A 72,089-nucleotide genomic window follows, 5' to 3' on the forward strand; every position below is an offset into this window, starting at 1 on the left:
TAAAGGCAAGTAAACTGCATCACACTGGCTGGGCATCTGAACTGCTCCAGGAGAGGGAAGGAATGACGGAGGTGAAGAGTGAGGGAGAGAGAGAGAGAAGTGCACATAGTACACACCAAGCAGCGTTTAGAGCATGTGTGGGTAAATCCAACCCAGTTATGCTCAGGATCGTCATGTCGCAGCTTGCCTGTGCACTACAGAAGCAGCGGTGGGTCCCTTGGCTTGCTCGCAAACATTGAGCGTTGGGCTAGTTGGTTCTGCATGACTGAAAAGTGGAACAGCAGTGCAAAGAACGGGGAGGAAGGGGGCAAGCAACGGTTGGTAGAGACAGCTGGCCTAAATGAGTGTCTGCTTTTCTGCTTGCTAAGACTATATTCATGCTGATGTCTGAAAACACAAGCACAGTGCACACTCAGTAGAGCAGGAAATAGAGAGATTTCAGCTTGAGTTGAATGGTGCTATATATTAGTAGAAAAAGTAGTGCAATTCTGTAATACTGAAAAATGCACGGAGTATAGGCAAAAAAACATAGACAAACACCTTACACTACAGATGATGCCCACTTATTCCCTATTCAGAATGATTTTTAAGACCAGCCTTGAATCAATGATACAAAGGCAAACCTATTATTAGGAGTGCGAATGATGGCTTAGGTCTAAGCAAAAGCAATTGAAAAAATCACATGGCATTTTTTCACTCATGGGTCGAATGCATATTTCACTATTAATATATATTTGCACCCATATGTTTACAGGGCATACTTACTCCACTGTACCAACTGACTTACAGCATCGGATAGCAAAGTATGAGCGGCCACATTTGTTCAATATCCACAGAGGAGTGAGCTCTAATTGCAATCTGAAAACACCTTGTGCCATGGCGCTCTTTGGCCATAGATGCCCTTACTCCATAAAAATCCACAATCATTATCTAATTGCAATCTGTTATGCAGTGACATGAACCGACAGTTCCTTAGGTAACAGAGTGGATTACGGGTGAAGCAGACATACAAGACGGCACCGACAGTAAGGTAAGTAGCAGATTATATTGGGGAGTCTACAGGGATAAGGAGGCCACTTGAAGTAGGCATAGCTGGGCCAGTGATCACAATACAGTAACATTGCAAATGATGCTACAAGAAGGACGCACACAATTCATCATTACCCTCATCGCAGACAGTGAACTGGCTGTTTAATATTTGAATTGCATTCACCCTACATTGAAGACACAGGCGTGGAGCAAAGTATAAGTTTAAGCATACGAATAACAGTAAATAAAAACACAGATAAGAATGAGGAGTAAACAATGGGCACAAAGAATAAGAGTCAAAATAGGATCAGCAATGACAGAGCAGTCATCTTTGCAGTGTGTGTTTCTTTAGGCCTTGGTCCATTTTCGAAAGGTGAAAAGAATTTTATTCATAATTATGCCTCAATGCAACCAACCACATGGACGATTGCACAGTAATTAATGTGGTAGTTTTTTTCTGCCAATTTCCTGTGTAGCATAGGTAGCGAGAACATAATTCAAAATAATGCCCAACTGTGACCAACCACCAGAACGCTCAGCCCCTAGTCGCATCTATTGCCAAGGTAGAATTTGGCATGAGACTGCGATGACCATCCTAATCTTTATGTGGTGCCTCTTCAGTCACAGTTGTCCTTACATTCTCTTCATTGTTTAGAATCTGTACTCTGCAAGCAAGCATGATGGCATCAGTACTCGCATAACCGTTGAAGCTGAATAACAACTGGATTCTGTTTAACTTGCAATGCGTTGATGTTTCTACATAGCGTCACTCTTGCGAGTCTGTAGTCTTCAGGCCTGCTTTTTTTTTATGCATCCACCAGCTTAATTCAAATCCTCAGTAATGTAGACATCAGAGGTGAATGCTTCTTCCAAGACGAAGTTCATAAACACATACGTCTTTAATGCGCCAAGAAGATGGGTCGGCACTCTGGTGCTGCAAATGTGCTGAATGATGGATTCCTCTCCCGTCCTCTCCACCATGAGAGAGAAGGCGTAGGAGATGGGAAAAGAGACTGACAGGAAGCCAGTCCAGGAGAAGAAACTGGTGAGCCAGTGGGCAGAGAATAATGCATTAGTTGATATCGAGACTCGCAGCTGCCTAAATCCCTGTCTACATCGCTGTCTACAGCGATCTGCATTCAGGGAGTGAAATATGTCCACGCTGCAGAGAAAATCGTAAAACCTTATTTAAAGAATATATCCACAGCAGAGAAATTGTAAACATCCCTTTCACTAGATGTCACAGGCCAGAATACAATATGCTGGGCGAGTTGGTTTCTAACTTCCATATCTACAGCGCTAAAGAGGAGACCGAATGAACACGCACGCACGCACCAGCGCTCTAGCTGTTGTGTGACGTGCGTGTTCCTTCTGTCTGGACTATGGCGTTGTAGATGTGGATGTCACAGGCAATGATCAAAGAAGTGAGTCACGATATTGCTTTTCCCTCACTCTCTTGTGCGATGTTGTTGCATCCAGATGTTAACGTGTAGTGGTAGCGGGTGGGTCCCGTGAGTGACCCGGGGGACGTACTTCGCGACTGGTGACAGATTTCGGCCTCTCCACTTTAACTAAAAAAAAAAGACAAAACTCCAACACTCTCGATCGCGACTCCGGACCACCGTCGGCCACCACACGGCCAACCCGCCCGGCCGCCGCTCAAGCAACTCGCTTCTCCAACTCTGCGACCCCGGGACCACCACCGGCCGCACACGACCGATCTGTCCGGCTGCCACCGACCAACCACCCCGCGCTCTCCTTAGCGCGCGCACATCTCCTTGTCCTCCCGCCAAAACTACACCCTCAGCCAATAGGTGACTTTCCCGCCACATTTCGGAAGCAACATACCACTACACAAAAAAAAGCACACAATATAAAACACACGCCCTGCAACGCAAAAGAAAAGCACAAAATATCGAACACAGGGCTCGCTGCAAGCTGCCCTGGCTAACTAGAAACATGCCACAACGAGGGGGGAGAAACCATTTATGACACATGCGTCCTGTTAGCCGCTCTGGCCTATGGCGCCCGGATGCCCGCTCGCCTCCGGCGCTGGCCCATCGAGCAAGCTTCCGTGGTTAACGGGAAACATGCCACAACGAGCGGAGGGAAACCCTTTACGACACATGCGTCTGATCGGACCATACCCCCTCGCTTAGGCCGAGGCTCCCGACACTCGCGCGCGACGCCGCCCTGATAGCCTCTCCCTTTTGTCGGCGCGTTCCCTGCTCCCCTTCGGCGGCCCTCCTCCCGCCTTACCACGACGTACGCCAGCTGCGTCGTGACAAAGTGCATCTCGCAGTTTGGACCAAATGTGATTTTTGATCTTGGAAAGTACAAACAAGCAAAAAAGAAAAGGCTGCAGTTCATACTTGTCCAGTCAATACGCGAAAATACGTCTCTGCACAATTTACAACTTGGAACTGCTTCCGCCTGAGAGCTGAAAATTGAAGACACCTTCCTGAGGAGCAATGCACCCAGAAATACAGAACTTGTACGCATGAAACTACATTTGCTCTAACATTCGTAGCTGTCCTAAGCGTATAAGGTGAATAGTTCGTGAACAGTAGAGTCCGAAGAAAAATTTGCACATATCATTCAGAACCACTCACCCCACCAGCTCAATCAACATATTGTAGCTGCTGCGCAAAGCTCAGGCACAGACTTGAAGGAAAAATCTTATACCCACGTCGAACCGTGTGCTTCAGGCTGACATGGCTGTATCGATCACCGCAAAATTATGTGCGCTGATTGATTGTATTTTGATTGTAAAACATTTTATTCGCCGGGAAGAGCTTGGCAAGAAGTCGCGTTAAGTGGTCGAGAGTACATAGCCCTCTACGACTTTGTCAGCCCACTCCACCGCCAAAACTTGCGTTCTGGGTCAGAGCTAGCCAGCACGGTCTCCCACCGCTCGAGAGAAGGAGCTGTAACTAGATCACCCGGAGGTGGCTCTATTTTGCAGTCCCACAGGATGTGATCGTAGGTAGCACGTTGGCCACAGTGTTTGCAGTTTGGGTTGTAAAGATCTGGATAAATGTGCGCGAGGAGTGATGGGGTGCGTATCGATCTCGTCTGTAGACGACGCCACGTAACCTCTTGTTCTTTAGTAAGTCTTTTGTCTGGAGGGGGGAAAATTCTCCTCTCTAGTTTAAAATGATTGGTGAGATCATGATATGTGATCATTTGAAGGCCCGCCTCGCCATTCGAACGTAGTGCACAGGATAAATAGGAGCGCGCTTTTCAAACGTGGCGGTTCATCGCAGCAAATTAGGAACGGCGCTCGGGCTGTTTCATGTCGTGAAAATTAGATCGAGGCCTGTGAGCCTTACCACTATATTCGCGCGTTTCATGAGACTGGACATACTTCCACACAACAACGCGTCTGAAAGAGCCTCCGAGATGCCTCAGTTAAAAAAAAAAATAAAAGGTCCGTTCGTTTCGCCTGCACTATAATAATAATAATTGGTTTTGGGGAAAGGAAATGGCGCAGTATCTGTTTCATATATCGTTGGACACCAGAACCGCGATGTAAGGGAAGGGTAAAGGAGGGAGTGAAAGAAGAAAGGGAGAGGTGCCGTAGTGGAAGGCTCCGGAATAATTTCGACCACCTGGGGATCTTTAACGTGCACTGACATCGCACAGCACACGGGCGCCTTAGCGTTTTTCCTCCATAAAACTCCATAAAAACGCAGCCGCCGCGGTCGTGAACTGGTTCTCGCGGTGCTGCACTTCGCCATTCGCTTCAGCGGTGCAAGATGGCGCCGTCTGCACGACGCCATTCGTTTAAAAAAAAAGTGCAGATGTTTGCAGGTCTAGTTCAGGAAAGTGCAGGAAAACTGTGCACCTCCTTAATGGTCGGTGCCGAAATGGTGCAGCTGTAGCCGCCATGGAAGCAGACGACGGCGTGCGCGACGATGGCTTGCGCTTTGCGATAATCGGCGGATATACTCAAATTATTCAACTCGTCGATGATAACAGTGCCTCACACGGGCCCGCCGACTCTCATGGAACGTGAGTGGCCACCCGAGAAGGCGGCGACGGAGGTGGCGACGGCCGCCCTCGCCGGCACCTTGCATCTCTCGACCAATCGTGCTCTCGACGGACCCGTGACCGGCGTCTTTCCTTTCTACTATAAAGTTATGTTAGTACTGGAAGCCGATATGTTAACTAAAAAGTAATCACGCGCGCGCATGCAGCGCATGATGCACGTTGTTGCAACAACCGCTTAGCATGCAAGTCGGCTCGCGCACACCTCAGTCGTGTTCAGTAAAAGAACACACGTGCGTTTTGCTTAGCTGTCGCAAGGTTGCATCGAGGCTGATTCATGGTAACACTTCGCTGCAATGTGCTGTTTGAAAATTCTTAACGCGGTTCGGAATGTTGGCGGCCGTTGATTTGGGCGCCACGCTGCTGGCAGCAATTTGGTGGCGACGCCAAGGCTAGCAGACGACCAGGCCTGCACTCGACCATTCGTTTTGGAAGTAGGCAGCCCTTGAACTGCTGGAACTGGCGCTGCACGCTCGCGGCACCGCTACGGCGCCGCTGCGGAACTTTACAGAACTGGTGCAGGCGGTGCAAGCGAATCGAAGCGGACCCAAACTTTTTAGTTCAATGTGGCCAGATGAGTAATTAGATCCCGCCAAACTCTTCACTGGTTCAGTGATTATCTGTAATGCATGACCTGTGTTAACAAGATTCATCGCAGAACCTTCATAAAATAAATAATAGTTGCGTGATAGTTAACCGAAACTAATTCTGCATCCCTAAGCTGCTTATTGTTGCATAAACCGCTAAGCGCTCATGCAGACGACAGCTTGGCGAGCGGCAGTTGCGGCGCAGTTGAGAGAGATATTTGCCGAGGCTTTCGTCCGTCGACTGAGATGGCGTGCGAGGACGACTTTACAGAATTTCGTGAGTATTTCACTGAAGAAGAATGGAAGAGCCTTACGGAATACATGAAGACGCGGTACGCGAACATAAAAGATAACTACGAGCTGATGGTGAAGCTGGGTGAGTGAACTCTTTTTACTGCCTTCATTCGGAGCTGTTTGTTTGAAAATAGGTCTTGCTTCAGCAATTTTCTGTGATTAATACACCTGATGGCTACCAGAATGACGCAATTTTCAAACACAACAGCTGTGCATGTTAGAAAATGCATGATGCCCTCGATTTCAAAATTTGAATGAATTTTGGGGCCAGAATTAACGGCTCACAGTCGTGCACACAAACAGCTAGGCGTCACTGATTGCTAGCATAAGAGGAGATAGAAACAAAAAAGAATTGCCGAAAGCAGATATGACTCTTACCTGTATTTTACAGACCTGAAACCACCGCTTCCCGAATTTATGAAACCAAAACCTGCCCCAGCTATACCGGCTAAACCTCCACAAAGTCCAATTCCCGTAAGTATATAAAGAGCTGTCGCAGCGTTAAGTGCTGCGATAATTCTTTTTTATTATTTTTACTGCCACTTTCTTGCCTTCATATGCTGAAGGAAACATGCACGTCGTATCTGAGAGCGATATATCGGAGAGGTCCGCCACACTGTATACGCTTAGAATGAGTTTTGTTCGACCTATAAAATAGAGGTTGCAAAATATGTTCAACCAATATTTTGTTGATATTGAGGAAACAGCTTTTCAGATTGGACGGTCGCGTTAAGCTGTTAGTGCGAGCTGCTTCTTTCCATATGCATATGATAATAATACAGCGTGTTTGGCAGTCAAAACGCGCGCCGTAGAATATGCTTTTCTTCAGCTAAACTGGGTGAGTTGTTCGAGCTCAAATTCCGCACAGAAAGGGCAGCAGGTCGGCAGAATTGTTCTATGCTACATTTGTTTTGGGGTACTCACCTGAATCGATAAAAAAAGTCGGATATTCGCATCGTCTGCGGCGACGACCAAACAAAACTGGCCGTTATCTCAGGGACTGCACTGGTGGCGCCATCTCTTTTGCCGGCTGTGTAGATTCGGCAAGGAATGGGGGTAGGGTGCTTTTGCGGGAGGTTTGAAGACGCTTTTTCAACTGCTTTAGCTGGCAGCACGGAGACTAAAACCTTTAGCAGTGGAAACTCTGCTGTTTGCGGCGACCAGAAGAGGTCACAAGCCCGCGGAGCCACTGGCGGCCTGGAAAGAAATTACCGCCGTTTCGGTCAAGACCTACTGAACTAGAGACCTGCACATTTGGCACTGCTCCAGCGCGCATGTTCCAGTTTATGGCTTTTGCCGCTAGGGAACGGCATCTATGGGCGGCTTGGCGCTACAATTAACCTGTTGAGCAAGAAGGCGTCAGTTATTTTACTTCAAGGATGTAATAGTTTTGTCATTTGTCTACTTTGTGAGTATTCATCATTCATCTATTGCCTAGCAAAGATGCCAGAAAGTCTCACGCATGGCATGCGCGCAAACAAAATATTCACTGCTTGGATTTAAAGAAATGTCATATTTGCATTGTTCGTTGCTAGCTTTCAATATAATAAGACGGGGCAAATGCACAGGGAGGCAGTGGCAGGAGAGAAATCATTTGTCCCAAGCAGACGATGAGGATGATGATTGAAAACAAAGAGGTCATTTGAGCGCCCTAAACGGACAAAAAGTTAACGAAAGTTAGTCACGCAGTCCCATAGGACCCCGCCAAATAATAATAATAATAATAATAATTGGTTTTTGGGGAAAGGAAATGGCGCAGTATCTGTCTCATATATCGTTGGACACCTGAACCGCGCCGTAAGGGAAGGGATAAGGGAGGGAGTGAAAGAAGAAAGGAAGAATGAGGTGCCGTAGTGGAGGACTCCGGAATAATTTCGACCACCTGGGGATCTTTAACGTGCACTGACATCGCACAGCACACGGGCGCCTTAGCGTTTTTCCTCCATAAAAACGCAGCCGCCGCGGTCGGGTTCGAACCCGGGAACTCCGGATCAGTAGTCGAGCGCCCTAACCACTGAGCCACCGCGGCGGGTCCGCCAAATGTGCAGATCTCTAGTTCCGTAAATCTTGGTTTCGGTTGCCAAGGCAACCGGTCGAGCGTGTTGCCTCCGTTCAGCCACGCGCGCCTGACTTCTATTGAGGGCACTCTCGCGCGCTTCTTTACCGCTGGTAGCCCACGGTGCGGTACGGTAGCACGCTGGTACGTGCTATGCTGGTACGCTTCAACCATTTGAGCACAGTAAAACAATAAAACGCGTTCTTTTCCATGACCGCTATATGATCTGTAGCTTCTGGTTGTACACAGAGCTTTTGTTTGACACCCGCGCGATGACTTTCATTGGATGGGTATAAGCGCTGCTGGCATTCGTCGAAGGCAAACGTGCCTTCACGTTCGTCGAGTATGTGACCACGCTAAATTTCATCTGCGGGAGGAGAACGCGGGCGTCGTACGGCGGAGCGTTTATGACTACACGTCAGCCGAGAAGGCAAGAAGCGGCAACAACTTCTCACCTTGCTCACCTTCTCCCTGCTACACTTGTTACCGCTTTTGCAGTTTCGCCCATCTTATTCTAGCAAATTCCGAAGGAGGCCGCACTGCACGTAGCAGTGCTGTTAGTATTACGGCCATCGAACAGACACCGACAAGAACTGTTGCTGTTTGACTTAAGCGCGCAGAAGTACAACGTCACGACGTGCCCGCTGAAGCAAACACCCGTGTCGTCTGCTTGTCGTCTGCTTTGAGGGCGCGCCACCGGAGGGCGCTCCGGAGCCGCCTGCCCTAGAGTCACGACTCTAGCCTGCCCGAGCCTGCCCTAGAGTCACTGGAAAAAATTTTTCCCAGTGACTCTAGCCTGCCCGGGCGCTGCATTTTTTTTTCGTTGCGGCTTCTACGACGCGCCGCATGGCGCCGCCACTGCTTACGGCCCCGTCGGCGCCACTGATCTCCACTAGGGGGCTGGACGCCCCATCGGGCGCCCGAGAGTAAAGCCACCGGAATTTGGGCAGCATGTCCCGGAAGTCAGCCTTTGGCAGTGCATGAAATCGGACCTCAGCGCGGCTTTTCTGTATTAGTTTTTGTTTTCCACTTAGCACCCTGTCTTTTCGACGTTCTCGTCTTTTTTCATGACAATGCCGACCTGTTGCGCCGTCAACTGCATGAGGAGAGCAGCAACGTCTTCGGCAAAGACGTTCAAAAAATAAGGGTCCATTGCATCGCTATGGGACGACACTAGCAGACGACAGAACGTCGCTGCACACAGTACAAACGGAGCCTCGTCTGCTCAACTCTGTGTCGTCCCGTTGCGCTAGCGGCGTCAACTCTACTCTTTGTTGTGATGCACGTCGTCGCGCTCTAAGCCCAAGTTATACCATCAATGAGGGATAAATTTAAGAAAGAACAGGTGGAAACCTTCATTAGGGTGCTGACTTTGCAGTGACCATTTTACCGAATTATGTTTAGACCGAACCGCAGCGAGGGCGAGGCCACAATCTGGTGAGGTGCCGTCGGTGTTCTGTTGGTTCACATTGCCGCTTCCAAAAGGTATATCGGTACTGCTTTTTCGACGGAGCGTATCAAGTACTGTTTCGTACTGTCGCAAGTTATGCCTGAATGGGCCTTTATTCGTGCTGCTTGGTGCAGTCACATGCGCTGCTGCATTCGTCTTTCTCGTCAGTCGTTTCTCTCGTGCTGTGTAGATGAAATGTGGCTGTGCGATAGAGTTAGATTAAAAGCACGTATGGAAACAAATGGCACACTAAAGCGATAAACATCACACGTCATCGATGAGAAGAGACATCGTCCGCCACCAACCCGAAGTTGAACAGCGGCAGCTGTATAACGAGTGGCTCTTCGAGGGACAGGATTTCCGCGCCATCGCCTTTTCTTTGCTACACGAAAATTAGTTTTTAGATGGCCTAGAGTGATCGTCATTCCACTACTTACGCTAATTACGCTCGGAAGACAAAAACCAGATCAGAAAATAGTGTTTAATGCACGTATAACCCCATTGCCGCGGCATGGTGAGACCTGCATGCCTGTTTACTTCGATTTCTCTGAAATTAAACGGAAGGAGGAAAGACGCCACTTTTTGCATTGAAATACACAGCAGACACCGAACTTCTGGGACATGCCATCCAACTTCCGGTGGCTTCACTTGCGCCCACTTCGTAAAGCGGGAATGCGGCATCCAGCCACCTAGTGGAGATCAGTGGTCGGTGCATCTTCCTCCGTGGCTGGCAGCGCTCGGGCAACTAGCAGACGACGGAGAGGTGCTATGGTAGCGGGAAGCGCGCGCAGCCATTTTTATGTGGACTTGAAGGACCGCGGTTGTTCATAAGATGTTTTGCGCGATGCAGGCGCTTGTTTCGACTAGACCACGGTGCGTATAGACTGTGCCGCCTGCAATGGCACCTTTTGCGATAGCTCTCGCTGTTTATCTATTTATTTTGCGTACGTGTCTGTGATCGCAATTCGATGGTCTCACCACCTCGCAAGCACGAATGCTCGCTTCATATTACGAACGCATATAGTTCTAATTCACAAAATATTTCGGCTGTGAATTTCGTGCGCCTGGCTGATATTGCCATGGTGTTCGCGGCCTTTCATGAGGGCGGCTGCAGATTGCAGCTCCAAGTACGCGCTCAGACGCGCGCATATATGCATAATAATAATAATAATAATTGTTTTTTTGGGGGGGGGAAAGGAAATGGCGCAGTATATGTCTCATATATCTTTGGACACCTGAACCGCGCCGCAAGGGAAGGGATAAAGGAGGGAGTGAAAGAAGAAAGGAAGAATGAGGTCCCGTAGTGGAGGACTCCGGAATAATTTCGACCACCGGGGGACCTTTAACGTGCACTGACATCGCACAGCACACGGGCGCCTTAGCGTTTTGCCTCCATAAAAACGCAGCCGCCGCGGTCGGGTTCGAGCCCGGGAACTCCGGATCAGTAGCCGAGCGCCCTAGCCGCTGAGCCACCGCGGCGGGTCATATATGCATGTGCTGAACGTGTTTGGCGAGGTGTTAGTTGAGCGCGATAAGAGCGTGGTCTTCATTATGATCTGTGCAGTGGAAAGGCGGTTATAGTTTGAGAAACGCTTGACTGATTGGAACATGTCCTCTATTGAAAGCCCTCACGAGCACATTGCTCGAGTCATACAGGCATATCCGATTGAGGAGAGTGCTCGATTCTGCCATCGCCGACTGTCGTACAGCTTGATGCTGGGACCTTCTGCCACAAACACTTAAAATATCTGAGAAGTACCCTACACATGCATCTCCTCACGGATGGCTCATTAAAGAGATAAAAAGAATTTCCCAGCGCGGATAATCACGCATGCATGCACACGGCGGTACGTGAGGCGCCGACACGCAAGGCCGGACTATTATTGCAGCGCCTTTCATTCAAGTGCCAGTCCTCTGCGGTAATGCTGTAGCACTACAGATACGACACGCAGCTAAATTTGCAGAGTACACCCGCCTGTTCTAGATGAAGGTTCAATCAGCTGATCGCTTTTGTCGCTCAATTATGCGTGCATTCCTTGCCGGCACCAAAAGCCGGCGGCCGACAGACTGCAGCTGAGCGGAACCTATACCGATTATTTTCTGATTACAGCCCTCATGAATTCTCGAACGTAGAAATCGCAATGACGGCAGCGCAGAGTCAATCACCACGCGGGGCCGATCGTCTGCGGTCATATATACCAGTCATACTTCCTGCGTGGTAAACAAACACCGATAATCCGAGAGTACTGCGTGTCGTCTGATGAACAACGCACGGGCAGCATTTGCCTCCGACGTGGTGTCAACTGAAGACGTTAGACTGCGATTGCTCATTGCATGCTTTTGAGGATTTCTCGAAGCTCACACAGCAAGCACGCTGTGCACCGAAGGCCACGCTAGCGTTGTCGTCGCCAATGTGTACGGGTGCGAGCACGATCAGCTGTTGGTTCTGCAGTCTGCGGCAGCCCTCAATAACTTCGGGTCGCTGTTTTAGACCTCAAGCAGCCTATTAATTTCTGTCGTACGCGCGCCTAGCAACGACACGCAGCAGAACGCGAATCCATGCAGAGCATCTGCCCTCCGTGATCCGTGTTTGGCTTGCCGCCGTGATTGCCGCTGGCTGGTTCCGGTGGCCGCCAGCCCATGTGATCATGATGCGCTTTCCTGTCAGGGCCGAACTTGCTGGCAGGGCTGCCAGGACGCTGTAAATCGAAGAGACCCAGTAATGATCACAAAGAAAAAAAAACAGTTTGGCGAAAACTCCGCTAAATATAGACCCTTTCGCTAAAAAGCGCCTCCCACCCGACTTCTTTGCCAAATATCCACGACCGACAAATGAGATGGCGCTACCGGTGCAATCGCTGAGAAACGGCTAGTTTCGTTTCTTCGTTGCCGCAGGCGATGCGAATATCCGACTTTTTTATTGATCGATTCAGGCAATAACCCCAACCACATGCAGCATAAAACAATTCTATTGCCATTTCTGGGCGCGATTTGAGCTCGAACAACTCACCAGCTTATCTGAGGGAAGCTGTATACGGCACGCGTTTAATTGTGCAACAAGTCTGCATCATGTTGCAAAGCTACCTGTGTATTGGAGGCGCCGTAGTGGAGGGATCTGTATTGATTTAGACCACTTAACTAGCTATAGGTTATTTAACGTGCGGTGATATATGGCACAGAACATGTGTCTTGCACTTTGCCTCCATGAAAATGAAGGTGCGCTTTGGTCGGGATTCGATCCCGCGTCCTTAATTGGGGCTTAGCAGCCGGGTGCCATCCACTGAGGGCTCCCAGCGGGTAAAATATAGAACAAAAGAAGCGCGCATCGCTGCGATAGGTATCGAACCCACGGCCTGCCCCTATACATGTCGCGTATGGTAGCCTCACCTCACCTACAATAATAATGGTAGTTTTAAAAAACTTCGGGTCTTCTTAACCACATTCAAATAAAATGCGATTGCACTGGAAAGTTGGCCCACCCCGAATTATTCCGAAGGATCCCCAAATTTTGAAAGTAAGCCCTCCCCATAAAATGAATTAAAGTGGATTAATGCGCATTAACGGGTTATATTAATTTTGATAGGTGGATTGGTGGGGATTTGAGAGCGTATTGATGTGGGAGGATGTGTCGCTATGATAATTCATTGGAAAGTATTAGAAAGTTCCCAGATGTTCACACTTGGTGGTGCTGATGACGTAATGGCCCCCTCGACCAATCAGGGAATTTCGCTACGGAGAAACCCGATGGTTTTCGCATGAGGACAACCTAATCTGGCATTTACAAATGGCACACACCGGCGTGCGCGCGCACACACACGCGCACGCACATACGTACGCACGCACGCACCCCACCACACATACACAAATACAAATACACGGCCACTGGACAGGGTAAACCATGCCTTCGTTCATTGGCCTCTTGAGTGAATGAGTTCCTTTGTGCGGATGGACTACTCTTCCAAGGAAATTGTTCCAGAGAAAAATGCGCGCACTGTTTTGCAAAAGTTGCGTGGAAATGCACGCGATACGGTTCCTTTTCCGTCAGTAGAAGTTGCTGCACTAGTAGACGAATTCGGAGATTCTCGGTATGATTACACTCCCGGCACGTAGTAGCTGTTTTAACTACGCCATGCCTAAATTAGTGACGGAATTTATAATCAAAAAGGCCCTGAAACATTTAGGAGAGTACATGAACTCGCTCAATCACTACATTCCTTCGTCATGAACACCTCAGCCAAATAATGCACTTCTACACGCAGCAGAGAACCAACAATACCGTGCGAAAGTTGGCGAATCTTTTCCGGCGTTCTTTTTGTGCTCGCGCCCTTCTCCGTCACACGCGCCTGCGTAATTCTGTTCAGAGACAGCAGTTGGTTAGATTCTTTCAGGCGTCACGCAACTACCATGGCCGCAGCCAGTCAGTAGCGTCGCCCCGATGGTTCAGGAAGCTCCGACCCCTGGGGAATTCCTGCGCGAAAAGCGCCTACCTTTGAGCGTGCCAAAAGTGACGAGAGGAGAAGCAAATGCACGAAGACGCTGAAATTTAAATTTTGTCCACAGATATCTCAGCCTCTAGAAAAGACATAAAAAAAATTCTTGCTCGAGGACATTCGTCAAGCGGCATCTTTTAACATCACAGGAATACCGCGCCTTTTTGAGAGGCCCTTTCAGAGCCCCTTGAACACCCGTGGAAACGTTCTTCTGATTCCCGCCGGTGCTTAATTATTGTATCACCACCGTTACGATGCGCCCATTAATCTTTCAGGTTAGAGTACTCGAATATTACCACAAAACCTCAGCACTAAACGAAACCGCATTAATGACCTCTTAAGGACAGGCAACTTGCAGTTACACTGCAGCATATCTCAGAAAAAGTTTACAACTGTTCTTCACCTCTGTGGTAAAATTTCAAAAGAGAGGCGTGTTGCGGATATCCATAATCTTTAAGAACTTCTCCATAATGCAGCGTTCTTTTATTCTGCAACACGGTGGGTAAAAATTTGCAATCATCCTTATACTGTGAGTACTTGTATGTCTGGCGAGAGGAATGTAAAAAGGCTTTTTTTATCCAATTCCCTTGAACACCTGAGTGGGCATTATATAGAAAGGGTACTTTTTATTTATTTATTTATTTATACATGTACCTACATTCGCCCGCAGGGGCATTACAGTATGGCATGTACCACAGTATACTTCATACATTAACAAATATATAAAGAAGCGAAACAATAATAGAGGATAATGCAAGCACTCCGATAGGACATAGCAAGGGCAGGCGACAGAATATCAGCGTAAATGAACACTGGGAATTTACTGGAAATACATGGCAATGTCGCCGCGCACACTAAAAATTTGGTAAGTTTTTTAAACTTACCAAATTTTGGTAAAGAGAACGAACGTTCTCCCGACCATGTCGATATACAGACTACGGTAATCAGTGTTAAACCAGAGCAGCCTTTAGCGCAACAGAAAATTCTCAATCGGATGCAGCCACAGCTATGTCGCGGGGAAGATTATTTTATACACTGATTGTGCGTGGAAAAAATAAATGTGCAAAAACTGAGGTACGCGCTGACATTTGTTTAATCATATCCGGGTGATCTGGACGCTGGTAAATGTACGTAGGTGGTAAAAGACAGGAATCTTTGTTCAGTACGGTGCGACAATGAAATGAGTCTCGTAAAAACACAAGTCGAAAAAATTGCCGACATGAGGATAGAAGAGGCTATCCTAAGCTACTTTTGATGTCAGTGATACTGCTTCGCTGCGAATATTTGTGGGACACAAACCGGGCGGCTCGGTTGGGAATTTTTTTTCCAATCTGTTGTTAAGAACATGCTTGTATGGGTCCCTTATGACCCAAGCATATTCCACGATTGGGCGGACATTTGTTACGTAGAGCAGCTTTTTCACATCTTGTGGAGCATATTTTAAGTTTAGTTTGATAAAAGTTAAAGAGCGGGCAGCCTTCAGAGTTGAAGTGTGTACATGGTGGTTGCATGCCAAGTCGGAGCTAAATGTTACACCTAGGTATTTTGCCTCGCATACTTGAGAGATCATTTCAGTGTTTAAATAGTATTGTGTATTGACGGGTCTATGCTTTCGGGTAAAACGAACATGCTTGCATTTAGACACAATTAGATTCATAAGCCAGGGGCGACACCAGAATGAAGGTCATTTTGAAGTTCGATCCTGTCGGAATCATGTTTTATTTCTCGGTACAAGAGGCAATCATCAGCGTATAATCTTATTTCGGAGGTTTTACCGTCGCCAATGTTGTTTACGTAGATAAGAAACAGTAGTGGGCCGAGCACTGACCCCCGGGGCACACGTGAAAACACGGAAACGTCTGTCGATTGAGAGCAATTAATCAAGACCTTTTGACCGCGTCTTGTCAAATAATTTTGTATCCATAAAAGTATGTTATGCGACAAGCCGAGAAATGATAACATGTGCAAAAGAAGAATGTGGAAGACGGTATCGAACGCCTTTTGGAAATCAAGTAATAAGCAATCCGTCTGAAGGCCCAGATCATAGGAAGCGTAAATGTCATGCGAAAATTCGATTAACTGCGCAACACAAGACCGGCGAGAACAAATCCCATGATGGTAGTGAACAAGAAAGGTATTATTATTGAGGTGTTTGATTAAATTTGAGTAGATAACATGTTCCAAAGTCTTGCAGCAAACACTAGTTAAAGATATCGGCATATAGTTTACCACTTGGTTCCGAAGTCCACTCTTGTGAACAGGCACAACGCTACCCTTCTTCCAGTCTGCTGGTAAATCACAAATAGTAAGAGACAGGTTAAAGATTACGGCTAAATATTCGGATGTAATTGTTGCGCATGATTTGAGAACGAAGTTCGGAATACCGTCAGGGCGTGAAGCTGAATTCGATGGTGTATTTTCAAGCAATTTTTCAAGCAATCGGTGAACAGTCACACGCTTTGTCGAAATAATTTTTTTCTATTTCCTTGTCTCATCAGCTTCGGCGTCATAAAAATAACTACAGCCACCACTAGTAAGCTTGTCATGCAGTAACTTAAATACCGAATCTTGTTGCCGACCGAATTGGGATAGTTTCTTGCGAGCAGTAAAAACAGAGTGCGAAAGATCCTCGCAAATCGAAAACTCGGTTGATTTCAATTTGCTGCTGGCCGCCAGTACTGCTTCCCGCTCCTTAAACTTTGCAAAACATGTGACTATTGGCCGGTTTTTGCTTGAGTGAAAAGTACCTATACTCTGTGAGCGCGGTCGATGGGGATTGGGTCGATCTGTATGCCTAGCTTGTCAGAGAATCATGAAACTGCAGCGTCTTCCGATTCTTTCTACGTTTCAGACTGCTTTTCGGGAAAACCAAAGAAAAGCAGATTGTTTCATCGGAGTTTGTTTTCCGCATCATGAGCAATGGTTCGAATTGAGGCTATTTCTGCAGACAACGAGTGACAAGAGCTGTTTTTAGCGGTACTATCAATAGTTAGTGACCCATGAAATTTCTCCAAAGAAGTGACGCGCTCTGATAAGGCTTTAATTTGTTCTTCCATAATGAACTGCCTTTTATGTATATCTGTCAGATCAGCTACAATCTTCGTCTGGCCTGATTCAAGTATCATTACGATTTGTAGGAGGGAAGACATAGATATTTCAGTCTGTGATCCTGTTACAGACATATCTTGACCAGGACTGATTTCTACATCACTCGACAAAATCAACAACAAATGTGACACAGCAGCATGCATTACTGCTGTCAAGTACTGCTTTATAAATGTCACATATATTAAGGAGCCTAAATTAAATTTTAAAGGAAAAAGGTGTGAAGAAGACGACGCGAATTAACCGAAGAATAAAGAAGAGGAAGAAGCATTCGTTGAGGTGGAGAGAGATGATTGGTGGAGAAGAGAAGACAACGACAAGGCTTACGTGGACTAACACCGAGGCTATAAAAGGGCGAGTGAGAGCGAGGCCCGGGGGAGAACAGCAGAGAAGCGGAGGCTCCGGCAGGACAGGGGCACATCGACTGGAAGAGAGCAACGCCGGCTACTGCTTCGGTGAGCTCGCGTTCTACGGCAACGCATCGTGGACTTCCTGCCGTCCCATGAGCCCGTTCCGGGGAGTCAACAGAGGACGCTACCACCTGCTACGGCCAGGGGTGTCTCCAGCGCTGTTGCCACCCATCCAGGTGGTGCCCCCAACGCCAACACCGGCATCACCTCCACGGGCGCTTGGACCGGGAGCTTGTACGACACAGCCAGCGACGCCGCCAGCGACGCCAGCCCAAGCACGTCGAACGCCACCAGCAACGCCAGCCCAAGCACGCCGAACGCCGCCTCAACGCCGGCTACGGGATCCATACAACGCCGCAGCCGCACCGAACCAACCGTGAGCACGAACGCCGACCGCTAATAGTAGAACGCTAGTAGTAGACGCTGGTAGCAGTGTGCCCGGGTCGTGCGCATTTATAGTATTTGTGTTTTGTGTTAGTTTTATTGGTTTTGTGTTCAAGTGTGTGTGTCACGTAGGGTGTATTAAATAAGCTTTTGTGTAGGTACACCCGTCGCCTAGTCCATTCTCTCGGTCCGAGTGTTTTCCGCGGAGATCCGTGACAAAGATAAGTAGCGAGCCTGCCAGGATTCATTTCCTTTTTTTCTTTTTGCTTTGTCTCGGATCTTTCCGATCTCTCGACGGCAGAAAGTATGGATTTGGCAAAAACGTTAGAACTGGCGCTCAAGCTGGGGTTAAGCATAAAAGAGGCGATGCGTCTCTATGACGAGGAGGCAGATAAGCAGAGAGAGGAAAGGACGCAAGCACGCGCAGACGCTCGCGAAGCAGAAGAGTGCGAGGCGAAAAGAGCTCGCGAGGCAGAAGAGCGAGAAGCTAGGAGAGCCCGCGAGGCAGAAGAACAGGAGAAAAGGATAGAACGGGAGAAGGAGTTTATTTTGTGGAAACAGGCGCATGTCGCGGGAGGATATGACGATATCACGGACAATGATCAGCGCTCCTTGGCGGGTACAGAATCTCTCAGACCGGTCAGAGTTTGCTCAAGAAAGCTGATGGCTCCTTTCGATGACAAGAGAGATGATTTGGATGCATATCTGCAAGGATTCGAACGGATAGCTTTGGGGCAAGGCTGGGAGCGCAGTGAATGGGCCACGGCATTGAGCATGTGTTTAGTCGGAGAGGCGCTGAATGTTTTTGGAAGGATGCCTGCTGCTGATTCCATGGACTACGAGAAAGTCAAAAAGGCACTCTTCGAAAGGTTCAGGCTTACGGCGGAGGGTTTTCGTGAGAGATTTCGCACCACGAAACCTGAGGATTCGGAAACCGCTAAGCAGTTTTCCTGCAGGCTATCCAACTATTTTGATAGTTGGCTTGATATGTCAAACACAGAAAAGAGTTTTGAAGGTGTGCGTGACAAGCTGGTCACAGAGCAATTTTTAGCGTGTTGCAGCTCAAAGTCGGCGCTATTCCTGAAAGAAAGTTGTGTTCGCTGGAAGAGTTCGCCGACACTGCAGACCAATTCCTCGAGACTCAAGGGTTAAGAAATTTGAGTAAGGCAAAGGAGGAAACCCAGAAGACCTTAGAGACAGATGCGGCAAAACCAAGATCATATGGCGGTGGATCTAAGGCGCCAGTAAGGTGTTTTCTCTGCTTCAAGGTGGGACACCGTGCAGCTGACTGTCGAACAGGTAGCGCTGCCCAGAAAACACAGGTTGTGTGTCAGGGTTGTAAAAGGAGGGGTCATACTCTGGATGAGTGCCGATACAGAACTCAGGACCGAGTTGCATGCGTTGTCGACTCTAGGGTAGAACTTGTCACGCCACCCGAAGTTCCACAGCTGAAAGGAGAGCAAACGCCGCTGGAAAATGAGGCAGTGAGTGGAGCACCCAAGTCGAAAGCAGCAATGCCAGTGGTGGTTGGGCAATTAGGGGACCGTCCTATATTGGTGCTTAGAGACAGCGGAGCCAACACAGTCTTGGTTCGGAGAAGCCTGGTGAAGGACGAGGATCTTACAGGGGAAGCGTCAGCCGTCACTCTTGTAGATAGCACAGTGAGGTACCTTCCTCAAGCAAGGATTCTAGTGTCCACGCCATATTATAATGGCCAGGTAGTGGCAAAGTGCGTAGACCAACCCATCTACGATCTCATCTTGGGGAACATTACGGGTGCAAGAGGTGTCGAAGATCCAGATCTCGAGTGGAGGATGCTCGACTTTGAAAAACATCCAAAGGAGGAAAGGCCCGCGAGAGCTCAGACGGGTGCAGTTTCTCGTTGGCAGTTGAGACAAGAGCTCAAGCGACAGCCCGAGCAACGCAGCGTCCGCTCTCTACTCCTGTTGCGATGTGCCTGAGCGTAACACCGGGCAAAATTGCAATTAGGCAAAAAGAAGACCCGAACCTGAAGACCTGCTTCGAAAGAGTCGGGGAAAAGGTGAAAAGAAAGAAGAGTGGGACGTCATTCGAGTATCAATTGGTAAATGGTCTTTTGCACAGGGAGTGCATATTTAGTTCAGGAATGCGGGGCCAACAGCTGGTGTTACCAAGATATATGCGAGAGACCGTGCTGCGCTTAGGACATGACGCCGTTATGGGCGGACACCAGGGTGTTCAAAAAACGGTGTCTAGGAACGCCGAGGAGTTCTGGCCAGGTGTCCAGAGTGACGTTAAACGGTTTGTTCGCTCGTGTGACGTGTGCCAGCGCACAGTTCCAAACGGAAGAGTTGGTCTGGGCAAGACGCCAGCTAATGACCTACCGCTTCAGAGAGTGGCTATTGGCACTGGATAAAGAATTTGTTCTTCGCATTGAATTACCAGACATAGTATTAGGAACCGTACTTTTGCAAGAAGAGAATAAACCAGCTCTAGCTATCTCTGTAATGTATCTTTTGGTGTTGTTGATTTCTTGTTGTTGTTGTTACCATGATTCTTGTTGTTATTGTTGCTGCTGTTGGTGTTATGTGATTATACAAGGGAGTGTGTTGTGGACACGAACATGTTTATTAAGGATTCTGTGTGGACAGCGGCAGTGGGGTTTTAGTGTTCTGGAAACGCAATTTGGTGTGCTGTGTTAGTGGTGTGCGTTTGATGTGTGCTGGACCTCTGCGGTGTGGTGTGTGCTGGGTCCAGAATCGCCACAGAAGATAGTCGGTTGGCTGGATGGCTTGGAGATGAGGGTGACGTGAGCAGGTTTTCATGGAAAAACTCTTGAGAGAGGGTGCCCTTGTCACATATATGAAGGAGCCTAAATTAAATTTTAAAGGAAAAAGGTGTGAAGAAGACGCGAATTAACCGAAGAATAAAGAAGAGGAAGAAGAAGCATTCGTTGAGGTGGAGAGAGATGATTGGTGGCGAAGCATTCGGTGAGGTGGAGAGAGATGAATGGTGGAGAAGAGAAGACGACGACAAGGCTTACGTGGACTAACACCGAGGCTATAAAAGGGTGAGTGAGAGCGAGGTACAGGGGGGAACAGCTGAGAAGCGGAGGCTCCGGCGGGTCAGGGACACTTTGGCTAGAAGAGAGTGACGCCGGCTACTGCTTCGGTGAGCTCGCGTTCTACGGCAACGCATCGTGGACTTCCTGCCGTGCCTGAGCCCGTTCCGGGGAGTCAACAGAGGACGCTATCACCTGCTACGGCCATGGGTGTCTCCAGCGCTGTTGCCACCCATCCGGGTGGTGCTCCCGACGCCAACAACACCGCCATCACCTCCACGGGCGCTTGGAGCGGGAGCTAATACGGCGCAGCCAGCGACACCAGCCCCAGCACGTCGAAAGCTCCTCGACGCCGGCTACTGGATCCATACAACGCCGCAGCCGCACCGAACAAACCGTGAGCACGAACGCCGACCGCTAATAGTAGAACGCTAGTAGTAGACGCTGGTAGCAGTGTGCCCGGGTCGTGTGTATTAATAGTATTTGTGTGTTTTGTGTTAGTTTTATTGGTTTTGTGTCACTTAGGGTGTATTAAATGTGCGTTTGTGTAGGTACACCCGTCGCCTAGTCCATTTTTTCGTTCCGAGTGTTCTCCGGGGAGATCCGTGATAATAAATGAAGAAACAGGTTCTTTGATGTCGAGTGGGCACGACACCGCTATCAAGAAAGGGTTCAAGGACTTATTACATGAATTTTTATTTAATAATAAACCTGAAGCAGAAGAACAGATGAGTGCATGGCGCGAGGAACGGTGTCGTGCCCCAATGACGGCGGCTGCGGTGGGCGTTTAAATAAGCGAGGTGATGTCCTGGGTTGCCAGACATGATTGCAGATTTTGTCTAATCTTAGAGGGAGGGCTGATTCACTGTGGTCGTTCGTGAATCCATCTTGAATAGTCGGCGGATCGGGAAGGTAAGGGCTTGCTCTGTGAATTTCGAAACCAGTTGACGATCCGTGGACGAAGATACCCGACTGGAAAGGCCAGGTAGCCAGAATATCCTGAACCAGAAGAACGGGTGAGTGCATGGCGCGCGAAACGGTGCCGTGCCCCCGTTTAATAAAAGTCTGTTTAACAATAAATGTTGACCACGCAGAACATACACAATAACGCACACACTATTTAGTCCGGAAAAACAAGAAGTGCATATATATCCTTGTTTTTGTGATACCTTATATATCCACTCGACTGATTCGTTTCAGGAACGCTGACCCGAAACCACAGCAAGCAAACCAAGGACACGCAAGTACGTAAGGGTCCGCTGTCTGCAATCTGTAGTGGGCCAACGCTGGCAGTTAAGCCGTTGTCGCCTTATCCCTCACCCTCGGTGCTTTCTTTGTCTTTGGAAGCTGCAAATGAGTTTGGCTTTGAATACTGTAATGGCATGCAGTATATAATCTTAAGCATTTTAAGCGACGATAAAATATGCGCTAAACCTCGCAGTACTTTGTCGCTAATTTAATTACAAAACAATTCACTGCCGCCTGTTTCTCCTTGTAATAACAAGAATAGTTTTTTTCGATAATAATTGCAACTTTGAATTGAACTCGTCTTCTTCATGAAGTTCAGTGTACCCACTACACGCTACACAGTATAGACCGCCTAACAGCAGATTGACAGCCTGAGCACTGCACGTCCACTGTCCAGTTTGCAGCTACCTTCTCTTCGAAAATTTAAATTATGGATTGCTGAACAATTCGCCAGTTTTATATTCATTTCTACAACCACAGAGTAGGACTGATCAGATTGTACTATTATTTTGTTTTTGTCTCTGACAATAGACAGACCCCCTAAGATGCAATAAGAACGTTTGGGACCTTAGGACTCGTGCGGGCGAAGCAATGTGTAGTGAATGTATGAATATACTGTAACAATGTGCAGTAAGGTGATATACTTTCTGTATGATGTACTGTAGCAGTACAGTACGGGTACTGCGCAGCACTGTATAGATATTGCACTGTATACACTACAGAAAGGTGATACTGTAGTGTGCCTTTGGGTTTCTCGAAGATTGCTGAGCCTGCAAGGAAACTCAACTCTTCTGGCTGCCGCGTTTTACTTTAAGGTGTAAATAAATGTGCAACCAAGCCCAGATACTGTTCTGAATGGCCATAAGCCGCACTTTCTGGCGATATCTGAGCTCTACCTACACACGGGAACTAATCTAGATGATATATAATTCCTACAATTTCGACCAAGTATTTGTTTCCTTATTAAGCGTCATCGCTGTATTCCGGTGCACATATTGGACCATGAAATGGGCATTGCGATTTATTTGTGAACCTTAATATTATCGTGCATGGCTGGCAAAGAGCTCAAGACAGATGAAGAAGCCCGCTGCTCGGAGCCGCCAGCTGTGGGCTCCTCTCGTCATACAACATCGTGGCGAAAGTGAAAACAGCGGACCTTCGGAGGATTATTACCGTGTCGAGACGCGTAAGAGATCAATTTCTTCGCCCTTGCAATGTGGGATGGAGGGAAAAATATTCTGAACATTGCATCTGTTTATTTGCTTTAATCGCCAATGTTTCAGCGAGTACTTTCGAAACTTCGTAAAAACAATATGTTCGAAATAGAGAGAGAGAGAATGAAAAGGAAACGCAGGGAGGTTAAAGTCCGAAATAGAAAATCTTTCAAGGAAAGTACTCTCAGCCGCGGCAGATGTCAGTTCACTAGGAAATCCTACTGATTAGCTAGCTCAAAACCTAAGATTCAATGACTGTCTTTTCATTAGCTCGGTCTTAACGTTAGTGGATTTCACACACTTATTTTGCCTACCTCTGCCTCCATCTGAATCGCACTATCATCTTTTAGCTTTCTTTATCGTTCCCTCGTTGGAGTTAAACGCCTTTGGTTTGCACAGTGTGGCGATTAAAAGCCTCTTCATGTTCTGTGGGGAATGATTGATGCCGCAATCTGATATATGCAGCTTCCCTAAACGTGTAAACAAATGAAATATGTTCCTGGAATGACAATGTTTTACGCACACAAAAGAAGCGGTATCCATCTCCGCCTTTCGTAACACCGAACATACTCCACCTTATTTGACGCAGTCACCGGTGCAGTTGGAACTGACGGCAGGCGCTACCCAAAGCGTGCCGCCGTCAAGGAAGTCAGCTACGCGGAGGACGGTGAAGACAGCGGCCAGGGGTCGTCCGGCCAGCCCTCCTGTGAGTGTGCGGGTTCGTGGACCCATCTCCATGAAGTGCTGGGGCGGCAGCTCTAAACCAACCGGAGAACACACATTGCATCGCTATTTATAGACCAAAGGCGAGCAGAATTGACCCGGTCGGAGCTGTTTGACTGTTACGAAAAAGAGGGCGACACAGTAAGACTATTTCAGGTGAAAATAGAGACTAGGCAGGCTTTCGTCATGGGTACTAATGCTGGAAATGTACTTTGCCAGCTGAATTCCCAGCAGGAATGACACTTTGAGGCTGCTGAAGAGAGTCTCCTGCTTGGAAATTTTCCAGCTGGGAGCAAGAACTGTTCCAGGTGGACGCGATGCCTGGCTCTATAATCCAGCTGGAAACAAGCATAATTCATGCAGGAATTGGAATGTTTTCAGCTGAAAAAGAAAATGCAATTTGCAGCTGGATTATTGAACTGCAACTAATGCCTTTCCAGCTGAAATAATTTTTTTTTATTTCCTTTCCCCCAAAACCAATGATTTCAGCTGGAAAGGCATTAGTTGCAGTTCAATAATCGAGCTGCAAATTGTTTTTTTTACTTGTGAGTTTTTCGCGCTAATTCACCCGGCAAAAATCATCTGCGGACGCAATCACGCAGTTTTCAGCCAAGTTCTCGCCGATTCTCGCTGAAAGAGAGTCAGTCTGGAGACAGGTCAATAAAGCGAATATAAGCGAGATCTCGATACTCCGGCCAGGAAATAGCAGAGCTTTGAGCGACGTTATGGGCGTAAGTTGTGAAGCATCACTTAATTACTGATGTTTATATATGGCTTGATGTTTTACTGCGCTGGGAACTGCTGTTTGGTTTTTGTTGTCTTTAATAGAATGTAGTAAATGACACTTGATTGGTCCGCAGCATGTTTGTTTTTCAGCGCAGAATAGTAGCATTCCGCTATAGCCGCTCGATGCGCGCGATTCTATGCGACAAGCTATGCTTACAACTATCCTTGGATGAAATGCAGCCTCGCCGGAGACGTCTTCCAGCGGGTCCTGTTACCCGAGGAGCCAGCGAAATGAGGTCAACTACTTGGAATGCGAGGAAAACTCGGACGAGGAATACCTGTGTGAGTTGTCTGCGAAAGCCGGTGTACTGGCTTCCAACACGAGGATGGGAAATGCACACTTCATTGTAAATGGGTCTTTTAGTATAGCTGCTAAGGGATGAACTTATGAAATGCAGAGCGGCTTGTCTACAGCTTCGGGAGCTATTAGCACAAACCTTCTTGGCTATTTACATGCTTCACTTTCTGGAGCGGCCAGTTGGGCAACTTCTTATACGGTTAATGTGTGACGCACAAAAGGAGCCCTGTTATAAATTCATTTTTATCGTGGCCTGAATGAGCCTTGAACACCGAGACACGCATATTTCGCGCGCAGTTTGATTCCGCTCCAGTCAGCGTGCATTGCGTATAAAATGTCGACATCCTCGCACCTTTTTTTTTCGGAAACCATGGTCTTGGCAATCTGCTTCCAGTCTGCGATGACTGCGGTATCGACTATCCCGGCGACTGCCCCGAACACGGACCATTGGCCCATGTCAAGGACGCGAAGGTGAGTGCCAAGCACGCGAACTTTGGATGACGATTCTGAAAAGCTGCCTTCAGACCACGTTCGCGTCTGCCTGTTTTCGGCTGGCGCATGGTGATGCGGTGAAAAATACGACAGCGAACTTGCCGAGCGGAGATAGTGCTGCGTAGTGCCAGTGCGTGCCTTCGTTTTATTGCAGTTCTCAACTGTGGTAATTTCTTCTCCCTCCTTTTACAGAATATTTCATTATATTCCCGACTGCGTGGTTCCGGTTCCCACTTTGATCAAGACCGTTCTCTGCGCCTTTCCATTTAACCCCGCGCGCATATCAGACCATCTTTTCATCATTTCAACCCACTGCATAGACTGCTTGATTCATGCAAACACAAATGAGAGTTTTCGAGTCTGAAACCTCATCTGCAGAGAGTTTGGGAAGTGCGGTTTGTGTGTTTCCAATGCTGTGGAAAAGGGCAGCCAATGGCATTGCAGGCAGCCTCAAACGGCCACGCCGTTCGCAGGTGGATGCCGGTGACCAGCTGCGCGCCAACAAGACGCTCCCCGAGGGCCTGTCCATCCGTCGCTCTACCATCAAAGGGGCCCAGTACGGCGTGTTCACTCTCAAACCACTGCCCAAGAGGGTCTACTTTGGTCCTTACGAGGGCGTCAAAGTAGATGACAACGGAGAGGGCAACGGCTACACCTGGCAGGTGCGTCGGGCACAGGACCCCTTTGGAACCATTGAGGCAGTGGTTAGAGAACCTGTTTTCCCTGTCCTTTACGACACCAGTTATGTAGTTACTAACAAGAAATATTTCCACTCAGTGGTGCACTGCCATCAAATATGATGCAAAGGAACTTTTCGATGAGTGCTCTAACTCGTTCTATCATCCAAGATAGACTTTCATCAGCTGATATACCATCGAAATGCTCAATTCGAAGCTCCCTCGGCATGCTCTTCCATTTATTTATATATTATTTATTTTATCGTTGAATACTTCGGAGAGGAAAATACATACAGGGGAAAAAGCAAAGCAAGCACGATAGTACCGAACAATATAGATACCACAAAATACGCAGTGCAAGGGTACAATTGAAAATGCGGTTACAGTACAGCTACTAAGCCGACAGGGAAGGTATCAGGAATGATATGAAAGCAACCGAGAGTTCTCTGGTAGAGCATTCCATTTAGAAACTGCTCTTGCAAAAAAAAGAAAACTTGTATGTACTTGTGCGCGCAAAAATATGTTTCAGGCAAAGGGTATGCTTTTGGCGCGAGGCTCGTCTAGAGTGATTAGCGATGTGATTTTCGGGTTGAATACCAAGTAGAGAAAAGTATAATGAATGAAGTTGAGACGGGCATTCTTTCTTCTATCTGCAAGTGGTTCTAAGTTTGCAAGTTTTAACATGGCGGAAGAAGAGTCTAGGCGCCTATAACGACTGAAAATAAAGAGGGCCGCAAGACGTATTTGCATTTAATCTAGTTTTTGGGTGTCATATGTCGTGTAGGGGCACCATACAGTGGTACATATTCGTGACTTGGCCTTAAAATGCCTTCAGTCTTAAGGCACTAGAGCAACCGCCCATCCGAAACTTGAGAGATCCAAACCTTTCGCGGGCGGAGGAACATATATTATCGTTGTGTTTCGTCCATTTGAGTCGGGACGTTATTGTGATGCCTAGGCACTTATTATGTTTTACCTCTCTGATTGCATTGTTATTTATGCTGTATGTAAAATTAAGTTGTGTAGCCTTTTACTGATGCAGAGAGAAACTGCTTTGTCAAAGTTAATAACCATTTCCCATTACTTACACCATTTTGCTAATAATAGTAGATCTGTATTCAAAGCAGGCTGGTCAGACATAGATTTTATAGAATTAAATATAATACAATCATCTGCAAGCAGCTTTACGGGCACAGAGGGTTCGAGAGCTTCTGTGAGGTCGTTTATATAGATATAGAAGAGTAATGAGCCCAAAACAGATTCCTGAGGCACACATGAGTAAACCTCTAATAATCGAGAGGTTGCTCCATCGATGTCAAAAAACTGGTTTTGTTTTGATAAATATTGTCTCTAAGTGATGACTGCAGTTCGAAGAGCAGAAAGGCTGCGAAAATGGTGTCTCGGCGGCTCGTAGCAACAAGCGTGCTCGTCGAAAAGAATGCATGCCGCTGTCGGCCTTGCTCAATTTAAAGCTGATAGCGAAGTTTTGAGATAAAGCGTGCAAAGTTACTAGAACATTATGAAACAATGTAGAATCAGCTCTGCCTGGATGCGATCAATAGAGATAAATCTGGACGCGTCTTGCATCGCAAACAAAGCGATAAAGCGGCGTGCCTGCAGCTTTGAAGAATGAACAAACACCGCAAAGATTCACGGCCTAACTCCCCTCTTAAAGAAGTATCGACCCGATGCATTAAAACAAATAATGCGACTAGCAAGAAATAAAACGATCGTGCGAAAATAAACACAAAGTGTGGAAACACAGCTTCCTTTAGCGCGCGTAATAGGGCTTTAGACGGACGACATGTACAACTTGTGGTCGTACACAGCGCCGCTGGAAGTTCAGCCATTGCGTCCGGGATGACTTCACAATCCAGTTCACCTAGCCGACGAAGAACCTCGTACGGGCCGAAATAGCGGCGCAAAAGCTTGTCACTCAATCCACGGTGGCGAATGGCCGTCCAAACCCAGACTTGGTCTCCTGACTTGCGTCTTCGTATAGGCTGTAGCGTCTGGCGTCGGTCCGCTGCTGGTCTTTGATCCTTAATCGGGCAAGTTTTCGGGCTTCTGCGCGTTTAAGGTACGCGGCGGCGTCTACGTTATCTTCTCCGGCAACGTTGGGCAGCACGGCGTCTTGCGTGGCCGTGGCCTCCCTGTCATGGACTAGCCTAAACTTCGTCATCTGGGTGGTCACCTGCACTGCTGTGTTGTAGGCGCAGACGACGTAAAACAGGATGACGTCCCAGGTCTTGTATTCGGCATCGACATACATGGTGAGCATATCGGCGATGGTTTTGTTTAGGCGCTCGGTCAGCCCGTTGGTCTGCGGATGGCGTGAAGTTGTCTTCGGGTGGCTGGTTTGGCTGTAACGCAGGATGGCTTGCCTTAGTTTCGTCGTGAATGGTGTTCCTCTGTCCATGATGGGCACATCAGGGGCGCCGTCTGGCAGAAGAATGCACTCCACGAAAAACTTGGCGACTTCTGCTACTGTTCGGTTCGGTAGGGCTTTTGTCTCTGCGTAGCGGGTCAAGTAGTCGGTCGCTACGATGATCCACTTATTTCTAGACATTGAGTTTGGAAAAGGGCCAAGAAAGTCCATGCCGATCTGCTGAAAGGACTTTGAGGGGGGTTCAATGGGGTTCAGAAACCCAGCTGGTCGGGTGGGAGGGGTCTCTCGTCGCTGACAATCTCGGCAGGTTTTCACATAATGTGCGACATCGGCAGACAGTCGGAGCCAGTAATACTTGTCTTGAATGCGGCGGATGGTGCGGGAAAACCCGAGATGTTCAGCTGTCGGCTCGTCGTTTAAAGCCTGTGGAACTTTCTCGCTGAGACAGGAAAGTACAACAAGGGGTAGGCTGTTTTGTTCTCTGCGAAGTTCTTCATGGGGACATCATTGCGTACACAGAAGGAAATCACTTTTCGCTTGAATGAGGCGGGGGGGGGGGGGGATGAAGAAACCTTGCCTTCCAGGTACTCGATGAGGCGTTTAAGGTATGGGTTCGAGCCTTGCTGCTGTGCAAAAGAGCTGGGGCTGATGGGTCCCAGGAAAGCATCCTCATCGTCCTCAGACGGCAGTGCATCTACAGGGTCTCGTGAGAGGCAATCGGCGTCAGAGTACTTGCGCCAGGACTTGTAAACGACGGAGGCATCAAACTCCTGGAGGTGCAGACTCCATCGAGCGAGGCGGCCAGAGGGGACCTTCTAATTGGCAAGCCAGCACAGCGCGTGGTGATCGCTGACTACCTTGAACTGTCGTGCGTACAGGCAGGGTCGGAATTTCGGCGTAGCCTAGACGATGGCAAGACACTCCTTCATAGTTGCCGAATAGCTAGCCTCGGCCTAGGAAAGGGAACGGCCAGCGCATGCGATGACTTTCGCAAGCTTGTCGCTTTTTTAAGAAGGGCGGCGCCATGGCCCGCGCTGATCACGTCGGTAAGAACTTCAGTATCGGTGTTTTCATCAACATTCGCGGGGATCGGTGGGTACTGTAAACGACGCTGAAGTTCCTTGAACGCTTGTGCTTGCGGCGCTACCCATTTAAATGGCACTTCTGCCTTCGTCTGTTGGGTCAGGAATTCGGCGATGCGCGAAAAGGTTTTGAGGAATCGTCACAACATGGGTACAGTCCGAGGAATCTTCGCATTGCTTTCTTATCGACCGGCAATGGAAACTATGCAATAGCAGCTTTTTTTTTTGCGAGTCTGGGCGTACTCCCTCTTTGCTAATGATTTGGCCTAGAAAAAGAAGCACTTCATAGGCAAAGTGGCACTTCTCTGCTTTCAAGGTTAGGCCTGACGACTTGATGACGTCTAGTACTGTTCGAAGTCTTTTGAGGTGCTCTTAAAAGTCCGAGGCGAAGACAACGACTTCATCTAAATATACCAGACAAATTTGCCACTTCAGGCCTGCCAGCACTATCTCCTTTACTCGCTGAAACGTCGCTGGTGCGGAACGCAGACCTAATGGCATCACGTTGAACTCAAAGAGGCCATCCAGAGTGATGAATGCGGCCTTCTCGCGATCTCTTTCATCTACCTCAATTTGCCAGTAGCCTCTTCTGAGGTCCATCCATGAGAAATACTTGGCGTTTCAGAGCCAGTCCAGTGTGTCGTCTATGCGGGCAGAGGGTAGACGTCCTTCCTTGTTATGTTATTCAAGCGGCGGTAATCAACGCTGAATCGAAGGGCACCGTCTTTTTCACTTGAACAACTGGTGCCGCCCATGGGCTGTTTGAAGGTTGGATGAGATCATCGCGAAGCATTTCTTCCGCTTGGTCCCGCATGGCTTCTCGTTCTCGCGGCGACACACGGTAGGGGCTTAGACGGAGAGGTCGGGCGTGCTGGTCGGTTATAATGCGATGCTTGGCAATTGGCGTTTGTCTGGCCATTGGCGGTGACGAAAAACACTCGCTGTTGCTTTGAAGCAGATTGCGGATCTGGTATTGTCTGATCCGGGGCAGGGCTGTTCTGATGTCGAATGTAGGCGAGTTCTCTCGATCAAGCGAATCATCTGCGGATGGGTCGGAGAGAGCGAAGGAGTCTCGTACGTCGGATATTTCGTCGAAGAAAGCAATCGTTGTTCCTTTGTTAATGTGCCGGTATTGTTCACTCAAGTTAGTCAGCAGTACTTTGGCCTGGCCGTTGCACAAATGTGCGATGCCACTTGCGATACTGATTCCTGGGTTTAGAAGCAACTGCATGTTCTCCTCGATGATTGCTTCAGCGTTAATGGCTTTCGTGGCGCGCCTACGGTCAAGATAACGCTTGAAAAGGGTGAGACGCTCACTTCTTCCTCCAGGACACTCAGGGAAACGTGATTTTCCAGAGTTCTCATCGAAGGGATGGCCTCGTCAGTCGAAAGCGTGATCAGCTTGGATCGTAGGTCGATGATCGCCTGATGCTCATTAAGGAAATCTATGTCCAAGGTCACTTCGCGGGAACATTGCCATAGCACAACGAAAGTCGCAGGATAGATGTGTCCTTTGACAGTCACTCGCGCTGTGCATCGTCCTGATGGCGTAATGAGCTGACCTCCTGCGGTGTGATTTTGTGGGTGATTTCGTGGGCTGACCCAAGCGGTCGTGACTTTCCTCAGCTGCGCATGAATGTTCCGTTCATCACGCAGTCACCAGCTCCTGTGTCGACTAGAGCGGTGAATTTCCGGCCGTCGATAACTACTTCTAAGTCTGACGTCCTGGCTCTTGCGTCGCACGTCGTCCTGAGCATCAGGTCACGGCTTCGTCGAGTATAGGAATCGTGGGTAGAACGTGTCGTCGAGGCTTTTTTCGGTATCGGCGTCGTTCTGAACGCGGTTCGCGTCGTGGTGGAGGTTGTCATTGTGTGGGGCGTCGGCGTGTCGAGGGTGGCGTCTTCGTGTGGCATGGTTGTCGGAGGATCTTCGGTATTTCGCTCGTGAGCAACCTCACCTCCAGAGGTTACTGTCCAGTTTCCCCTACGTGGGCTGGGAGACTTTCTTCGTACCGCCACTGCGTAGCTGCGGCGTGGTGACGCAAAGCGCGAGGCTGACGGCGATGGTGAGCGCGAAAGGCGGTTCGACGAGTACTCATCGCGACACAGGTACTCGTCGATTTCCTGCGGACGTTGGCCGAAGCGTGATCGTGGTGCGTCAACGGCAAATCCACGAAGAGCGATACGTCGGTACGGGCGGTCACGAAGAATATGGCCAGCCTCATCGCAATGGAAGCACAACGGTCGGTTGTCGGAAGTCCTCTAGGTGTCGCATTTCCTGGGGCTTGTGCGTGGTGCGTAGGCTGGGCGGACGCGGGCAGGGAAGCGGCGTTCTGGAACAAGTGGCTCGTCTCGGAGAGGACGTAGGGGGTGTCGTTGGTTATGCGGAGTGCATACTGCAGCGGCGTAAGTCATGCTCTGGGGTTCTGTGGTTGCCGGGGTGCCATGTGCCAGTTTCCCTTTTTCTAGAACCACATCCATGAGGGTCGCTGCTTGGGGCTGTGCGGAGGATGGCAGTAAACGACTTAGCTCCTCGCGGATGATTTCGGGGATGACTTCCCGCAAGTTGTCGCTGGTGGTGGTGGTGTCAGGACGGATTGCACAGACAGAAGGGCGGTTGTACTGCCGAGCCCGGACGTCGAGGATCTTCTCAATCGTGCAGGCATCTTACATGAATCTCTGGACTGTTTTGGCGGCTGGCGGACGAGGCTGGCAAAGAGTTGTTCTCTTACGCCGCGCAATGAAACTGAATTTTCATTTATTCTGTCATCTCGCGGTCGGCGCGTCGAAAGATGCGCTTCATCTCTTCGAAGTAACGGCGCACGGGGTCGTTCGGAAGCTGGATTTCGGGACTCGAAGAGTCGTTCGGCTCTTTCCTCACGACATTGGTGAATACCTTCAAAAGTTCCTTCTTGAATAGCTCCCATGTCGTTAGGGACAACTCGTGGTTTTCGTACCACGTACGTGCTGAGCCCTTCAGTGAGAAAAATACGTGTCAAATTTTTTCCGCATCATCCCACTTATTGAATGATGCCATGCGCTCAAACTGGTCCAACCATTCTTCGGGATCTTCCCTGGGGACCCACGGTTGTTGCAGTATGATAGCTGTCGGCATCTTTGACGACGTTGTGGTGCTCGTAGCAGCGTCGTTTCGTTGTCGGGTGCTGTTCGGCGGGGTCTCGAACTCAGTCTTCTCTCCCTGAAGACGTCTGCTGGCTCGGTTAACTGCTGGCTCGTCCTCCGGTGCAAAGCGCGGAGGGCTGGTGTCACGACTTGGAAGGCTACCCAGCACCTCCACCATATGTCAGAAAGCGGTGACTGCAGTCCGGAGAGTCGAAATGCTGCGAAAATGGTGTTGGAGGAAAAACGCTCAGGCGCCCGTGCGCTGTGCGATGTCAGTGCACGTTAAAGATCCCCAGGTGGTCGAAATTATTCCGGAGCCCTCCACTACGGCACCTCTCTCTTCCTTTCTTCTTTCACTCTCTCCTTTACCCTTCCCTTACGGCGCGGTTCAGGTGTCCATCGATATATGAGACAGATACTGCGCCATTTCCTTTCCCCCCAAAACCAATTATTATTATTATTAAAATGGTGTATAAACAAAAGTATTTATTTGGGCTGACTTTAGCCCACAATGGACTGAATCACCCGGCGGTGGCGTAGCAACAAGTGTGCTTGGCGATCGTCGAGCAGAATGTCCGTCGCTGTAGGCCGTGCTCAATTTAAGGCTGATAGCGAACTTCGAAGATATAGCGTGCAAAGTTACTAGAACATTCTGGAACAATGTAGAACCAGGTCTGCCTGGATGCGATCAATCGAGATAAATCTGGTCGCGTCTTGCATGGAAAACAAAGCGATAAACCTGCGTGCCGGCAGCTTTGAAGAGTAAACAAACACTGCAAAGATTCGCGGCAATATGGTGTGACCCAATTGATTATTTGATCCGCAATGGCTAATATTTTTATTTTTGTTGCTTGTTTATAAAGAGGGACTCAATCAAAAGCTTTGAAATGTGAAAAATTATGTTGACCGGATCACCACAATCAAGCAGTTTGGCTAGTTCAACTATAGTGACCACTAGCTGTTGTGATATTAGGTGAGTACGTATTCTAGCACTTTGCAGGAGGTGGAAATAAGAGAAACAGGGCGGTAATTACCAAGCTGCAGTCGGCTGCCACTTTTAAAAACCGAAACAATGCGGGAAAGTTTTAATTCTTTTGGTACTGTACACGATTCAAAAGACTTATTATATATTATTATGAAAAATTTGGCCAGCAATTCTGCGTACATTTTAAGAAAGGTAGTTGGAATATTATCGGAGCCGGGGGTTTCGTAGGGGTCCAGCCACAGGAGCGGTTCTACTATTCCTTCTATGCTAATAGTAACACTTGTTTTGAGACTGTTCAGATAACAATCGGTGAATGTTGTATTAGATTTAGTAAACACGCTTTTGAATTAAGAATTAGAACTTCAGCTATCTCCTTTTTATCTGTAATGGCAGATTCAATGGCAATAATCTTGTCAAGTTTTCTAGTTTCTTTGTTTGAGAGAAACTGGCAAAATTTACTGGGATTTTCTGTCACGAAACGATCAAGCGTCTAACCATCGAAGCCAGGTCGAAAGCCTGAGTCGTAGCTGAACGTTAGCCTTACTAAAAAAACGCCTGCCGCCGTCTGGAAGACGTTGAAGTAACGAGCGTTAGCTGTTTGGTTTACTAGTTGAATAAAGCGATGAAAAACGCGCCGCTCGTCTCGAGAAACAGAATGTAATACTCTTTGAAACGGGGTGGATTGCCACCATGCTGGGCTACGCGTGCACGCACGCCGCCTAGCGGAACAATCGCCGCCTAGCGTCATAGAGAAATTACAATGTACGTCTACCCATTGTCGAGTTGCACCCCCTCAAGATACGTCCAAAACGGAATTTGCTTCGTTTGGGGGGTGAAGGTGGGCTTAGCATTCGGCTTGCGGTGCGATATGGTAACCCTTCAATTAGTAATTGCATGTATACAATGTTTACCAATTATTTAATTGTGGTTTTATTTTTATACCACGACCCATAGGCTTTTATTTGCCTACAAAATTCGGTATACAACTGTCCCCGGATGGGTGCCCTTGCTGTTGGAGTATATATAGCTGAATGAATCTAAATATGAATTGCGGTCCTGTAACTGGAGGGCTTTCCAGCCGTTTTGGGTTATTTTTTGGTGAGGAGGGGAAAGGGATGAGAGAGCGCCCAACGAATTTTATATGGCCGCGATCTTGGGTTCGAGAAACCGAAACTATGTCGCCATTTCCATTCCATTCCAAAAACTTTTATTTCCATCAGAAATGGAGACCCCCTACTCCCTACCTCTGGCGCGCAGGCCTAGGGGAGGGGGCCGGGGCCTCCGCGACTAGATGCAGGCAAAGAGTTGCTGTCTCTTCGCGGCCTCTACCGCCAGATGGATGGCTTTCCTCTGCATGGCGGGGTCCGCGCTTTGCAGAAGGGTCTCCCAGGCTTCTCTACTATTTATTCCTTCATTGACCCCTGGGGAGTGTGTGCATTGCCAGATTATGTGGTCGAGGGTCCCCCTCTCCCCGCATTCCTTACATTTATCAACTATGTCTTCGTCTTTCAGGACGTGTGATGCCCATACCTGATTTATGTAATTTCCTGCTTGTAATCTGGGTCAAGTTGTTGCCTCTCTGTTTCCGAGCTCTTTGTCCGGTGGAGGGACAGTTCTTCGCTGTAATCTGTAGTTTTCTATTATCTCCGTGTATGTCTGTAGTCTCTCGTCGAGCTCCTTGCAATCGGGCGGCTCTGCTCTTGCCCGGAGGTAGAGATCTCGGGCTAAGAGGTGCGCCGCCTCGTTGCCTGGAACTGACGTGTGAGCTGGTGCCCATATGAGGCTAATTTTCGTATCACTTTTCCTTCCAACTAGTATTCGCACCGCTTCTGGTGCTACTCTGCCCCTTCCGTAATTGTAGATGGCTGTTTTGCTGTCGCTTATTATGTAACTTGCCTTGGTGCCTACGCAAGCAAGCGCTATTGCAATTTCTTCCGCTACCTCTGGATTGCGGCTGCGTATTGTTGCTGCCGAGATTGCTTTACCTTGGCCATCTACTACCGAGGCTACTGCTGCTCCCAGTTTTCCGCTCGCCGCATCTGTGTATGCCACTGTCTCGCTGTTTACTTCGCTGAAGCGTTTGACTAGTGCTTCAGCTCTTTTTTCCCTCCTTTCCTTATTGAAGGTGGGATGCATGTTCTTGGGAAGCGGGTCAATCCTCAGCTGTTCCCTCATTTTTTTTGGAATATCCTGTTTCTTTTGCATGCCTCTATCCGTCTGCAGTCCCACCATGCTTAGAATGGCCCTGCCTGTGTACGTTTGGCTGAGTCTTTCCTGCTGGGCGGTCCTTTCTGCTTCGGCTATTTCTTTCTATGTATTATGGATTCCCATTGCTAGGAGTCTTTCGGTGGAGGTGCTTATGGGTATTCCGAGTGCTCGTTTGTAGCATCTCCTGATTATTGAGTCCAATTTATCTCTTTCTGAGGCCCGGATGTTTAGATATGGTGTAGTGTAGCTGAGTCGGCGGATGACGTGTTCGTCCCCTGACGTCATACTCACATAGTTCCACCTCTATCCATCATATTGGACCACGACGTCATCATTGGCACGCGGCAGGTGGTTGTTTCTACAATGCTATTTTAGATGGCGCTACAAGTCTCAATGCGAGATGCGCGGTTTCTAGTTGCAGCCGCAGATGGCGGTTTAATCTCAGGGTGGTAGGAGACCTGACGAAATCTCGAAACGCGTTGAGTAGTTCCTGCAACAGATGGCGCTGTCATGAAGGGTCGTAGCAGACCCCACGAAATCTCGAAACGTGATGAGTAAGAGCTAACGCTCTTCAAAAGCAGGGGGTCACAGTTCTGTATAACGACGTGGTATGCAGCACTTCTTGGTGGAAATCAGCGTCTCGAGTCGCCGCTGTGGGCATTGTTGCTATCTTCTATGCTTTGGCGTTAGCTAAGATTGACGAAAATGACCCTTCAAACATTATTTTTGGCAAGTTCCTTTGATTCTTCACTCTGTCAGCTACTGGAGACTAAAAGACAAAAGCTTCAAAAAGATTTGACTGTGTTCCAGGGCGCCCCTAAGTTAAAGCTGAGGAGAGAGCACCAAGGTGACTTTCTGCCCGGCTTGTACGCAGGTTCGCAAAGACGGCGAGATGTTCCTGGTGGACGGTCGCCCGCTGGACAAATCCAACTGGATGCGCTACGTGAACTGCGCGGCCAGTCCGCAGGAGCAGAACCTGGTGGCCTTCCGGCGTTACGGCAACATCTACTACCGGACACCCAAGGCCGTGGGGGCCGGCGAGGAGCTCCTCGTGTGGTACGGCACAGCGTTCGCTCGGGAACTGGGGCTGCTCGTCAAGCGACGAGGTTCGGGGCCGTCCGCGAAAGGTGAGGGTCTCGTCTTTTCACGCCAGGGACGAGCAGTCGCAATTGAATGGGGTGATCTGCTTTAGATTTTTCATGGAGAGGCTGATGGGACAGTTTGAATTCGTAATGGTCATAAGAAATGCATTACTGCAAAAGACCTGTGTTTAAAGAATAGGGACGTCAAGTAGAAGTTTACGTCAATCGACAAGGAAACTCGTTCAATCACAGAGACCACTGTCACCGGCAACGGAGTTGTTATAATATAAGAAAATGAAAAAAAAAAAAACGAAATACAGCTGTCGGCCTCCATGGCCGATTTCGCAAGCATAATGCGTGCGTCGACACCAAATTCCGGGCGCGGATCCCAGAGGCCACACTATCACTATTCACTTTAGAACAGTGGTAACCCGCTCTTTTCGGTAAAGACGTCATGAGTTTGAATCGATTAGTGGGAAGATTCTTAGGTACAAATTTCTCGGCGACAAATGCGTCTTTATAGGTTGGTAGAGCACCGGACGCGTAATTCGGAGGCTGTGGGTTCGGATTCCATTGATGCCATGTCGTTGTGTTTTTCTTCTGCTTTCTAATAAATTATCTTTTAAATAATTACCCAGTTACTCTTCGGTTGATGAACATCACAAATTAAAAAGATGGTTTATGCTTCTTGGTTTCGGTGACTGTTCGCTTCCGTCACGTCCGTTCTTTACAGTACGCGAATATCGGCGGTGCTCACCGCTGCTTGTTGCTTTCGCAGCGCCTGTCGAGGCATGGCAGAGGAGGCCAAGTGGAGCGTGTGCCACGGAGATAGAAAATTAACTATTACAATTCAGTTCATCAGTTTACTAGTAAAAGCAATACACCAGTTTTCCGGTGTCCGCTTAAAGCCGTATTACTACTTGCCAAACGCCATACTGTTACCTCAAAAAGCCTATTTTTTTATATTAGTCCCAAGCATTCCCGAGAGACCTGGTATATCGCCTGCCAGGAAGAGCGCCCAACAAGGCCTACAATATCGATTAATGCTCTCCTCGTCAGCGTCTCATGGAAGCGCTGGGCAAATGTTTAATAGGTCTGGCAGGTTTCCGGCGTACCCACCTCCACTAGTGGCGTCCCTTCGGCATCCTCACTGGCGTGAACGCTTACTGCCTATGCTTTTCTTCTCAGCTTCCGAAAAATCGAGCCTTGACCCAAGTGCCAGATATGGTAGTAGCTTATAAGAACGTCGAGCAATCATGCAGTTGTCCTTGCTAGTACAGAGGTGCGCTGGTGGTACTCCGCGCAAGCAACTGCACAAGGTGACTGAAGCAAAGCTCCTCAAGCCGTAGCTCGAATGTGACCTCAATTTTGAGACTTATATTCCTGACTCGGGTGTCCAATCTGCTATCTAGATTGAGTCAGTTGAGCGTGCAACCTGCTTTTGAGGCTGGTATTCAAGATCTGCGGTGGGTATGCCCGGCGCTGCAGCTGACGAGAATCCGGCCCCTGGCGCGGCAGTGAGTGTCTCGCCGACCAATCCTTCGTCATATATCGCTTGGAGACAGGACCGGTTCATCGTTCACACCTCGACTTCATTACGACTTACAACGTTTTTCATTTATTTAGCCATCATTCTCTTTCAACCATCATTACAGACCCATTTTATGCCCTCAGGATATAAATATCGATTTGAAAAAAAAAACAATCAAGAAAGCGATGACAATAATTTGACATGGCTGGCGATTAGTGCTGAAACTCTAGTTCGTTCCCGAGCTCTCCACAAATTATCTGCTGTTTCTGGGCACAGAAGACGGAGACAGCGAGGCCAGACCGCAACCGGTCTTCTCCTGCGACACATGCGGCGAGCGCTTTTCCGCGCGAGACCAGTTGGAGAAGCACAGGCGGCGCAAGCACCCGCAGAGGCCAGAGGGAAGGCACCGCTGCGCCCACTGCCCCTATTCCAGCGATAAAAGGTAAGGCGCGATTTGACATCTCGCCTCGTTTTGGTTCTTCTGTGTGAGGTTTTAATTCGGGGATACATATGTTCTCCTTGATTAACCGCGGCTGACACGATTCAGAAGCGGCCGGGCCCAACCCCGTAATCTCGCGCGCTACCGAGCGCACGCCAACCACGGTGGGCCTTGCTCTTTGTGGGAACCAAGGAGCAACACTCTGGCTGACACAAAGAGACATTTATTGCTACAACAATAACGTCAGCTGGCAAACCAAATACGCGAATGGATCGAGGTCGTCCTACTCACCAGCACAGTTACGAGCGAATGTTCGCCCACGCTAGGGCAAGCGAGAAACTCCGAGGTCGCAAGGGACGAGCTGGCGGGTGTTCCCAGCACGAGGCCTCGCTCCGCTAGCGAAGAGCGGAGCGCCGCGCCGAACAGTCGGTGCGCGTTGGGTTCCCGAGACGAAGACCGGGTGCTATGCCCCGCGCGCACGCGCAGCAATCACGCCATCCGTGGCGCTCGTTTCGATGCCACGCCGGCGCCCTTCCTTGTTAGTTAAAGTAACTAAAAATTAGGGAGGAGCCATTCACCAAAGAAGACGAATCCTCACAGTCAATATATAGATACACCTGCGACTTGCGACAAACAGTTATGGTGTTCCGATATTTATATTCAAGAAGAGCAGAAAGAGGTGAGAGAAATAGCTGGGTGTCACAGCAGGATGTAGTTGCATTATTGAAAAAAAAATACTCCCTTTCTTTCTTGTCTCCTTCCGGATGAAGTAGTATCGGTGAGAGATGGATCCGCGGCCCCGTGCGGTGGCATATGCATGCATTGGGCTTCTTAGTTTATCACCTATGCGCAGTCAAATACTGAGGCTGACATGCTCTTCCCTCTTCGTTTCGTTCGCTTCCTGGAAACCCAGAGGACAAGTCACTAACCACGAGCGCACACACACGGGCGAGCGTCCCTTCGTGTGCCAGCTGTGCGGGAAGGGCTTCAAACAGCGGCATCATCTCACCGACCATCTCCTGGTCCACTCGGGGCAGAGGCCGCACGAGTGCCCTGAGTGCGGACAGCGCTTCAGCCAAGTGGCTCACCTGGCTACTCACCGCAGGGTGCAGCACTCTGAGGACGGCCGGGCTGCCTCACACGTGTGTCCCCGCTGCGGGAAGGGGTTCACCCAGAAGGGCAGCCTCACCACGCACCTGGTGACACACACGGGGGAGAGGCCCCACGCCTGCTCACAGTGCGGCACGAGGTTCACGCAACGGACTCACGCCCAAAGGCATGAGAGGGTGGTGCACGGCCGCCAATACCAGCTGCAGTGCCCGCACTGCGTGAAAGGTTTTGTGGACATGGCCCATATGAGAGCCCACGTGCGCGCATGGCACGGCTTCGGTGGCTACAATGAACCGCAGTGCTGAGAGGAGTGAGGGGCTCAGTAAAGGTGGATAGCATGTAAAAGCGACGATGGGAGGTTGTTTGCCAGTCGTCGAGCCGACTTGAAACAAGTGTAAACAATGAAAGGAAAAGCGAAGGCAGTTATATTTAGCGACCGCTCCTTGTGTGCCCTGTCTTCTGTGTTTCTTCACAGAACATTAACATCTGTGAACAATTACACAAACTAGAATTACTTTTAAGGGCAGAAAGACACCACACGAAGAAACGAACTTGACAGTACTGAGCGCTAACTAACAACTCGGTTTTTGTTGACAGATCACTTGTTTTTACACAGCAGCTGCTCGTATTAACAAAGTGAAAGAAAACAATTCACTCCAATCCTCCTCGAGGGATGACGGGATCCAACTTGATCTCATATGTCCGCGTGCGAATTCTTTTCCTTCACTTTGTTGATAAGAGCAGCTGCAATATAAAAGCGAGCGATCTCTCAATAGAAACCGAGTCGTTAGCACTCTGTCCTGTCAAGTTAGTTCCTTCCTGTGCTGTCTTTCTGCGCTAAAAATAAAATCGAGTAATGCACCAACTAGCCTGAGATACGATCTAGCAAGATACAACAACTAGCCCCACAACAAGCCTAACTCATCCAATGTAATTATTGGAGAGCAATTAAGTATACGTTGCAGAGTGCTGACGACGTACTACTAAATCTAGCGGTGTTGCGATCTCTCGGCAGGGTCGATATACACGCGAGGGCAAAATAATAGTTTTCTTTCAACGAACCCGTTACTCGGGTGAATTTCAGCAAAAGCTAAACAAGATGTCCATGACGAATTCATATCTTCATATATAGATACTCTAAAAGAGGCATAAAAATGCACTTGCCTGAGATGCAGTGATCTGCGCTGGACTGAGCTCCTAAAGAACAATAAAATGAAAAACCTGCACGATTTTTTCATTAGAGTAAGTTATCAGTCAACCGTGACTGCTTAAATTTTTCCTCTTGCTGCATTCGAATTCAGTGCGCTTAACGACAATGCGCATCATAACCACACTTAAGGCGCCTTGACGTAGAGCGACTATAAGGCGGCTTCGTGCTGTAGTGCTTGTCCATAAACAGACCATATTCTCTTCGCTTTTGTCCTTTTTCTGTTCTGGTGCTTGGAAAGTGATGCTTTTTATTGTTTCATTAAAACGCGTGGTTCTGCATGCGCGAAAAAGAACGAGGAGGGGAGGGGGGTGTCAAGATAATTCATCTTTCACTATTTCGAAAGTCCACTCTTTTCTTGTTTCACACTTGGTTAGAAAGTGTCAGTCTCATGCTGCCGTTATTGTATTGTTCTCGTTTCACTGCCCTCCATTGTTTGCATTCGATGTTCAATGTGCTCGCGCTGTACTGTGTGGTCTTGCTGCGGTATTTGACAATACAAGTGAGTGGGGACAAGTTTGGCATTAGAGCTTTTATTCTAGTTTTTTCTATTGTTTACGGTTGTGGTTAAGAGCATTCTCAGAAGTATATAATGCATTTCTGTTTCTAACCCGCCCTGTAACGTTCCTACAACTACCAATATCAATAAAAATTTAAGCGAGTAAATAAGAAAGCACATGCTCTTTGATCAGCATAACATGATGTGACCGCCAATATGTCAACAGCATGAGCTATTCATATATTTATTTTTTCGGAAAATAGTATCTTGCCAAGGTGAGTGTCGCAAGCTTTCTTCCTGAGCGAATGATCAAGAAAAGTTGTTTGTATGACAGTGTGTGCCTCATGTTCTATGTTGTAACAGGCACTACAACCTCTTTATGCCACGTGATGCAGAACTACCGCACCAATAATTGAGCTCCCTGTTCCTAGGCGAAAAATTCTGGACGAATGCTGACAACTACTTGCGCAGACTCTCATCTGTCCTTTCCGCTCCTGGTCAGAGGTGGCATTTCTAAAAAAAATCTCCGCTTCCGGCAAACCATATACCTAAAAGCTTCACCAGTTTCACTGGCAAATAAGCACTAATTGATGCCATTCCTAACCGGTACACTCTGCGATGCGATCAAGGCCACGCATATTTACCTTTCGAGAAAAGAAAAAAATATCTTCGCGGGTATACACCCGAAGAACCTTGCATGTGATGTCCGCTGGGTGGAGGCTTCATACTTACCGCTACCTCACGGAAACTACACCGCGATTTTGCGGAATGTTGCTACTACTGTTGTCGCAGCAAAATAAAGAGGGAGGGGGGGTAAACTATGCTTCGGCTTTGCTGAAACATTCGGCTACAGCCGTGATGTTCTTCAACTAACTTTCCTTTCCTCTCTCTTGAAGGGGCTTGACTTCTGCGTTTTATTGCATTTTCTTTCTTCTCCTTGTTCGTAGTCCTTCGATACATTTTATACTGCTTTTTCTCTCTTGGCTTATGGATTCCTATGACAACGACTGCAACGGCATTCAGTTGCACGTGACTTCTCTGGATGGCATCGCAGTAACGGCTCTCGCCGTAAAATTGATTGTGCTTACACTGTACCGCGTAAGCCATGAAGCCCAGCGAGAGCAAACGTAATTGGCTGCATTTTGAATTTATCTCTTTTACCTCTTTAATAATCCTCTAGCGGTGTGGTCTAGACACCCACCCAGTGTAAGACTGCCACAGCACCTTTCAACTACTCATCATCCCAACGTAGATGCACAAAAAGAAAAAAGAATGGTTATCAGGAAGTGAAAGACACAGTAACTGCGAAACTTCTTGCTTAAGACCTCAACTGCCCTGTGAGGGAAAGCAGGGAGGTGGGAGCGAAAGAAGAAAAAAAAAAGGAGCCGTGGTGGAAGGCTCCAGACTACTGAGAACATCTGGGGATCTTAAACTTGCCCCTGAGATCGCACAGCACACGGTCACCTTTTTCACTTCGCCGCCATCGTAACGCGGCCGTGTCGAACCCCTGTACTCCGGCTCAGTTGCCGAGCGCCCTACCTACTGCGCCACTGCGGTGGGTGCTGAAAAAGGCAGCCCTGCGCTGTGTGACGTTGGTTCCCATTTCGTTTCCCAGGTGGTATTAGTTCGGAGCCCTCCCCATTACAGCAGCTCTTTCTTTCACTTCCTACGCGCGGTTGAGAACTAAGACAATTACTGCAACTTTAATTTCCTGAAATCTAATTTTCTTTTTCCGATGACGTCTTAGAGGCATTTCGGAGCATTTGACGGAATCTTACAAACGAGCGTCTACGAAGATTGCATGATGCGCAAGGAGTGGCTGCGGGCACGAGGTGGTCACCTCAATGGAGGGAAGAGCCATGCGACAAAGGTAGCACGAAACACGCGCACGGGGTGGTCACGCGATAGAGGAGTGACCCGCCTCTGTTTCGGGGCCGGTCGCAGGAAAAAGGCCAGCCCTAAGGGACCGAAGCAGCTTCGGCGGAAACTGCAGCTTCTTTTCCCAACGGCGTCCACCTCGTAGCTGCCGTCACAGTTTCTCCAGCTAATGTAAATTTCTATCTTTCCTGTCAGTTTAACGCTCCCAAATACTCGGCGCGGCAGCGCTGCCGCCGCATCCATGAGAATGAGCCAGTTCAATTAAGAGATAGAAAGAGAGGCCTATGCCAATGGCAGCCTTATGTACCCGCACAAGAAGGCACCAAGCAACGAAACCAGCGAGATATATGATCTGCGCGGGAAATATAGGCGGATGAACTGGGCGGCCCGTAAAGCACTGTAATACCCTTGCCACACGGGCAGCCTTAACAGCAGTTATACCTAACTGCAGTTACCAGACTTAACCACCGTTACCGTAAACTGAACGTCGGCGCTGCTACACGCTCTCAAGTACAGCAGCAAGGACGATCACGTGGTCATGACGTATTCGCAGTTTTTCCTCAAGTTTACAAGCTTGTAAACATGAAATGATAAGAGCATTCGGCTAGGGATTTAATATAAATGTATCAATAAATAGCTTTGTTATGTCTGAAATATATCAAAATGTGATTTTGCAAACTTTAGCGAGAAACATAAAAGCAGTCTTTCAACAGTGGTCGTTGTTGGCTTCGTTGTCATATATTTAGCCGCAACTAGCCCGAGATCTAGTTCACTATATTTAGCGTTTGTTGGTTGGGTAGGTGGTTAGAGGCAATGTAGTGCACTTGCGATATTACCCTTGTGGTTCTGCGTCAATGGCACAGTTAGCGAAGTGCGCCTCGGCGAGAATTACAGAGCGCGCTGGTGGTTATAAAGTTGGTGAGATCGCACCTCTCAGCGGGCAGCTGCGTGAAAATAGATGGCACAGTGTGGTCATGCGGAAACTGGACTTGATGAGGACGATTTCATGGATATATGTTCACCATGCAGCAAGCGGCACTTCATCAGCGTCGTATCGAGCAGTTGCGCTTACTGGAACAAATCGACGCAGCAGCAGAGGAGCGTGAACACGCTGAAAGAATGTGTCGCCGCATCATGGCGATAGTGGCGCGGCTCTGTTCCTCCGAACGGCGGTCGTTGGCTTATCCGCGAGGGCAGTCTTGGTACGAGACTACGGTGCCACACTTGCCAGACAGTGAGTTTAGGGCGCATTTCAGAGTGTCCCGCAGTACTTTCCGGTACCTCCTGAGTGTGTGTGAGTGCATGAAGCGGCAAGACACGACCATGCGGAGAGCAATCCCCCTGGACAAGCGCGTGCCTGTAAGCCTGTATCGTCTCGCGTCCTCTGCGGAAGAACAAACAATCGCCAACGCTTTGGCCTAGGTCGGTCGACTGTCAACATTATTCGCAAGTTCCGTAGATGGTGGCGCCGCGCACCGGTGAGGCCGAAAAACGCCACAGAGATGATCGGCACGAGCAGGCGCAGGCGTGTGTGCGGGAGCTAGGACTTCGCAGTTTTTTACTTTGTTGGAGCTGCGCGTCAGCGGCGTCTTCAGGCTGTTTGCGATGGAAAAAAGAAGAAAGTACAAGAGCAACAGGATGTGCTGCGTGCCGCAGTGCACAAACCGGGCAGTGTGCGGACAAACAAGTCTGCATTCTTTTCCCGCTGACGCACGTCTGAAAAAGCTGTGGGTGATTAAGCTGCGCATCGGGAAACGTGTGGCACCGCCGATGAAGGTGTGCAGTGCCCACTTTGTATAGGACGACTTCTTTTGGAGCCGTATTGGTAAGCGATGTGCTATTCATTTCACTCTTATGCTAGCACAAATCGACTGTCCAGCGCAAATATTTCTGCAGTGTGTGTGCGCAAGGAATGAGCGGGCGACAAATGCAGATCTCAGGATGTAGAAGGGAGCTGCAACGAAATGCGTCGCTAAGCTGGGAAGTTGGCGTCAAGCTGTGCATTTGTGTAAATGCACAATCGTGAGATCTTTTCTGCCCACTAACAGCTGCTCATTTGTATGATGGTACCCGCCGCGATGGCTCAGTGGCTTTGGCGTTCGGCTCGTGATCGCAATGTCGCGGGCGAAATGCAAAAACAACGCCCATGTTTTGTGCGATGTGAGTTCAAGTTAAATAACCCTACATAGTCTACCTTAATTCAGAGCCCTCCACTACGGCAACCTCTTATTAGCTGAGCCGCTTCGCGACCTCAAAACCCACATTCCACAATGTGAGGTCACTTATGCTCATTGGTACCGTCGCGGGAATACACAAGCAGACGTGGGCACAAGTTTCTTGTTAATTTCTGCTTAAAGCGAATATCACTGTCTGAGTCACCCACTACGGTGAAATAACAGCTTGTGAGGGTAGTGCAGGGTAGTTATGATACAGTTCAGCGTAGTGTGCGATGCCGCAGTCTACCACTGTCTTTTGCTGCAGTTCCATGCACGGAGTACCCTCAATGGAAGCAATATATGGTTGTACTTAAACAGCTGTGTAAGGTATTGTAGTAGAACACGTTCTTGGACAAGTTGGTTCATAGCTTGAGTGGATGAAGCGCACAAAAGACACGGCACATAGGCAAAGACGGACACGACACAGGCGCTACTTGCAACTGTTTATTGGATACACGCAGGGCTTTTTATTGCCAAGAGGTAGGAAGTTCAGAAGTGCAAGCGCCCGTGTCTGTGTCTTCTTCCTTCGTGTTTTCGTCTCGTTCCTTGCGCTGTTTTTTCATCACCAAGAGGTAGGGGTGATGGAAAAAGACACACAAGCAAAGGGTAAAAGATACTGGCGATGGTATGGATACTGCATTGTAGGGAACAAAAGTGACTCAAATCTTTCTAAACTTATCTAAAAATATACTCTCATTCTTATGTATGACTAGCGATGGGGTGCTGATGCAGGAACTCCCGCCTTTTTTAATCCGGTGGGCTTCTAGCAGTTCTCGGGCAGTCTTATCTTTACTTCTGCAAAGGATTTGAATTTCTTGGAGCTTTGGTTGACAATTCTTCTTATCTTCTTTGCCGCAGTCCTTGCAGTGATGCGGCAAGTGTGACACGGTACCAACTCTTAGTGAATGTTTGTGCTCGGTTAAACGTGCATTAATACATCGGCCTGTCTGGCCGATGTACACCTTTCCACAGGTCAGCGGGATGCTATAAACCACCCCCTCAGCGCATTTCAGAAACGGGTTTACATGCTTAATTTCACATTCTGTTGATTTGGCATCATCATTTCCAATCTTTCGACACAGCGAAGCAAGTTTTCTGGGTGCAGAGAAGACCACTGGTACTTTGTATTTTGCGGCAACACGCTTAAGATTATGAGCCACTTTGTGGGAGTATGGAATCACCACCGGTTTGATTTTCTTTTCAGATACTTCACCATCTTCGCTCTTTCGTTCTCTTTCTTTTTTACTTTTTTCAGTAATGCTTCCGTGACAGAACTAATCACCAGGGAAGGAAAGCCTGCCTGTCTAAGCTTTTGTATCTGTATATCAAAGCTTTCCTGTACTTTATGACAGCACGATTTTTTGAGAGATGTTTCAAGGCACATGATGGCAATGGCACGTTTCACAGTTTTAGAGTGCGTCGAATCGTAGGGCAACAATTCTTTGCGGGCACGAGGTCGATACATCCAGCAAACGCCTTCGTCAGTAATGGTTATGTCAATATCTAAAAACTGTAAGTTTTTTCTTCCGCGAGTTCATAAGTAAAATCCAAACCCTTGCCATGTTGTTTAAAATCTAAAAGGATATCCTGCACAGTTTGCAAATAAGTCAAGGGTGATTGCTTAGTCAATATAATTAAAAAATCGTCAGCGTACCTAAAAGTCTTGAGAACTTTGCTTGCGTCAAATGCCACCGATAAGGTTCTGTCAATGCCCGCAAGAAAGATGTTGCACAGTACGGGAGCGACGCACGAACCAATGCATATTCCTCTTTTTGTACATACATTTCACTTTGAAAAGAAACGCTTGTCGAAGACAAATAAAACTCTAAGAGCGCTCAAAAGTTAACTGTAGATATTCCGGCGGTATTTTGGAAAGCAATCAGGCCGCTTGTTTCAATGCAGGCCAAGACAGATGCCATCAACTCTGCATGTGGTATAGAGTAAAAGAGATCAACCACATCTACAGAAAAAATACAACCTAGTGATTCCTTCTCCCGCAGAAATTGAATGATTTCCAGACAGTTCTTGACACCAAACGGATCTTCCACTACCAGGTTATTGAGTTGTTTTTGAAGGTAGCGGCTAACAAGATTTTGCCAGGAACCTCTTTCGCTCACTATGCACCTGAAAGGTACACTTTCCTTGTGTGTCTTCGCAGTGAAAAACACATCCAAACTATTGCGTTTGCTGTTGTGAATAGCTTTTGCAAGCTTCTGTAAACCGAGTTCTGCACATACGGAAATTGCCCGAATTTTTACCTTTCCAGGTTTCAGTTTTGTAGTCTTGAAATTCTTGTGGACGGCCTGGACTGCTTTGTCGCTGAACATGCCTAACGGCAAGACAACGAAGCCTCCTTCTTTGTCGGCCTGCATAAGTCGTAGGTCATTGTCGTTGAAAAAATCTACGACATGCTTCATTGCAGATCGTTGGCGAGGTCCGAAAGTAGGTACCGTCCTGATAATGCTGTCAACACCGTCGAGCAGGCACCTTTCTTTGTCCTCCACATCGGCTTTGTTAGAAATCTGTCGTTGAGGGAAAGGAGCTCATGTTCCGGGATCCTCGGCTCGAGGCTGTACTTCGGTCCCTTCGTGATGACTTGAACGACGTCTTCCGGAACGTATGCTCCCCCGAGAATCTGAAGAGCTGTACCGCCGTCTTGGGCTTCTTTCCTTCCTTTGGGTAGCAAAAGCAGAGTCCTTCGCCACATGAATTTTGTGGTCTGGGCTGCTAGTTTCCGCAGAGACTGTAGCTTTGTGCCGGGAATGGTCATAGGGTCCCGAGAAAAACACATTAAACGAAGCCAATCGTAGAACAGACGAACCTGTCTCCATGGCTCGGATCGTAGGATCCGGCACATCCGGCTTTTTGCCGGCACAAAGCTACAGTCTCTGATATCTGATATACAGATACAAAAGCTTCGACAGGCAGGCTTTCCGTCCCTGGTGATTAGTTCTGTCACGGAAGCATTACTGAAAAAAGTAAAAAAAAGAAAGAGAAAGAAAGAGCGAAGATGGTGAAGTATCTGAAAAGAAAATCAAACCGGTGGTGATTCCATACTCCCACAAAGTGGCTCATAATCTTAAGCGTGTTGCTGCAAAATACAAAGTACCAGTGGTCTTCTCTGCACCCAGAAAACTTGCTTCGCTGTGTCGAAAGATTGGAAATGATGATGCCAAATCAACAGAATGTGAAATTAAGCATGTAAACCCGTTTCTGAAATGCGCTGTGGGGATGGTTTATAGCATCCCGCTGACCTGTGGAAAGGTGTACATCGGCCAGACATTAATGCACGTTTAACCGAGCACACACGATCACTAAGAGTTGGTACCGGGTCACATTTGCCGCATCACTGCAAGGACTGCGGCAAAGAAGAGAAGAAGAATTGTCAACCAAAGCTCCAGGAAACTTAAATCCTTTGCAGAAGTAAAGATAATACTGCCCGAGAACTGCTAGAAGCCCACCGGATTAAAAAAGGCGGGAGTTCCTGCATCAGCACCCCATCGCTAGTCATACATAAGAATCAGAGTATATTTTTAGATAAGTTTAGAAAGATTTGAGTCACTTTTGTTCCCTAAAATGCAGTATCCATACCATTGCCAGTATCTTTCACCCTTTGCTTGTGTTTTTTTTTCCATCACCCTACCTCTTGGCTATAAAAAGCCGTGCGTGTATCCAATAAAGTGTTGCAAGTAGCGCCTGTGTCGTGTCCGTCTTTGCCTATGTGCCGTGTCTTTTGTGCGCTTCATCCACTCAAGCTATGAACCAACTTGCCCAAGAACGTGTTCTACTACACTACAATACCTTTCTGCTACAGTGGGCCCTTTTCTATGGGTCTCTTCAAGTCAACCTCAACCTGCACTGGTGATTTGCCATATCGCCCTTGCGACGTGCCGTGCGGGGGCTGATGGGTACTGCATCAAGAAAGGATTTATAACCTCATGAACTTGCCACATTGTTTGGTTTCGCCAGACCCTCCCTCGGTCATGTTAAAAAGATGTGCCGGATCCTACGATCCGAGCTATGGAGACAGGTTCGTCTGTTCTACGATTGGCTTGGTTTAATGTGTTTTTCTCGGGACCCTATGGCCATTGTCGGCACAAAGCTACAGTCTCTGCGGAAACTACCAGCCCAGACCACAGAATTCATGTGGCAAAGGACTCTGCTTTTGCTACCCAAAGGAAGGAAAGAAGCCCAAGACGGCGGTACGGCTCTTCAGATTCTCGGGGAAGCATACGTTCCGGAAGACGTCGTTCAAGTCATCAAGAAGGGACCGAAGTACAGCCTCGAGCCGAGGATCCCGGAACATGAGCTCCTTTCCCTCAATCGACAGATTTCTAACAAAGCCGATGTGGAGGACAAAAAAAGGTGGCTGCTCGACGGTGTTGACAGCCTTATCATTACGGTACCTACTTTCGGACCTCGCCAACGATCTCCAATGAAGCATGTCGTAGATTTTTTCAACGACAATGACCTACGACTTATGCAGGCCGACAAAGAAGGAGGCTTCGTCGTCTTGCCGTCAGGCATGTTCAGCGAGAAAGCAGTCCAGGCCATCCACAAGAATTTCAAGACTACAAAACTGAAACCTGGAAAGGTAAAAATTCGGGCAATTTCCGTATGTGAAGAACTCGGTTTACAGAAGCTCGCAAAAGGTATTCACGACAGCAAGCGCAATAGTTTGGATGTGTTTTTCACTGCGAAGACACACAAGGAAGGTGTACCTTACAGGTGCATAGTGAGCGAAAGAGGTTCCTGGCAAAATCTTGTTAGCCGCTACCTTCAAAAACAACTCAATAACCTGGTAGTGGAAGATCCGTTTGGTGTCAAGAACTGTCTGGAAATCATTCAATTTCTGCGGGAGAACGAATCACTAGGTTGTATTTTTTCTGTAGATGTGGTTGATCGTTTTTACTCTATACCACGTGCAGAGTTGATGGCATCTGTCTTGGCCTGCATTGAAACAAGCGGCCTGATTGCTTTCCAAAATACCGCCGGAATATCTGCAGATAACTTTTGAGCACTATTAGAGTTTTATTTGTCTTCGACAAGCTTTTCTTGTCAAAGTGAAATGTATGTACAAAAAGTGGAATATGCATTGGTTCGTGCGTCGCTCCCGTACTGTGCAACATCTTTCTTGCGGGCATTGACAGAACCTTATCGGTGGAATTTGACGCAAGCAAAGTTCTCAAGACCTTTAGGTACGCTGACGATTTTTTAATTATATTGACTAAGCAATCACCGTTGACTTATTTGCAAACTGTGCAGGATATCGTTTTAGATTTTAAACAACATGGCAAGGGTTTGGATTTTACTTATGAACTCGCGGAAGAAAAAAAGTTCGTTTTTAGATATTGACATAACCATTACTGACGAAGGCGTTTGCTGGATGTATCGACCTCGTGCCCGCAAAGAATTGTTGCCCTACGATTCGACGCACTCTAAATCTGTGAAACGTGCCATTGCCATCATGTGCCTTGAAACATCTCTCAAAAAATCGTGCTGTCATAAAGTACAGGAAAGCTTTGATATACAGATACAAAAGCTTAGACAGGCAGGCTTTCCTTCCCTGGTGATTAGTTCTGTCACGGAAGCATTACTGAAAAAAGTAAAAAAAGAAAGAGAAAGAAAGAGCGAAGATGGTGAAGTATCTAAAAAGAAAATCAAACCGGGGGTGATTCCATACTCCCACAAAGGGGCTCATAATCTTAAGCGTGTTGCTGCAAAATACAAAGTACCAGTGGTCTTCTCTGCACCCAGAAAACTTGCTTCGCTGTGTCGAAAGATTGGAAATGATGATGCCAAATCAACAGAATGTGAAATTAAGCATGTAAACCCGTTTCTGAAATGCGCTGTGGGGATGGTTTATAGCATCCCGCTGACCTGTGGAAAGGTGTACATCGGCCAGACATTAATGCACGTTTACCCGAGCACAAACGATCACTAAGAGTTGGTACCGGGTCACATTTGCCGCATCACTGCAAGGACTGCGGCAAAGAAGAGAAGAAGAATTGTCAACCAATGCTCCAGGAAACTTAAATCCTTTGCAGAAGTAAAGATAATACTGCCCGAGAACTGCTAGAAGCCCACCGGATTAAAAAAGGCGGGAGTTCCTGCATCAGCACCCCATCGGTAGTCATACATAAGAATGAGAGTATATTTTTAGATAAGTTTAGAAAGATTTGAGTCACTCTTGTTCCCTACAATGCAGTATCCATACCATCGCCAGTATCTTTCACCCTTTGCTTGTGTTTTTTTTCATCACCTTACCTCTTGGCTATAAAAAGCCGTGCGTGTATCCAATAAAGAGTTGCAAGTAGCGCCTGTGTCGTGTCCGTCTTTGCCTATGTGCCGTGTCCAAGGCGGATTTAAAGTGGTGGCGAAGGCTGGGCCGAAAAGTGGTTTAGCGCGACTGCAGAACAACCAGAGGATGGGGGGCAAAACACTCATATAAAGAAATGATAAAGCTACAAAATTGGAATGTAATCTGCCAATAGAAAAGAAAAAATATATTAGCACCTTGTTTTATGAAAGAGGTAAGTCATTTTATTAAAACCTGGCAAATTTTGTATTTTTGCAACACTCTTGACCTGCCCCCTATTCATGAGTGTGCGGTGCATTACAGCGCGTCTTTGCAGGCCTTGTTTCGATACCCGGCTAACCCGGCCACAGTGGTGGGTCATGCATGCTTCGCCAGTGTCTGGAAGTGTTGCTGCCTTTCTATGCTGCCCCTCCTTTACCAGTCACTTTCATTTCGTTCCCAATTGCACATTAACAAGGCCATAACTAGCAGGAACTCGAGCACATTTGACTGGCAAAGGTTGGGGCGCGCTGAAAGGCAGCAACCTTCGAGAGGTACGGGCTCGAAAACGCGGATTCTACAGAAAGACCGCTTTATAATTCGCGCCAAAAGCATACGTATGCGTGACGTCATTCTACGTCACGTTTGCGTAGTTTGCCCCCCAAAATCCAGGGGGCGCTGGAGTGCCCACGAGCCGCCATTTTTTGGACCAATGGGCGTCTATGGAGCCTTCGCTGCCAGTGTACATCTACCTTGCCGTGTCTTTTGTGCGCTTCATCCACTCAAGCTATGAACCAACTTGCCCAAGAACGTGTTCTACTACACTACAATACCTTTCTTCTACAGTGGGCCCTTTTCTATGTGTCTCTTCAAGTCAACCTCAACCTGCACTGGTGATTTGCCATATCGCCCTTGCGACGTGCCGTGCGGGGGCTTATGGGTACTGCATCAAGAAAGGATTTATAACCTCATGAACTTGCCACATTGTTTGGTTTCGCCAGACCCTCCCTCGGTCATGTTAAAAAGATGTGCCGGATCCTACGATCCGAGCTATGGAGACAGGTTCGTCTGTTCTACGATTGGCTTGGTTTAATGTGTTTTTCTCGGGACCCTATGGCCATTGTCGGCACAAAGCTACAGTCTCTGCGGAAACTAGCAGCCCAGACCACAGAATTCATGTGGCAAAGGACTCTGCTTTTGCTACCCAAAGGAAGGAAAGAAGCCCAAGACGGCGGTACGGCTTTTCAGATTCTCGGGGAAGCATACGTTCCGGAAGACGTCGTTCAAGTCATCAAGAAGGGACCGAAGTACAGCCTCGAGCCGAGGATCCCGGAACATGAGCTCCTTTCCCTCAATCGACAGATTTCTAACAAAGCCGATGTGGAGGACAAAAAAAGGTGGCTGCTCGACGGTGTTGACAGCCTTATCAGAACGGTACCTACTTTCGGACCTCGCCAACGATCTCCAATGAAGCATGTCGTAGATTTTTTCAACGACAATGACCTACGACTTATGCAGGCCGACAAAGAAGGAGGCTTCGTCGTCTTGCCGTCAGGCATGTTCAGCGAGAAAGCAGTCCAGGCCATCCACAAGAATTTCAAGACTACAAAACTGAAACCTGGAAAGGTAAAAATTCTGGCAATTTCCGTATGTGAAGAACTCGGTTTACAGAAGCTCGCAAAAGGTATTCACGACAGCAAGCGCAATAGTTTGGATGTGTTTTTCACTGCGAAGACACACAAGGAAGGTGTACCTTACAGGTGCATAGTGAGCGAAAGAGGTTCCTGGCAAAATCTTGTTAGCCGCTACCTTCAAAAACAACTCAATAACCTGGTAGTGGAAGATCCGTTTGGTGTCAAGAACTGTCTGGAAATCATTCAATTTCTGCGGGAGAACGAATCACTAGATTGTATTTTTTCTGTAGATGTGGTTGATATATTTTACTCTATAGCACATGCAGAGTTGATGGCATCTGTCTTGGCCTGCAATAAAACAAGCGGCCTGATTGCTTTCCAAAATACCGCCGGAATATCTGCAGATAACTTTTGAGCACTCTTAGAGTTTTATTTGTCTTCGACAAGCGTTTCTTTTCAAAGTGAAATGTATGTACAAAAAGTGGAATATTGCATTGGTTCGTGCGTCGCTCCCGTACTGTGCAACATCTTTCTTGCGGGCATTGACAGAACCTTATCGGTGGAATTTGACGCAAGCAAAGTTCTCAAGACCTTTAGGTACGCTGACGATTTTTTAATTATATTGACTAAGCAATCACCGTTGACATATCCATTACTGACGAAGGCGTTTGCTGGATGTATCGACCTCGTGCCCGGAAAGAATTGTTGCCCTACGATTCGACGCACTCTAAAACTGAAACGTGCCATTGCCATCATGTGCCTTGAAACATCTCTCAAAAAATCGTGCTGTCATAAAGTACAGGAAAGCTTTGATATACAGATACAAATGCTTAGACAGGCAGGCTTTCCTTCCCTGGTGATTAGTTCTGTCACGGAAGCATTACTGAAAAAAGTAAAAAAAAGAAAGAGAAAGAAAGAGCGAAGATGGTGAAGTATCTGAAAAGAAAATCAAACCGGTGGTGATTCCATACTCCCACAAAGTGGCTCATAATCTTAAGCGTGTTGCTGCAAAATACAAAGTACCAGTGGTCTTCTCTGCACCCAGAAAACTTGCTTCGCTGTGTCGAAAGATTGGAAATGATGATGCCAAATCAACAGAATGTGAAATTAAGCATGTAAACCCGTTTCTGAAATGCGCTGTGGGGGTGGTTTATAGCATCCCGCTGACCTGTGGAAAGGTGTACATCGGCCAGACAGGCCGATGTATTAATGCACGTTTAACCGAGCACAAACGATCACTAAGAGCTGGTACCGGGTCACATTTGCCGCATCACTGCAAGGACTGCGGCAAAGAAGAGAAGAATTGTCAACCAAAGCTCCAGGAAACTCAAATCCTTTGCAGAAGTAAAGATAAGACTGCCCAAGAACTGCTAGAAGCCCACCGCATTAAAAAAGGCGGGAGTTCCTGCATCAGCACCCCATCGCTAGTCATACATAAGAATGAGAGTATATTTTTAGATAAGTTGAGAATGATTTGAGTCACTTTTGTTCCCTACAATGCAGTATCCATACCATCGCCAGTATCTTTTACCCTTTGCTTGTGTTTTTTTTCCATCACTCCTACCTCTTGGCTATAAAAAGCCGTGCGTGTATCCAATAAACAGTTGCAAGCAGCGCCTGTGTCGTGCCCGTCTTTGCCTATGTGCCGTGTCTTTTGTGCGCTTCATCCAGTCAAGCTGTGTAAGGCATGTTTTGTCTGTAATTCCTGCAGCAGTCCTAGTGAAGTTCTGCATCAGTTTGCAAAAATTAGTAGCTTGTGCAGAGTGAAGCAACTAATGATAGCATTTCTGTCTTAACAGTGCCGCACTTTCAAACCATTGTCAGAGATAGAAGGCGTAGCTGCATTGAGCTAGGAGGTAATTCATAATTTATTCTACAGATCCAAACATATGGAAACCAGTTCGCAAGAGGCTCAATAAAACTGCTATACCTTCACAATGCCTACCAAACAGAACTCACGACCACCAGGACCTTCAAAGAGCACAAGCATCAGCAGCCCGTGCCGCGCGAGCATCCGCTAGGGATAGCCACGGTAAGTTATTTTTCAAACCTGGTTGAGACATGGTTGCATTAATGCCAAATTTCTTTATTAGATGCTAATTTGATTCAGTCAAGCACTTTGCTTTTTAATAAGTCTACGCTGTACAAATTACAATACACTAGAAACAACTGACGCACACACCTTTCTAAAATCTAAGGTACAAACAGATTACACAACTTAATGCAGTGGCACTTTTATTTTGTTATGACGGAGAAATGTGCGTGTTCATTTTTTTCAGTGGTGCTACCCGAACGCAGTGGCATCTCGGACCTGTCCTCTCCACCATTGGCCCCTTCAGATGGAGATACATCTACAGGGATGTCTGCGGTGAGCATTGACTTACCACATTTGTCTGGTTTGGAGCATTACTTTCCTTCTGAAAATGCTCACATACTCTGTATCAGCTGTCAATTTCCTGCACCATCCTTTGCATGTCTCGTCATTCAGGTGACATGTGCCGACAGTGACACTATCCCTTAAGCCTTCGTTAAGGCATATTGGTAACATCCGCTGTGAAATACAAAACCCCTGGGTAAAAGATTAACATCTAATGAGCCACAGTGTGGCGCATGTGCAACTCATAAATTTCTACAGAAATGTTGTGCAGCTGAGGGACGCATTAATAGATAAATATTAACATTGCAGTAAAATTATTCCTTTGCATGGAACATAGAAAACTGAGAAGTATGTAAAAGGTATGTTACTACTTTTTGTACTTATTTTAGTGCTCATGTTGTAGCTACATCGTTTTCTTCAGTTGTTGGTGTGGGGAAATTTGTTTTGTCAAGGTGTGCTAACCCAACCATCACAAGACAGAGGGAGCCTGCAAGCACTGATGGGCAGTTTTTGAGAGTTAGGAGTATGAATAATTGAAAATAACTTGTTCCAGTACCAAGTTGTGCCTGTTGCATGAGCCTCGCAGTGATAGTTCTTCGGGGTGTAATGAAAACCACTAATAAGATTTGCTTGTGCATAAGATGGGGAAAGAGGACAGTCCCAGCTTGATTTGTAGATAACAAGGCGAGCTGGAAATTATGACATGTAGGTATGTCTGGCTTCTGTATTTGTTTACCGTGCAACTTTCAATGTTTATTCTCCAGATGCTACTGCAGCAAATTGCAGTACCAGCAGCATGTTTCACAGCATACTTGTCATCCTGGCCTGAAATCCTGGCTCAGATTTAGAAGGAATTTTCATATTTTTCGCTTAATGTCTTGCCCATAAACATCTTTCTATGCAGGTGGAAGATGATTGGCATGCAGCTGCATTTCATACTGCCACCCATGAAGGCGAGACTGTGCCCAATCCAACAATGATGGATGCTGAAGTAGCAGAGGTCATGCTTCAGCTAGCAGGGCACAGCCACACCTACACAGATAAAGGTGTATAAGTTGATACACTTTCAGCTCCGCAAAGAAAGAGGAAGGTTGTTGAATTACTGACAACAGATGTAGCTGTGCGAGTCTTCACTGGTGTGATGTCAAAAAGTGCGCTTTTAGCTATTTCAGAAGAGGTGGCATTGGTCGACGAAATGACCACGGACATTCCTTTGTATGAGCGTGTTGTTCTTGTACTTGTACGCCTAAAAACATGCCTGTCACTAAACTGCCTTGCCACACTATTCTGTACAAGTAAAACGACAGTGCAGAGGCATTTCTATGGCACCCTTCGCAGCCTTGCTGCCATACTCAAAGCAGCCATTCCATGGCCATCAAAAAATGAAATAATGCTGAATATGCCTCATCTCTTTGCTCATTTTCAGGAGGCGCGGGTTGTCCTAGATTGCACAGAAGTGCAGTTAGAGAAATCGCACTGTCAGTCTTGCCGCATCCTGACATATTCTTATTACAAGGGAACACACACGGCTAAGGCACTTGTTGGGGTGTCACCTGCTGGCCTTATAACATTCATTAGTAATGGATTTGGAGGTCGTGCATCGGATAAAGCTTGTGTGCTAAAGTACAATGTGTTGGACAAGCGGAAAAGCTTCGAATATGACGTAATGGTTGACAAAGGCTTCTGAATTGACGACATGTGTGCAAAACGGGGCCTTGGTGTGGTACAGCCACCATTCCTGCGCTCTGAAGAGCAGTTCTCAGCTGAGGATGCGACTAAAACAGTTCACATTGCCAGAGCTCGAGTGCATGTGGAGAGCCATCCAACGCATGAAGGTATTCAAGGTGCTTAAGGGGCCTATTCCGTGGGATCTTGTTGGGGCGCTTGACCAAATAATGGTTATTATAGCAGGCATTGTTAACCTGTCAGCTCCGATATTGTCTGAAAAACGATTTAGTGGGGGTGTCCAGTTGCAGTAATTCTTTCATTGTAATTGTGATTATTGGATTGTAAGGTTAGCACCATGGTCATATTTTTTTCCACTGTCTTCAAAATACCTTACTACAAATCAACTGTCTGCAACTAACAATATTGTTTGCTGTGTCCTTTTCACCACTTAATGCAGTTTATAAGGCTTCGTACGCCCTGGCATAACGAAGAATTGTTCTAATCATAAAATGCTTGTAGCTCCCATTCTCAGCAAATTCAGGCAAACATCGCCTGTTTGCAAATGTCCCTATCAGATTGATTTGGCTCAATTTATGGGATTTCATGCCCTAAAGTGACTCGGGCTATGAGAGGCGTCGTAGTAGAGGGTTCCGAAATTTTGACTGTCTGGGGTTTCTTTAACATGCGCCGACGTTGTATAGCATACACGCCCTATCATTTTGCCTCCATCAAAATGCGGCAGCTGTGACTGGGTTCATGGCAAGCAGAAAATAACTTCAGGCCTGAGTATGATTCAATCCAGCACAGGCACCAAAAGAGCTGCTTCAGTTTCTCTTGCTGCGGCAAACTTGGCTGTCGCCACAGCTTCTCATATGGTGTGTTTTACTCATAACCTTTTGCACTGTGTATCGTTGTCCTCATCTTTCATCTTTTTTTCTGTGCTTCCAAATGCTTGGAGCCAATTGTGTGTGCTACTGCCGCCGTGCCTGTGCAACGGAGCCAGTCATGCCTACAGATACAAGACCTCGACAAGGTCTCTGCAGCTTTATTTAGGTAGACATGAAAGTGAGAAAAAGAGCAATGAGGCCAAACTCGTCACTACGACCAGCAAAGAGCTAGTCAGTGCTATTGTGTGCCGAACAGCAAAACTAATTAGGAATGCTCAGCGCACTGCCTGTCAGCAGCAGCCAAAGGAGCTGAACGCACCAGCAGATAAATCACAAGAAGTGGCGAATGAAGGCGACCTGGTGATATCAGGCAAAGACCGTGACCTATACTAATGTATGCCATCTACAGTCGATGAGCTGTGCTAATGTGAGGTACGCTATTCCGCGCAATGCATTTCAAGCTTGCACCCACTTAGTGCGGAGACAGGCTAGAAATGTTTTGCATTATCAGTAAACTTAAAGTTGTGTCTATGGACAGTTATTCTTTTTCTGTTAGGTGGGCCATTACTGATGGGCCAAAAGCTGTATAGCACTGTTTGCACCTTTTGTTGTGATGGTACTCTAGAGTTAATTTTATTTCTGTCTGGACATATTCTTTGGTGTGTCTGCCTTCAGGCAACTGGGTACTCTGCTATGGTCAGTACTGTTTTATGTTATTGAGCACCTGTATAATGCGCACTTTTAATTAGCACGACATACTTGAAAATGCTTAGTATATTGTGAAGTTTTATGCTCAGAATTTTGATGTATTGATCAGTGCTGTGCATCTTTCTTTCTCCTGACTTATTTATTCATCCATTATTGCATGTTATTGCATTTTTGTTGTGCTCGTACCAGTTGTGATGAACTGCAAAATCAATTGCTATGGTACATGTTGTTCTACTCTGTTTTAGTAAACATTAAGAGCATCGTTTTCATTCTTGTGATGTTCAGTATATCCTATTAGTGAAACTATGTCATTTGCTGTAGTTAATTTCTGCAGAACATTCATTGTGTGATTTGGAAAGTGTGTGCTTTCATTCTTTGTGCTATGTGGATTTCATTTAGCCTGTGCACGCCGCATTGCTTTTGTGCCTTTCTTCCCATACTATCCCTCAAGGTTATATCAGCGAATTTAGCACTTTTAAATTATTTTTCTTGCCTGTGACGTTAAGAAAACGTGATTGCAGATCATCAATGTGATGGTCACATCGCGCCACATTTACAATGAGTGACTGTACCTTAGAATACACGATGAAATGTGCCATATCCAAGTTCAAAAGGAACATGCCAAGTTGCACTTGAGAAAAATAATTGTGATTTTTGTTTACAAAGAAATTTTCCCCATCTTTCTTATTAACTTCCCTTTATGGGCAATATCAATTGCTTCCCGAGTTTTTCCCATAAGGGGACTTTTTACCTCAATCAGGATGGCAGGACAACCATTCTTGAACACAACGCCATCAGGACTGTAGCCAAGCCAAGGGAGGAGAGGGTTCACAAGCAGCCCTAGCTTTGTTACAGCATTTGATGTCATTTTGTAATACTCTTCTAGAGCAGGTTCCTTGGAAGCTTTCCCATAACGAGTAGTTTTGTTTCCTTGGAAAAAATAGGCGAGCATTGCGGTCACTTTTTGTTCCCATGACTGGTCTTCTCTGGGTAAAAAGGTGAAATATGCACGGCACTTGCTGCCAGTTATCCGCACTTGCCGCTCTCTTTGCCACTTAGTGGTATTCTGGGAGTGGGTTTCTTTGCAGATCCTCACTGCTTGTTCTTGGGACACTTCTACATACTTCTCGTAAAACTGTTGCTCTGCTTGTGACAGATGACTGTACGAAAATCTATATATTTTAAGTTGAAATTCATCGGTGAATGCCACGTCATAGAAAAGCATCTGTCTGTATGGCATCACTCTGTCAGCAGCCATGTGGCACACCATCACATGCTCTTTTAATGTTGCGGTGGTATTAGTTTCACTGGCATCAGTTTGCCGAAACCTTCCGTGAAAGTGCAGCGCAAGTGCACTATCTGGTGCGGCTGCCATGAGGCGCTGTCGTATATCGTGCAGTCTCTGCTCTGTAAGTTGCGGTTGTGGCTGCGCCTGCACGTGGCACAAATCCTTCAGCTCTTGTGCTTCGTACAGCGATTTGGATCTCAATCTTCCCCACGCCCTTTCCATATCCGTGGATGTAAGATGTTCAAGGTTCTGTATGCCCGTCCTGCAGATGAACCAAGAAAAGAACACAGGTGTTACTTTGCTAGTGCTTAAAAATATATTGATTCTCGTATTCAAAGTAGTAAGACATTTGAAGAAGGTGGTAAAAACTGTGCTTATTACATTTAAGCAGTTCAGCTCATTAACAATGTAGTTCTTTGGAAAAATAAAAAAGAAAATTTCTTGCCTGTTCATAAACAGCAGCATTGCAATGATGTGCTTGCAGCGTTGTGATTTTCCTGCTTTGCATAAGCACTGGCACTGAAAAAAAAGAGGGGGGATTGCACAATCAAATACTGCAACTGAGCTGCCGCGGTGGCTGAGTGGTCATGATGCTCAGCTGCTGAGCTGAAGAACGTGATTTCGATCCCGGCCGCGGCAGTCGCATTTCGCTTATGTGCGATGTCAGTGCACGAATCCCATGTAGCAGAAATCACGGAGTGCTCCACTACGGCGTCTCTGATAGCCTTGAGTCGCTTTGAGATGTTAAACCCTACAAACCAAACCAAATACTGAAACTGCTCGCAAACGGCAATGATTTTCATTCAGTTTTGCGTGCATGCCTTTCTCCCCTAACGCCTCTGCAAGCGGAAACATCGTTACGGGTGCCGCGAACGTGTACGCACGGTGCCAAAAACGTAGTAAATGTAGAGCACTCGAAGTGGCGTGCTATAGAGCAAGTGAATTTAAACCATATCGCGGCACTCTTGGCTGTGCGGTTATTTCTGCTCGGCTGTGCTCGTGCGCAAATATCAGTACTAACTTTAGAATTTCGCTTCATTTCACCCGCACAGCACAACTCGCGTGATCGAGAGGGAGCAATGTGCATTGCCGCTGCTGCATGCACGCGCTTTTCACTGCGATTCGGGCACCGCTTGAGACCGCACTGCCTATGAAACGAGATCTGGCCTCAGTTATCGCAGGGCCGTTTCACATGATGCGATTGTTGCCGCAGCGCAGTGCGATTTATGCCGCTGTGCGACAGAAATGCGTGTCGTTCTCGTCGCAGGGCCACTGCGACAGACTTTCAACAAGGTGGTCGCACTGTCGCAGCGTCGGTGCGGTCGCAGCGACGGCCTCAGTAGTCAGCCTGGTTGTCTGCTTTAGAAAGGCGAAAACGTATTACTGGACATAATAATACATCATGGCTCGATATTATTACCCATGATTACGAAATCAACGCCTGCCACGATGTTTGACATTTATTGCAGCCGAAGAATTTTCGGCCACTGAAAGGCCGCACCGACGCTAGGGCGCTGGTGCCGACGGCACCGACTGAATTCATCGTTTTCATGTGAAACGGCGGCTGCGATTACCGTCGCAACGACAGTGCGACCGGGCCGTTTTTTTTTTCATTCGCGTCGCACCATACTACAATTTGTATGCAAAATGTAGACTCACATACCTGCAACGAGGCATCAATTCCATAAACGCACTTCACTTCGTGCGGCTTCTGCTTCACGTGCGATGTTTGCAAGCAGAGGCCTTGCACTGTCGCAGACGCAGGGGAGCAATCCTTCAGGCCACAGCAGATCAGGTGGCCGGCGTTGAGGACTTCTTCGCCTTCAATCAAGCACCGGATTCGTCTTTTCTCTTGTCCAATATTTTTCATTATGTCTCCTAGACATAATGGCCGAGTAAACGAAGGTGGCATAGTTGCTAGCGAGCGAAGAGCACAACAAAGAGACCGGCCGTACGCTGCGCTTATGGACTAGACCAGCTATGCGGCCGCACGGTTCATCTCTCCGGGAGCCATATTGGATTGCCTCGCGCGCCTCCTATAGCCCGTGGAACTTCCGAATATGTCGCGAGTTTTGCGCCGTTGTTGTACGTCTGCTTGGCGCAAATTTGGTGAGCTTTCTCAAGCAAAGTGAGTTGGCAGGACACCTACGCCAGTTTACTGCTGTGACCGGCTTTCCGCAGGGTTTGGGAGCCCTCGACGGCTGTCATATTGAGGTGTGCCCACCAGAAGAGCACACCGCGGATTATATTAACTACAAAGGATGGCACAGTAGCATCCTTTTGGCTATCGCCGACCACAGCTACAGATTTCTGTTTACAAATGTGGGCTCTCCGGGGAGAAACCACGGCGCGGGTGTACTTGAAAGCTCAAGCCTTCCCGATATACTGGCCAGTCCTCTTTTCCAATCTGAAGGAGAAGTTGTGGCAGGAGTGAGAGTGGAACCGCTTTTGCTTGCTGATCAAGCGTTCCCGTTACAGTGTCACATCATGAAGCCGTTTCCAAATCCAGGCCCACCAGGTTCACCTACTGGTGTGTTCAATTACCACTTATGCAGATCTAGACGCATTGTTAAAAATGCATTTGGCAGGTTAAAGGCTCGTTTCTGTATCCTACTTAAAGGACTTGAGTGCGACATAACCAATGTCAACAGTGTAATCTGCACATTTTGTGTGATACACAATATCTCTGAGGAAATGTCCGACTGCTGTGATGCAAGTTGGTTTGATGAGGCACGAGCTCGAGACATTGGCCGACCTCACCCAAGTTGTACCAGCAGCCGGGCAGAGCCAAAAGGTGTTGCAGTACGGAATGCCGTAATGAATCACTTTGTTTCAAGTTGAACTTTGCCTAAATCCTTTCACTGCAGCTATTTTCTTTGAGTAAAATGTACTGGAAGTGCTTTTTATTTTTACTACGCACAGTAATCACTTCTACTGCTTCTCCCCCTGCTGTGAAGTATTTTGCTCCTTGTCTCCGAGAGTTTACACTGCCCAAGTTTCACTGTGAACTTATGCTCTATTGAGTATATAATGACCCTAGAACCATGACTCGAGAAGCAGACCTGGAAAACAGAAACTTGCATTCCATTCATTTAGTCGCCTCTTTATGTGTAGGTCTCTTTAAGGATTGGCACGACTTTATTTTGTGCAACAGGCAGGCGGTGTACCACGCAGGAAGAGCCACGGCTACTTCACGGATGCGAATACATTTTCACAGCCTAGCCTAATAGCAGCCAATTCAGGCTTTTTGGAAAAGTCTTAGCTGCTGCTGGGGGTCCTCTTATCGGAGAGAATACTTGTGCGCTTTTATCTTAGGGTCATTTTGAGAAATAAAAGTTGTTGTTTTAACATGTAATTCACATTGTAATTGAACTAACCATAACTTGTGTTTCGGCTAGTTCGCAGGAAGGTTGCTAACCAGCCGAATTTCAGTGTATCTGTTTACTTTGGGCTACACCTTATGTTCTTAGTCAAGCGCCATTTTTTGTTTAGAGGGAGACGCTTAATGAAACCATGGCAATTTAGATAAAATAGGACGTCATAATCTCCTGCACTCACACAGAAAGATGTTTTCAGATTGCCATTCTGAGTACTGCAGCTGATACTGTTTCATTTAGCACATAAAGGTGATGATGCAAGGGAAATTTCTTCATCTGTTTGCTGCTTGGACGAAAAATACGACTGCATCGTCTTGAGCATGTCTTTTTGAATTGCATTAGATTCTGTCTGCAGCTCGATCAGTTTCATCTTCAGCTCATGGCTGTCAGAGGCGGCCTTGGCTGCACGTTCCTCCGCTTGCTGGTGCAGCACCAGCAGGCTGTTGAGCACCGAAGCAGCCGGTCTGTTTCGGTTTGCTCTTTTAATGCTGCTGCTGCTGGTGGTGGTGGTGATGGTGGTGGTGTGGCTCTGGCATGAGATGGGCCAGGTACTGCTGCAGGGGCTTCACTCGCAGCAGTCACTTGGTTTTCAGTGTCTGAGCCACTGCTCGCAGCCTGCACGTCGGCCTCACTTTCATAGCTGGCTATGATTTCTCCGTTTTCAGGTGCCGACTCAATTACCTGAACCTTTGTGTGACAAGAAGGGAAAGCTTGTAACATCAAAGCAAGCTGTAATTTCATGCCACACGTGACACCAGCCTTCGGCACTATATATGTCAGAGAAAAACACTTGACATCAAAGTTCAGCAAAATTCGACACACTAGCAGGCAACCAGAATCGTTTCATTTCATTTCAGTACATAAACTGCTCAAAGACACTGAATTCGTTCCAGTTTATAAAAATAGCAAGCATTGAACGAGTCCCAGATAACGTTCTCTATATTCAAGGGCCAGGCTCTTTACTTCAGAAGTGGCACTGTACATATTGCATCTTTGGCATCACAGTGCTTTGGAGGCTTTGGTACATACTTTATGTGTGTTAATTCTGGTGTAGGAAGATGTATAGCGTTCACTTCTAACTCCACCTTGCATTAAGTATGCTTTTCTTTAAAACAACTGTATAATAATCATGCAAGTGTATGAGGATCACCAACTTTCCTTGCCACCTTGCAGGTAGCGATTAGATACACAAAACTTATCACAAAGAAAAAATGTCGTCCACAGGCACAGTACTTTTCCAATTATTTCCAGAATATCACAAAGAAAAAATGTTCACAGGCACAGTACTTTTCCAATGATTTCCAGAATAGTACTCTATTGTGATATCACATGAAAACTGGCATGACATGCTGAACAGAATATGTGCTCATTATGTATAAAAATCCAGCTTATAGCATTAGCTGCGCAATGAACAGTACTAGTATAATAATTAAAACATCTGGTTACCTCCAAACTTTCTTCAACAAGGTCCCTGCCATTTATTGGCAGTGAGCCAAGAAAAGAATGGAGGCTCCAGTAAAAGGGCCATTCAATGCCCTTGGCACCTGTTGTTGTTCCACAGCGCCTCAGCTTTCTTCAAAGGAAATTTTCTTAAATGCATGAAATTCTGCAGCATGCAAATAAGTACATCTGCAGTGTTTATATTTCTATGAGAGGCAGTGTATTGAAAACAAAGAGGCTGCCTTGCACGTAAGTACTCGAAAGGAGTGAGGCATTCGCCTACCTATTGAGCCAGGAACAAAAGGGGTTCAGAAATAGCAAAAAATAGCTTGACGATGCAGAAACAGATAGCACATCCAATGTGTAAACTTTAAAACATTGCGCATTCCAAAATAGATCAGGAAATGTATTTTTTTAATACGCAGTTTCTTGCCTGTCAAAGTACGTAAATATTTACAGGCGAGGACTGGCACAATCCATAATGATTCCTACAGTAAGTGAAATCGACCACTTTTGTCCGGCGCACCGATGCACTGACCTGAATCCGTATCATCCAAGCAATTTTAAGGACAGCTGCATCTATGCAAAAATTACGGCGGCAAGAGACAAGCGCAGCGCCGTCATCCCGTCGTCCGGATAGGCGGCTGCGAGGGCACCGCGCTCGTCGCCTTCGCGAGAGTTTCGCGTACGAACTCAAATGGAGCTAACTACACAGAGCTAATTGGTGGCTGCCGATAAGGCAATGAAGCATACACAAATGCCTAGAAATGACATAATAACGCCGCAAATGCAAGAAAACTGAGTCCAAAAAAGCTGCGCATCTTCCGTTCTCAACTCGTCAGCGCGGTGTTGAGACGGCCGGGAAAGGCCTAAATTGTACTAGTGGTAACAGGGCGGCGATCATCTCTCGCGCGCCTGTGCATACACAGTACGCAAAGTGCGACAGAATTTATCATTTCTTTACCAGAGAAGGAGCATACTACTCACCGGTACTGCTTATATAGGTTTTCCCGTTTCTGCCGAACTTGTTTCGGCGTTTACGGGCCTTCACCCGCGGGCAGGCTCGTGTTCAGTGCTTCGGCCATAACGCGGTATATGCGCGCATTGCGCGTATTTGAGCGCAATGCGCTCAAATTGTCCTCCCAAATGCGTATTAAAGCCTTTGTGGTAGCCACAGACCAGTTAATGCGCTTTTGGGAGGACGTTTCGCAGGAACGCTAGCAACTTGCGTCGGACATGGGGGCCGCCATTTTGTCAGTTAGTGGGCCTGACTGAGGTGGCCAACCTCAGTTTGCGGTAACCATGCATGGTTAGCAAAGTAACTACAGTTAGGTTTATCGTGTGAATGTCCGTAACTCCGGTTCGCCTTAACCGCAGTCAAGCTTAACCATGGTTAGACTGCACGTGTGACAAGGGTATACAAACGGCGACAGCCAGTGTGGCTTAGCAACGGCTACGCAAGTCTCGCCTGTTGGCAGCCAACAGTTATGATTCTACCGGGTGGCTCGGAGAAACCCGATAGGGATCGTTCCCAGGCCTGCCGTCAAGGAACACGCGGAATGAACCCAGGTGTTAGCTGGTTCCAGTCACCGAGCTTTGCCCTGTCGGAGTGTGGGACCCGAAAGAGCGGAAAGCTGAAGTTTGAGCACAACCCCTTTCTGAAGTCTCCGATGCCGCCGTTGCTAGCAAGCGGCTGTTATCTTCCCCAAACGCCGTGACTCTGTCGGGGAACAAAAGTGGCTCATTTCCGTCGGCTCTCTGGCGTTGTGAGCACCGCGGCGGGCTGGCGGGCATCGTCCCCACACATCACTGCACGCATCGCAGGACAAACGACCATTTTTCGGCCCTTCTTCCCGACCTTGCGTTCTGGCCTTGCGCGTCCGTCGCCATCTAATGAAGAACAGGTGTCGGCAGCACGTGGGAACCTTCGACTATGGACAAATAAGATCACCTTCCGCAGTCGACGCAAACCTGACGGCATCCTTCTCTCTCCCAGGCTCAACTTGTGAGGGGGCGTGTCCATATGTGCGGTGGTGTGCGCTTGTCCGAACAAGTGAAAAATTCAGGCCACTCCCAGCCCGGCGAGAGCGTCCTCAACCTAGGGAACCTAGGGAAGATGAACGCTATAAAATTCGACAGCGAGTGCAGTCGAACAGATCCTGTTTGGCTCTTAGACCTGTAAAAATATAAGTAAATCTACTGTACAGTTTTCTCTCTAACGGAGTCCGACGACGTCCTTCGGAGACGAGACCTGCGGTGCTAAACGAGTCAGCCTACTCAATAGCCCTTCCGTCTCCAACTCTGGTGGCACCGGTGGCATTAAAGCGCAATCCCCGATACTGGTGCTCTGCGTTGGGTTTGAAACCCCTTTCTCAAAACTTGTTGGCAGCAGCTGGGGTGGACCGTGCGACATCGTGGTTGCTCAGCGGGTAAGCGTTTTGGCTTTTCCTATAGGATTCGCCAGGCTTCAGCTTTTGAGAGAATAAACTTGAATCACAGGCAAGTGTGTCAACTGAGAAGGGTTAATCTCACGAAATTTTAAAAATAGCACATGCATTCAAAGCGGAGAAAGCGTTGTCATGAACCTTGTTAAGCTGCCGACGTCGGACTTGCTCTTGTTATGAGAGGTACTGTCGGTAGAAGTGCAGAGCAAAATAACAAAAACTGAACCATGCGAGACAATTCACAAACACGTCCAGACTAACCACCAGCTTGTAGATGCGTGGTACTTTGTACAAAGGGAGGAGAAACACGTAAAGAGAAAGAGGAAGCTGATCGGGAGTGGGAAAAAGATAAGGAACGCTTAAAGTGCAAAGATGAAAAAAAGAAAAGGAACTAAAGCGATTGGAGCTTGCACTTGAGATTCGACGAGGCGCAGTCCAGAATGAAGGAGGCTGAACTTCGACAAGAGCTGAGGAAACGAAAATGCAGAAACAAGAGGCAGAGCTACAGGAGCGTAAAAGAGCTCAAGAAGAGGCTATGAAGAAACTACCAGCGGAGCTAGAAGAGCTACACCCCGAGGTTGAGAAAAGGCGGTTCGCACAGCTCAACGGGTTTAATGGGGACGAAGTAGCGAAGAGCGAGGCTATCTCCGTCCAGACAGAGCCGACAACGTCCCAGTCCACCGCCGAGTTGAACAGGCATGGTGCCGCAATACAGGATTGTGAAATAGAGCACTACCGGCACGGATGGCACACGACAAAGCGAGGCCAAAAGAAAGTGGTTACATAGGCCGCAATAGAGTAAGCTAGGTGTGCCTACGCTACCACTCATTCAGAAAACGTGAGGAAAGGGCATGCATGGCATCGCACAAAGGGTAGCCAAAGAGAGTCCCCAAAGTAGAGAAACAGACCGTCGCCCAGTTAGGTATTCGCAAACCTCCTATTAAGAGCCTAGAAATGGAGTCTAACCAGCACGGACTGTTTAGGAAAAAGGAAGCTCCGAACACACGCTGTGCAGTGAAAATGGGAATCGTCCCCGAGTTGGTTAAGCGTGACGAGGGTAGGAAGGGACCTGTGTGTAGGTGGCTAACCGGCACGGGTGTGAAAGAGATAACTTTCCCGAAGAGAGAGGTTTCAAAATTGATTACTTGTCCTTTTTGTTATATCGCCCGCTTACTTCATACATAGAGTGTGAAATATGCCTTAGGTTTATGTATGCCTTGTTCGCATGTCAAGAATGGCGCCACTGTTGCTGGATGTTGCGAGCCTCGCGGGAGCGTGTCAAGCTACGGCTTTTCTTACTGGGGCTCACTGCTCTCTGTAGCAAGAAATAAGAAAATTGCAACTGAAACAATGATTCACGCCCTTGAAGTAGCTGAGGTGTCAGCGAACAAACCAGAGTTGTGGCTACCTCGGCAAAGCTGGCGAATGAAGAGTGTAGAGCTGCGGTTGGGTTAAAATAAAGTATTGAAAGCCACGCTGAGGCAGAGGAGGAGAGCTCGATTCTAGATAATCATTGCGTTTCTGAGGAAAGCACTCGGCGTGATAGGCAGGCGGCGGAAGACTACCTTCAGCGAAGCGAACTGCCCAACTCGGGGGCAGCTGATGGTCCGTCTGTCAGCTGTGTGGAGCTTACACTCTGCTGCGAAGGCAAGGAGACCAGCTTCGAATTGAATGACGGTTTCCGAGGTGCGACTGAAAACTAGAGGAAGCTAGTTGGGATCAGGAGACGCACACGGGAGTCCAGGCGGATAAAGAGGAAAAGGGCAAGGACCAAGAAATTAACGGATGAAATATCGGGACCTAAATTCACGTGCGCAGGCATGTGCTAATGTTAGCACACGTGAAAATGCGGCAGAAGGGAAGGGAAATCCTTCCTGCATTGTAGCTTGTAATCTGGAAGATACAGGTACTAGTTAGGCGGCACGCGCAGGTGCTTCTAAAGGTGACGGCACTGATGGAAAGAGAAGCGCGCGCTTTGCGACCAGAACAGGCGCAAAATGCTTCAAGGAGCATCGGCCTGCCAGAAGACTCAGACCGCGCACGCCTAGCAAAAAAGCGGTGAGAAAACAGCCAAAGCGACCCGAAAGGTCACCAGGTCTTAAGTCGCGTGACATTCTGAGGATGCGAGCGCGGGCATCGAGCAGCAGAAAATACGTACGCAGGCGGGTTGAGTGCGTGCACTTGAGAAGAAGGATGGGTCCTTCAGTTTCCGCATGGTATTCCAGGAAGCGCACAGGGCTAAAGGGTAGCCGAGCTTGCTTGGGGCGAGAACAACGAGCAGCTTCTCGCGCTGGTCACATCACGTTACCCTGTCTCGGTTATCCACATTGAATTTGCTATCAAGGCTTTCTGAGCGCGTCGAGGGGCTCTGGAGATGACAGTGACGATCGGTTTAAAAACAGAATCTTCCATTCCAGACTACTGAACTACGTCGGGGCTCTCATAAGCTATCAGACTAGGCTTTTCGCTCGCGCAGACCATGAAAGGCGCCAGCTCGAGTGTCCATGCTTTCTGCTGCCGCCGCGATAGCCACGGGCAACACCCGGCGAATCACAGCAACAAGTGTCTTTCCGAGTTCAATGCATGCGTTTGCTTTGTAAGTGAGGGCGATATTTCCGCGTACGAAGCACCAACTATAGCCGTCGCTATTGCCTTGTTGGACTCAAGGCTATTTCATGAAGACGCATCGCGCTATTCCAAGCAGACAAGGCGAGTTACGGGAGATACAATCGCGCGGGCCTCGGAGGGGTATGTAGAGTCATTATCTTTGCGCCAGCTGTTGTCGCCCCGAGAAGAAGTTTGCGGCCGAAAGGTAGATTAAGGGCGATGGAGGGGGGGGGGGGGGGGGGGGGGCATGGCAGGGATGGGCATAGCTGAGCGCCAGGAAAAACGTATCCGGGAAGAACGACCTTCCCTTGGAGCGGCTACCAGCCTCCTTGGAAAAAAGGTGCGGCCGGGTAAAATGTGTGGAGATATGGGAATTGCAAAACAGGGATTTTGAATTCTTGGAGAATGCATCATGGGCAGTTCAGTCATATAAGAGACAAGGAAGTAAGAAACGCGCAATAGTGAAAGCAATATCTCAGTGGAAGAGGAAATGCAAGAGTTATTTGCGAGCACATTTTCGGCGCCCGAAACATTTGAAGCGAAAAACGGTGAGCATGGCCATCGATTTATCCAAAACGGCTTCAAATATTCCTGTAATGTGAGGGGCCGTGTGATGTGGCCTTCGTTGGCTGAAAATGACATAACAATGCTGCCATAAAATTTAAAAACACATAAAACATTAAATAATACGCATCCAGAACACATGCTCTTTCATGGCGCCATATATAATTCGTGTGCTAAAAACTATGATAATTCAAGTCGAACTATCAGCTGCCGTAAGTAACTTCATTCGCTGGAAGGGCAAAAAATATTGTACATTTTTTTACACAACGAGGTAGTCAGAACGGCCTGCGCCATAATCATGTATTCCGCCCGTGCGTTCAGGGGCTAGCTCAAGAGAGAGCCAAACATCAATCTGAAATGCATCGATTCCAAACATATGTCTTAAAACTGTAGCGCAAAGAAAATAAAAAACGACTGAAACGTCTTGAATTCCGACTCGTAATTACTTCCAGTGATTTTCTTCAATAAATGTTTTGTTTGAAAGCAAAGAAAAAACAAATCTGCATGCCATCAGGTAAATATGTAACCAAGTGCCTTGAATACACTTTACGCAAGAGCACAATAAAATGTACAAAAAACAATAATTTGGAGCATTAAGATTGACGGTAAAAGAAGGAAACCTAAGAACGCACGAAATTGCGTAATCAAAGAGGCGGCGTACGAGTGCGCAGGAATCTCTTCGTGACGCTCTTATGATGACCCCGGTTGAGTGATTA

At 47.6% G+C, this 72,089-nt stretch overlaps 1 protein-coding gene across 1 annotated transcript; it reads left to right on the top strand.

Moving 5' to 3' along the window:
- The first annotated feature begins 5,912 nt into the window (after nucleotides 1–5,912).
- Nucleotides 5,913–40,586, top strand: LOC144102577 (histone-lysine N-methyltransferase PRDM7-like). The gene is made up of 9 exons (XM_077635813.1): nucleotides 5,913–6,042; nucleotides 6,352–6,438; nucleotides 23,947–24,063; nucleotides 25,047–25,148; nucleotides 25,559–25,635; nucleotides 26,130–26,318; nucleotides 36,994–37,246; nucleotides 39,009–39,174; nucleotides 40,085–40,586. Exons 1-9 carry the CDS (start codon nucleotides 5,913–5,915, stop codon nucleotides 40,584–40,586), a joined length of 1,623 nt encoding a protein of 540 aa, XP_077491939.1.
- Nucleotides 40,587–72,089: the final 31,503 nt, after the last annotated feature.

Source organism: Amblyomma americanum, chromosome 8 (genome assembly GCF_052857255.1).
Source record: "Amblyomma americanum isolate KBUSLIRL-KWMA chromosome 8, ASM5285725v1, whole genome shotgun sequence".
Lineage (NCBI taxonomy): Eukaryota > Metazoa > Arthropoda > Arachnida > Ixodida > Ixodidae > Amblyomma > Amblyomma americanum.

What these genes read in the sequence shown, in the direction of transcription:
- LOC144102577 (XM_077635813.1), top strand. Translation starts at nt 5,913, where the DNA reads ATGGCGTGCGAGGACGACTTTACAGAATTTCGTGAGTATTTCACTGAA. An exon ending in CGAGCTGATGGTGAAGCTGG is followed by an intron (nt 6,043 to 6,351) that starts GTGAGTGAACTC and finishes TGTATTTTACAG; the next exon opens with ACCTGAAACCACCGCTTCCC. An exon ending in GTCGTCCGGCCAGCCCTCCT is followed by an intron (nt 24,064 to 25,046) that starts GTGAGTGTGCGG and finishes GATGAAATGCAG; the next exon opens with CCTCGCCGGAGACGTCTTCC.